Source organism: Hyaena hyaena, unplaced genomic scaffold, assembly GCF_003009895.1.
Source record: "Hyaena hyaena isolate Hyena2069 unplaced genomic scaffold, ASM300989v1 scaffold_363, whole genome shotgun sequence".
NCBI classification, from domain to species: domain Eukaryota; kingdom Metazoa; phylum Chordata; class Mammalia; order Carnivora; family Hyaenidae; genus Hyaena; species Hyaena hyaena.
Window position 1 is genome coordinate 364,343 of NW_024080995.1, and position 72,089 is coordinate 436,431.

General features: G+C 35.6%; 1 long non-coding RNA gene across 3 annotated transcripts; it reads left to right on the forward strand.

The window, feature by feature from the left end:
* Positions 1 to 17,872: 17,872 nt before the first annotated feature.
* On the forward strand, positions 17,873 to 43,117 carry LOC120243910. 3 transcript variants are annotated; one of them, XR_005531432.1, is made up of 7 exons: positions 17,873 to 17,935; positions 21,828 to 21,927; positions 31,622 to 31,705; positions 33,188 to 33,267; positions 38,330 to 38,436; positions 40,689 to 40,722; positions 42,215 to 43,117. It is a non-coding gene; the product is annotated as an uncharacterized LOC120243910 (long non-coding RNA). The 3 variants fall into 3 exon arrangements; XR_005531433.1 differs by lacking the exon at positions 38,330 to 38,436; XR_005531431.1 differs by lacking the exons at positions 38,330 to 38,436; positions 40,689 to 40,722; positions 42,215 to 43,117 and having other exon boundaries at positions 33,188 to 33,502.
* Positions 43,118 to 72,089: the final 28,972 nt, after the last annotated feature.

Consider the following 72,089-nt stretch of genomic DNA (forward strand, 5'->3'; position numbering starts at 1 on the left):
ATTGGGCCAATGTTTTAAAGAAGTTTCTGTTTAACTGATTTATAGGACCTAATAAGACATTTAAGACATGAATTCTCTATCCATCCTGAATATGGGCCCTGAACTCTAATTTTAATTTGCTTACAACATGACACTACCAAGAGCTATGCTCAGTCTTTGAGCTTAGTTATTAGCAAATGCCCCAATGGGCAAAGGGCTCATGTCTCTTTTCTTTTCCCAGGATAACTGGCATCATTGCTACTCTTAATTCTAATTTTCATCCCCCCCAGCCTTATGAAGCTGCTGAAAGCTCTAGGTCACCACAGTTTGCTTGGCTCCTCAACCCATATCACTTAAGGAAAGGCAAATATTTTGACCTGAAAGGCAATAAAAAATTCTAAGTCCTCTTGACTGCATTTCCCTTCTCTGTTTGCTCCCCAATATCACAGAGGGCTTGGTGATTTTTAATTATCATTATTTTGCTATTGTAACTCTTTTTAGAGAGATGGTTCGTTTGATATAAGTTATTCTGGCATGGCTAGGAGCTGACTCTAGATGTGGAATTTATAATCTGGATTTGTTTTTTTTTTTTTAATTTAAGCAGAATTTTCTGACTGTGAAAGTATTTGGCCAAGGGTTGGGGGAGCAGAAAATCCATGATTTTTTATCGGATCCTTAAAAACATATGACATAAAAAGTCTATTACTGCTGTAATTCCTAGGAGCTCACAAGAGGCTAAAAAATGTTGGGGGATTGGCACGAGGTAGGAAAAAATAAGATTTACTGCTGTGGATATTTAAAGTGTCTCATCAAGACCTTACAAACTAAATATATATGATCCATACTGTAGGGGTAGAAAAATTTCCCTTTATTTATTCTAGGTTCTTTGACTGGTCTAATAGTTAAACTGATATAAGACAAGAGAAAAACAAATAGATGTTGTATATATGAGAACCCCATAAAAATATGAGATACAAAAAGTAGCCAGGAGATTGAGGCTTATATAACATCCTGAGCCATGACAGAAAGGGATGGGAGTCTCGCGATCCAAACAGGAGGAAGGCCACTCATGGGAAGGCAGAGGAGAGCTTTGGAAAACAAAGGTGCCCTGTTATTCAGATAAATTTCTTATGTAAAAAAGATATCTCTAGTAATAGCTCTCTTCCCAAGTCAGACCCCTTTTCCAGCTGTGTGAGGGCTGGGGCAGGGGAGTGAGGATGTAGTGTTTTTCCTGAATCTGCTGAGTTTTTATTATATTTAGGTCAAAATAATCTTTATGCCAAAGAGCCATATTTTGGGGAAGCAAAATCTACTCCCTTTCAATACTAAAAGAGTTCAGATTATGCCACCCCAAAATATGCCACTCTGACATAAGGGTTATTTTGAGCTGAATGGAATTGCAAAGAAGCAGACAACATACACAAAGAACTCTCTGACCTCCCTCTCTCTACCAGGAAGAACAGGATGATTCTTAATCACCAGAGACAACCCTAGACTCAGCCTACAGACGGCACCAGAATAATCAACCTAACAAACCTTACTAACTAGCTGTTACCTTCCATTAGCTTCCTCACATATTTACTTAAGAGCCTAAACCCCTTTTTCCTTTGTCTCATCATTTCTCTAAAAAATGTTCAGTTCTTTGTTCCTATATTATACCAGCCCCTCACTGTAATCACCCTTTTGAGATACTCATCATGGAGTTCTCCCACATGCATGTGTGATACTTGTGTCAACAGACTATGTTTGATTTTCTCTTGTTAATCTGTCTTTCATCACTTTATTCTGAAGCCCCAGCCACTGAACCTAAGAGAAGTATAGGAATTGTTTTGCATCCATAAACTGGTGACCCAGATGAGGGGCCTGGAACATTACACTTACCCCAGAGGCTCCAGTAAATCTTAGGACAACTGATCAAAGAAGCAAAGAATTCTTACCAAAATCAGCCTTTCTGATTAATGTCTGTAGGGTCCAGTCAAGAAAGTATGGTAAACATTTCTCTTTTCCAAATTAAGCTTAACAAGAAAAAGAAAAAGAAAAAAAAAAACTATGTGAAATTTGCTATTGTTCCATTTCTCCCTCGGGTAGCTACAATTTCCCTTTGTCTCTGTCTTTTGTGTCGGAGAGAATCTTAGGGTAAAACCCAAACATAAATCCTAAAGCCTGTTGCTTGAGCTGGCCTCGCAGTCCAGTCACTTTACAGTCAGTTCTCACCAGACCAGAGTCTGTTTGGATGACAAACTTTGCTGTGGGCCATCAATTAAGAAAACAAAACAAAACGAGATGGATTCTCCTTCTGACTTGTTTTGTGTCTTGAGAAGTTGGCATGAATCCAGTGGATGTGGACACTCCCTGATGTTTCTGCTTCCTGGGAGATAGAGGTTGTCAGGCCTGCATCTGCAGTTGGCCTTCTATTAAGATGAGAACCAGAGACACATACCTGCTGTCTGTGCCAGCTCTCAGGGGAATTTATTCAAACAAGGGGGTCTCATCCCATAACAGCTTTTATCAACTTTTCCCTTCATTGCTTCATCAGTGCTGGGAAACCTCGTGCCTAAACAGCCTACCAAGTATCATAGATTAATGGCTCTGTGATTAGAGACATCTCATTTTTGTGGGAGACTGAAATTTTCTTACTGTCTGAGATAGTAGAGTCTTTGCTTTATTTTACGATCTTTGGAAGTGATCTTTTTGGATCACTGGGGCTATGTTACCTGCACCCAGTCCAAGAACACCTCTTGCATCCATATAAGCATTTACTCTAAGCCTGGAAAGTTGCCTCTGGGTCTCTCCTTGAAAAGGCTTTCTGGTATGTGCTGCCATTAGAATGGGTATACCTTTGAAGATCCTACCTGTGAAAGGCCTGATGATAGATCTTCAGTTTAGAAAAATACATTTGGAAAATATCTAAGAAGATTTTTAGAGAGCTCTCATCCTAAACAAATGTCTTAATGGTACCTACTGGAAGTTCAGATTGAACATAAAAAAAAAAAATGATACCTATTGGGAAACAGATTGAACAAGAGAATTCATTTCCTTGCCCTTAATAAGATTAGAAAGTGGAATTTAGTTTTGGAACAGAAAATTGAGCATTGCAAAAGGCACTCGGGCAATTGTGAGATAAGTAAATACCGATAGCCAGGAATAACTTTAGCAAAGGTCCTGGGAAGACACAGTAAGCCTGTGTTTACTGTCTCTTACACTATAACTAGACTCTAACATAGAGTCTATTGTCTATAGTCTCTAGTCTATAACTAGACTTCAGGCCTTCTCACACAAAACTCTTGGTAAATATATTTTGGATCTCCCACCAAAAAGAATTCACTGGACTGTCAACACTTAAGAAAAAGAAAAAATTCAATAGCAATTGCCCTATATTTCTGATAATAACCAAATACGTCCCTGAACTCCTTCTTACAACTTTTTGTTTGAAACATTACTAGTTTAATAAGACTCTGTTCTCCTTGTAATAAGACACCATTGAAAACATTGGTTATATTACCAAGGCTTTGATGGGAATTTCAAATTTAAGAATGATATGCATAGAATCAGATACGACCAGAGTTAATAAAGTAAGATTTACTTGCAAAGTCAATGCTTACAAGGTCTCTTGAAAAAAGTGGTGTGATACCTGACTTACAGGGTTTCTGGACTTAAAGGTGAGTTAAGAAAGGTCTGTTCCTAGCAGGCCTAGCAATCTTAAAATATTTTGGGAACCTCAAGAAGAGAGAAATATACTCAATCCATAGGTATTAAATTTTTTTCATGTCACATAATTTATTTCTATAGAATTAAATCAAATCTGTATTTAGTGATAATTTCATAGGTATATCAATAGGCTACTTGGCTTGACCTAGCTTCGAGAGGTCTTTAGAAAACTAGTCTGGGACATTCCTTATTAAAAATTCAAGGAAAGAAAACAATATTGAGGTTCCTCAAAAAATTAAAAAATAGAGTTACTCTATGATCCAGTAATCACTCTACTGGGTATTTATTCAAAGAGTATAAAAACACTAATTCAAAAGGATATATGTACCCTTATGTTTATTGTAGCATTATTTATAAGAACCAAATTATGGAAGGAGCCCAGGTGTCCACTGATGGATATATGGATAAAGAAGATCTCTCTCTCTCTCTCTCCTCTCTCTCTCCATCTATACACACACATACCAACACACACACACACACACACACACACACAGTGGAATAATATTGAACCATAAAAAAGAATAAAATCTTGCCATTTGCAGCAATGTGGATGGAAACTAGAGAGCATAATGTTAAAGGAAATAAGTCAATCAGAGAAAGACAAATATCATATGATTACATTCATGTGGAATTTAAGAAACAAAACAACTGAACAAAGGGGAAAAATGAGACAAACCAAGAAAAACTATAAAGAACAAACATGTCTATCAGAGGGGAGGTGAGAGAGGGGATGGGTGAAATAGGATGGGGATAGGGACTAAAGAGTATACTTGTGATGAGCACTGAGTAATATACAGAATTGCTGAATCACTATGTTGTGCACCTGAAACTAATATAACAGTGTATGTGAACTATGCTGGCATTAAATTAAAAACTTAATTAAAAATATTTATTACAAAAAAGTTCCAGTAAACAAACTTAAAAAAAAAAAAAAAAAAAGAGCCTATATGACCAGTCATTATTCTTGCTGCATTTTTGTAAATAATCAGGCCAAGTTTAACCTGACCAGGCTCATATTGTGAACAAACTAGTCTTACTTTGGTTATCTTTGATAGAAATTGGTGGGGGGAGTGGGGGGTGGGCCACCGGGTGGCTCAGTTGGTTAAGTGTCCAACTTCGGCTCAGGTCATAATCTTGCGGTTCGTAAGTTTGAGCCCCACATCAGGCTCTATGCTGACAGCTCAGAGCCTAAAGCCTGCTTCAGATTCTGTGTCTCCCTCCCTCTGCTCCTGCTCTCTCTCCCTCTTAAAAAGAAATAAACATTACGGGCGCCTGGGTGGCTTAGTCGGTTGAGCGTCCGACTTTCACGTAGGTCATGATCTTGCGGTTCGTGGGTTCGAGCCCTGTGTCGGGCTCTGTGCTGACTGCCAGCTCAGAGCCTGGAGCCTGTTTCAGTCTGTGACTTCCTCTCTCTCTGACCCTCCCCTGCTCACGCTCGCTCTCTCTCTCCTAGAAATAAATAAAAAACATTAAAAAAATTTTTAAAAAAAGAAATAAACATTAAAAAAAAATAGGGGGATCACTGTAGGGAAAAATCCTGTTTCGATGAAAAATTATAACCCACCTTTATGTATGTTCAGTATCTTTGAACTATTTTCATGTCTTTGTAAATTGGATCTTATATCTTTGTGCATTTTGTCAGTAATTAAGGTTTCCAATTTATCTCTCACCCTCTTGGCTTGATGTCACTGAAAACTAAAACCCAACTACCTTGATCCTTATCTAAAAATGCCCTGTGAGCTTACGTTGGATGCTCCCATGCTCCACTCTGAAAAATAACCAGGACTGTTTTACTAATGTGTATGCTGTCAGCAGAGACACTCAAACTGCAGAACAGAGAGTTCATCGGATTACCACTGCTTGTTCTCACTCTATCATCTAAGGATGTTTCAAGCCCAACATCTAGAAATCTTGATTCACTGTCCTCTGGATTTAAAAACTGGGTTTATAGTTTATCCTAACCATTAATCTTTGTTTTCCTTTTGTTTCTACAGAAAGGCCTCTCATTAAATACCTGAATGCCCACACCATATAGAGGCCCCATGAAGGGTTTCCCCTCTTCCCACCTGCACCACTGCTTTCAGAAATGAGACACAACTGTTTATCGGGACTGACCTATTCTCAGGATTGAGACATTGATTCAATAAGATATGGAGTAATGTGCTTAGGTTTGTTCTTTTCTGCTTTTTCTAATCTGTTTTTCTCTTCCTTCACAGATCTCTATTCTCACAACTTCTAACTCAGATCTTCCATCCTAGCTACCAACATGATTTTTAATGTACAAAACTTAAATTTTCCAATGGGGGAGAGGAGAGGCTCAGAGTATGCTACCCCAAAATATGTCACTCTGACAGGAGGATTATTTTCAGCTAAAGGCAATTGAACACAAGAAGCAAACACACACACACACACATGCACGCACACATGCACACACATTCTGTCCTCTGCCTCCCTACCAGAAAGGGAAGGGTGATTCTTAATCAAGAGAGACACTCTAGACTCTTATCAGCCTAGAGGCAGCTCTGAGAGAAATCTCCGTAACAAATCTTACTAAAACAATCCTTATCTTCCATTAGTTTCCCTGTACATTTATCTTCCTACAGTGTGCCACCCCAAAAGCCTAAATCCCGTTTCTTTTGTCTTATCACTTCTCTAAAACTTTATTCTTTGTTAGATGTTATATAAACCCCAAGATCTAACCACCCCGTTGGCTTACTCATCACTTAATTCTTACACGTGTATGCAGCACTCTGCCCATGTTAAGAAGATTCGGTTTTTCTTTTGTTAATCTTGTTTTTATAAGTCTGATCTCCAGAGCTTCAGTTGGAGAACCTCACAGGATAGAGGGGAAAGTTTTTCCTCCCCTGCAAAACCAAACATAATATCTCAAGTATACTGATAACAAGTTTTACAATATTGGGATATTCCAGATAATGTAGACATTATCTGGAAAATGCATAGTAGTTTGAAGTACTGATAATACATTAAGATGGATGCAGAACATAGAGTAAGGTAACAAATACAATATTTGTAAATGTATACCAGTGCAGTGCAATTTACCCTTTAAAAACATTCTTTCATGGGGCAGCTGAGTGGCTCAGTCGGTTGAGGGTCCAACACTTGATCTCAGCTAACATCATGATCTCACTGTTCGTGAGTTCGAGCCTCACATCAAGCTCTGTGTTGACAGCATACAGCCTGCTTGGGAATCTCTCTCTCTCTCTCTCTCTCGCTCACTCTCACTCTCGCTCTTGCTCTATCTACCCCTCCCCTGGTTGTGCTCTCTCTCTCAAATTAAATAAATAAACTTAAACAAAACAAAACAAACAAAAAACCATTTTTCAGCCTTCTGACATCTCAGAGAAGGGATGCTATTTGATGCTTTTAACGAAAATAATGATCTTGACAAGCGAGAGAGAGCAGGGAGAGGCAGGATAAGGAAGATGAACAAAGAGAATAGATTTCTTAAATTCCTTTAACATATGAATAAGGATATCTAATCATGAAAGTGACAGATCATAGAATCTCCCCCTAAATGTAGAGAAGATGCTCCTTTTGGAACTACAAAATGAAGCCTGCAGTCATATAGTCATATAGTAGAGAAAGAAATGGCTTGGAGAAATAAAATAAAAGCCTGCCCCTTGCCATTTAAAGGATAGCAAAAAAAAAAAAAAAAAAAAAAAAAGAGTAATAAACATTGTAGAGTATCAGACTCCTGAGCCCAAATCTTGCTTCTTTAGCTGAAGCTGCAGGTGTGTTACAGATGTTTAAGACAACATTGAGAGCAGGAAATTCTGGTCTGTCTCCCCAGTGGTGCCCTGAGGAAAGAATGTAGTATGGAGTAAACTTTCTAACAGGGAGCTGCCTCAACCAAGTTGCTTGGGTGTCATGGAATGGGAACTTTGGTGAAAGTTCAACATGAATATGAGACAGAACCAGGATCCATGGGCCTTGCTATAGATAAGAGAGGTTAGAGCATGGATGTACCATTATCTGAGTTCTGTAGGAAGTCCCTGTAAAATGTCCAGAGATGGGTTTGCATGGGCCATTTGTTTGTAGCCTCCTTATGCTGGGACAAACTCGAGGATCAGAGGGTGCCTGCAGGACCCCTCGTTGCCCATGTACTAAAGCTCCTAACTCTCTAATAAATAGCCCAAGTACCACCTTAGGAAGGGTCACAATAACAAAGAGAGAAAATGGTGAAAGTGAATAGGTTTTTTAAAGAAGCAGTTACATCAAGAGAAACTAAGTTACTGACTGGGGCTATGTTTGGGCTAACTTTAGTACGTCTCTGCTTTCTACTCCTCAGTGTGTGGAAGGTGGTGAAAGAGATAAGGGCTCTCTTATAGAATAATGGCACTGTATTTCTTAGTACATCTGAATATATGGTGAGTAAATCTTGATGCCACTGCAGCATTAGCTGCAAAACCAGTTGCATAACACTTATTACTACTGCTAACAATAGTGTATCGAGTCTGTAAACATATGGCAACAGCACTGCTTTCAGGATCATTTCCATTTTTTTTTTCTTTTTTTGCTTTGGGGTAAATTTGCAGAGAATGAAATCCCCATGTTGGCTAAACGAAAGGGAATCTAGATGGATTCCAAAATAATTAAACTGATCAACAGGCTCGAGGATATTAACAGCTGCTGTTCTAATCACTAATGAGATAGTCAGTTCCTATAATCTGGGAGATGGACCACAAAACATGGGCTTGGTTTTCTTTTCATTTTCAATCGGTTCACTGGAGAGGAGCTATCCTTCTATCTTAGCACTGTCACTCTGCAGGCTGCTGATAACCTGTGGCAGAGAGGGAGTGCCACTGTATCACCATGACACATATGCACAGAGGAGGAAGCAAGTTGAGTTTGATGGCTATTCACACACACATACTTCAGACCTAAGAAATTATTTCTGGCCACTCCGATTTGCAGGATTCACCTTGACTGCCGACAGGCAAATACATAAAGGAAGACAATTCATATGTAGGAAGCGTAGCTACATTCTGGAAATATTTGGAGTGTGCTCCTCAAACAATTCACAACCCCTTTTATGGCTTTTCAAAAGCCTCTGTGTTCCTGAAATTAATGTTCTGATTCAATGGACGTTACACTGGTGTTGCAATACAGCTCTCTGTCACTACTTTATTATTCATGATTTTCATTTGATGTAATTGCATGACTGGCACAAGGAGGCTTGGCAGGCCTGGAATCACAAAAGGCCTAGTTCATAAGAGCTATGAGGTATGATGATGTCCAAATGGGTCTGCTTTTAAAGCAACAGACAATGCAGCTGAGGTATTTAGTCTGTTTCAGGTGTATTCAAGGCAAGCATATTTTCCAGTGGATTAAAAATCTCAAGGAAGAATAAGGGAATGATTTTAAACTGTTGACTGAATTAATAATATAATAGTCCATTGGAGAAGTATGAGTCTAATGATTACTAGAAATTTATTCTAGCATTTCCAAGGCATAATTTCTTAAACATTTTGTATGTACTTCTATTACAGCATATAATATGTGATACTGAAACTGCTTATTTACAGGGTTGTTTCCATACATAAATGTAGGCATGTTTTGGACTGGGACAGCTTTTAAAGTCTCATTATGATGCTGTCTGGCTTTCAATCAATGCTACTGAAAGATAACATATGACACTTGACTCTATTAGAATGGAAAACATCTAAGATAAATCAAACTGAAATACTGTTGAATAATTTTAAGAATTTATTAGGATAAATAGAATATAGTATTTCTTAGCTTGAGCTTAGAATGGAGTTAATGGAGAAAGATACAGTTATAAAGGGATTTTAGAGGCCATTCTGATCTCCTCCTCATTTTTTAAATCAGATATAAAATAATAGAAACTGTAGTCAACATATTTCAGTGTCTCTACAGATCTTCCTCTATAGTCCCTTGGAGACTCTTCCTTCATTTTGCCCCATCATTACAAAGCTAGAAGTCTCCTAGAAAGAAATAACCCTTATTCTGTTATACCCAGATCGCAGTATCCTCACCGACCAGAGACCACCTGGGAGACCGAGTCACGCATGCAAAGGCAAAGGGCTTTATTACGGGCTTAACCTCGGACTCACAGACTTCACCAGCGTATGGGTCCGTGCTGAGAGCCTCGAACAAGGGCAGAGTAGGGTTTTTATGGGGTTTGAGACGGGGGAGTTACAGAAGTTGTGACATGGGAACAGTGATCCAATCATAATAATTCAACATCATTGACAGCGGGTTTGACCATACACATTGTCTAGAGTATTCGTTACTTTTGGCGGGATCCAATTACAACATTTAGAGTACCTTTAAATTCAACCAATCACAGAGCGAGCCTAGGGTCTTGTTCGGTGACTAACAGGTTAACTTTAACATTAGGTAACAGGGTCCTATCTATAGTTTCTATCTCCAGGCCTCTCCCTTAGTAATGTGGAGGGTGGTCGCTGGACTTTCCTGATTGGGTGTTGCAAGGGTGGTTTCTTCTGCCTTGGGCAATGTGTAACTGCCCGATAGTTTCAGGGAAGCTGAAACTCAGGCCTTCTAGTTCAGAGGGGAAACTTAAAGCCTGTCATGGAGTCAGTTTGGTTTGGACGTTTAGACTTGTGGCCTTAGAATTCTACCTTCATCTGAGACATTATAGTATTCTCCAAGCAATACTACAGAGTTGATGAAAAAAAAACCAACATCTCTCCACCCCCATCCTGAGTGTTAGGAAGTAAACTTGTTATCAATTGAAACGAAACTAACATAATTGAAAAGCAAGGAAATTTGCAAAAACTTACCAGTATGGTGATGTAGAGACAGACTCAACAAAGAGTAGTTTGCATTTCTATAGGAGGGTTGGGTAGGGAAGCTGCAAGGGTTTCTGTCTTCCTGAGAAGTTAGATACAATTTCTCATGGGGCTACTATGACTTTCTCCTCAGGGTCCTGTTCCCTGGGGAACAGGGTAAGGAAAGGGAGGGGTAGGGTCTGGCCTTTGTTCCAATACAGAGAGAGAAGGGAAGAAGGATGGAACAGGTCAAAGCCCAGTTGGATAAGGGAAGTGAGGGAAGGAGACAGTAGATGAATAGGCTACTTTTAACAAGTTTTATTTTAAAGAAGCTAACGCAAAATATGTTCCCAAAAGCATTTTTGTCTCAATTTCATCATCTGAAAAGATGACAGGTTTTAGTGTCATGCTTACTCTAAGTGAAAGCAGAAGACTGTTTTAAAAGTTATCCTTTCAGGAGTCCACCCATGACTCACCATGGGACTTGCCTGACAGAGAGCAGAAATGCACTACAGTACTGACGAACTGTTTATTCAACACTGTGTTTTCCCAAATTGTGAAGATGTAGAAGTGATTGAAATTTATGAAGTACTAGCCTATTCCCCTTGCAACAGCCTAAATTCGGTTAAAAAAACTGAACTTCACTATTTTTCAATCACCTATATAAAGGCTAGGAACTTGAAAGGGAAAAAAAAATACATATTTAAAAAATCCCCTAACCTCTGCCCTTCAGGAGTTGGTTTTCCACAGTGTGTTATGGAAAGGCTAGGGACTTGAAAGACAGAGATATTGCCCTGTATGAGGGGGAGAGAGACAAAGAAAGCAACAATTATGATAAAATAGGATAAGCACTATGATAAAAGAAGCCCAAGGTACTGCAGAATCAGGGAAGAACAGCTTCCAATTCAGCGAAACTCCTTTTTTTCTCAGCAGTGTATCAAAATGCCAGTTTCTACAGCTTGTGTAAAAAGCTTCCTATTTTTGAAGGCTTGAACGCAAAGGTTATCCATGCTTATTGAACGTCAGCATCCCCTGAGGACATTTTGAAAACATACCTATGTCCAGACTGTTCAGGCTAGGCAGAAATCTAGAGATTTCTAGAAATTTAATTGTTTTTGGATGGAGACAGAGCATTAGCATTTAAAGGAGGGGGGAAAATCCCCCTACTGATTCTACTGTGCAGTTAAGGTTCAGAACCAATTCCTTCTCCCTGTTTTTCTAGTTATTATGCCAAATTTTAGAAGAGAATTGTTGAGGGCTAGAGTTGCTTCCTATAAAATTTCATTTTAGGAGAGGAAAGATTGAAGAGAAGGTCCTGAAACCAAAATTGGGGTCATGAGGTTAAACAAATGCAGCATTGGACATGTAACATTAACAGAGAAAGGCAACATCATGATGCAATGAAATTCATTCTCTGAAGACTTATGAGCAGGCAAAGAAAGTCATTGAGCAATGTATAAAATGATTTAAGCCTCACCACTGCCATTCTATCTGGGGGCAAGCTCTGTCAAAGACTATTTAGTGCTTCGCCCTACTGCCACGAACTTATCACCATCTGTTCCTTTTGTATGTTCCTCTCTGCTGAAAGGAAATGATTCCCGCTATATTATTAGGTTTCCTATTATACACATCCCATACTGTGGTTTAAATATCAGAGTTTTGCAACTAACAAGCAACATATTTGCCCTCCAAATGTCGTCACAACTTTCAGTACTTGTTAATTTCCATAGCATCACTGATTTTTAACTTCTGGGATTTCCCTGAAACATGGGGCAATGAGAGAAGAGATTATGGAAAAGCTCATGAGCATACCTTCATTCTGACCCAGGCTATTTTTGTTTATTCACCTCTATCAGGACATCTGTTATGATTTTAAGAGAAAGTTGTGTTTTTCTATGGAGAAAATACATTTATTATAGAAGCTGAATATATCTGTGCTTGATTTAAAAAAAATTTTTTAATGTTTTATTTATTTCTAGGAGAGAGAGAGAGAGACAGTGTGAGCAGGGGAGGGGCAGAAAGAGAGGGAGTCACAGACTGAAACAGGCTCCAGGCTCTGAGCTGGCAGTCAGCACACAGCCCGACGCGGGGCTTGAACCCACGAACCGCGAGATCATGACCTAAGCGAAAGTCGGACGCTTAACCGACTAAGCCACCCAGGCGCCCCTGTGCTTGATTTTTAAAAGTGAGTTTTCTTTCCCACAAAAAAGCTGCCAGGAAAATTTTGTCTGACTATATTGATGCAAGTGGGGAAAATCCCGGCCTAATGCTATTTGGATGTCGTCTGGTAGCACTTTAAAATTCAATTTCTCCTTAGAGAAGTACCACTAACAGACAGAACATAGGTCTGGGGAACCTGTAGTGTAGACATAATCTACAGCCAGAATTGCATTTTGGTTTGTCGTTGGATAGACTTAGAACTTTTCATTAAGCAAGTTTCCACATCTGTAATTGGGAAAATTTTTCCTTTTATTCCACTGAGATGATTTGGGTATGTTCTTCCTGCCATGGAGCTAGGCTAGATAATAGAATGGCCTCTTCCATAACTTGATGATGTGCTTTACAAGCATACAAGGCTGATTGCTCACATGCCAATATAATACGAAGCACTCATAAGCATAAAAAATAAAATGTATTCACTAACATTTCTGTTGTTTAAGATTTATAGTAGATAATAAATCTCTGAATAGAATTATGTGAGATAGAAAAAAAAATGTGACTGCTTCATGTGTGCAAGGTTTTTACATACTCATTTTCAAAGGACAATTTGAAAAGTTAAGCGTCTAATAGGGTTACAGGGGCAGATTTTTTGCTGTTGTTCGCTAGGAAACATCTTGTTTGACTTCTCTTAACATTTTTCGGTAAATTACTATGGGAATTTTAAATTAATTTTACTAATTAAGAATGCTCTTGAATAAAGTAAACTTAGCCTGCTGCTTGCTATTTCTTCCAAAACATTTCAAGACCGGTAGGAAATTCAATCTGTGTAATCCCTGAAGCCATATTTCAGATGAAAAACCATTCCTACATTACATACAAATCAAAAATATTGTTGAACTAAAAGAGGTACAAGTGAGTCAGGAAAAGAAATATGTTCATTATTAGAGGCATCGCAAAGTATATACTATGTGATCAATTAAAAGCAATTAATTAAAAGCAATGTCTTATTGCTCCACCATTCTTAAACTTCAGAACATTATCCCATCACTTTTTACAGATTTTGATGATCAAAATAAAAATAAACGTGTTTATTTTTAATTAATTGATATATCATTATGACTCTAGTCTTGTCTGTCCATTTTATAGATGAATATCCTGAGACACAATGAAGGAACCCCACATGAGTGGGTTAGGGGGAGGGGAGAGAGAGAGAGAGAGAGAGAGATTGAAAATCCCAAGCAGGCTCCAAGCTATCAGCATAGAGCCCAACACAGGGCTCAATCCCACAAATCATGAGATCATGACTTGAGTTGAAATCAAGAGTCTGATGCTCAAACGACTGAGCTACCCAGGGGCACATGTGCCGCAAGAAGCAACTTTTTCAATGTAACTGAGATCCTGTTGTTATCAGTATTAGAAATATAGTCCATTGTTTCAATTGCAGTGTCTTTCCATAATACAGGTCCTTCTAAGTACCAGGCATTTGTTAAATATCTTGGTGGGATAAGTAGGGTGCAGAAGGTGGTGGAAGAATTATCTATCATACAAAGACAGAGGAGGAGATTTCATAATTGCCCTTTGAGGTTATTAACGCTTCATATTCACTGATACCAAAGAGTCATCAGTTTCACAAGCTGTTTATATGACCAAGTGGTTGGCTGTTTAAGATGTTAAGAGGAGCGGAGGGGAAAAGGAGAGAGGAGACATTGACATGGTGAAAGTCCCCACGTACATTAAGCCTGGTACTCCTGAGGACCTGGGATAATGGTAGATGGGAAAATCAGAAGTAAGATGTTTTGGTGTTATTCTCACCAGTAACTGGTCCTTAAAAACTATATGATTTGGAGTTTAAGGATAGATACCATTCATTATACAAGGACAGTAAGGGAATTTTTATTTATGGGGTTTATTAAAAGTCTAGGAATTTAGAGATAATTATATATGGTTGACTGGTTGACAAGGCAACTGAAAAACTAAGAGATATACAGATGTATTCCATACATATCCTAGAAATTAAAAATGTGAACACCTATTTTTAAAACATTTGGGAAGCCATTAAAGCCAAGTTATAATAATGATAATAATAACGAATTATTCCATTGGTTCACTCTCCTTTGTTCTTTGTATGTGGGAGATATATAGATAATCTGCAATAAGTGAGATAATTGAGTAAGCCTACAGATTGCCTATATAAAACTTCAATTAAGATGTGACTTGGAGACAGGCATTGTTAGTTTTATAAAAATGTATTTCGGAAAGGCTTTCCGCAATATCTCTCATGATACTTCATACACAAGATAGGGATGTGTGAGCAGAATGATAATCTGGTTAAGCAGATGCAAAGCTGGTTGAACTACTGTATAAAGAGTGTGAGATTAGTGGATCAGTTTCACCCTGGCAAGGAGACCCCTGTTGGTGTGCCAAAGAGCTCTGTACTCAGCCATGTCTTTCTGAAAATTATTGTGAATGACTTGTATGAAGATATAAAGAAAACCCTGTCATATTTGCAGATCTCACAGAGCTAAAAACTATAAAACAGCATCAGGGTCCTAAAGCAAACTGACAAGCTGGAATGAAGGGCTGAAAATAACAGTTCATCAGTGTTCTGAGAGAGTCCATATCTAGGCTTAAGACAAAACTTTACAGTTAGCATTTGACCATCTAATTCCAATATAAAAAGAATAAAGGCAGTAACAATAGTGACAACTTTTATTTCAGCCTTTACTATGAGCTGGAACTCTTCTATGTGTTTACCTGTACATTTGATCCTTAAAACAAGGCTATGCAATAGTTGTCATTCCCATTGTACAGATGAGGAAACAAAAGCAAAAAAGCAAAGCTACTTTCTGTAAGTCACAGAACTAGTAAGTAGAGAGGAGGTGAGGATGGAGAGCACTGGCCATCTAACTTAAGAAGCACTATGTCATACATTCTGTCCTGAGGTTTCAAAAACCAAACACAGAAGCACAGGTTGCTAGGGCAGAAAGTTGAACAGTCCATAAATGAAAAGATATCTGTGATAGTTCAACATGAGGCATCAGCATTGCCAGAATGGTTAATGACATCTTTAAGCAGCATTTGTGGAGAAATTTATCTAGATCAAGAGAAATAACATTCTAGTTTTTCCATATGGTGTTGTCCCTGCTTCTAATTCATTCATCATCTAATTTTATGCTCTCCACACTTTCTGCATTTATAGTGACACTGATAAAGGTACTTGACTCATTAACAAAGAAACAATAACATAAAACAAAATACAGCACAATTTGAGCTCAATACACAAAATTTTAAGAAATTTTGAGCAATTATTCAGTGAATCAGGTTGATGAATATAGTAATCTAGATAAAAAAGTGAAATTGAAGCCTGTACAATAATCCATTCATTTCTTTTTCAATTATATTAATGTATAAGTACCACATAGTCATTTGGATCAACTGGGTAATTGGGGATGACCATCATGTTTCCCAAGTAACCAGACATTCTCTCTCTTTTTTTTTTTTAATGTTTATTAATTTTATTTTGAGAGGGAGTGAGAACAAGCAGGGGAGGATCAGACAGATGGGGGGCACAGAGGGTCTGAAGCAGGCTCTGCACTGATGGCAGAGAGATAATGTGGAGCTCGATTTCACAAACCGTGAGATCATGACCTGAGCAAAAATTGGACACTCAACCAAGTGAGCCACCCAGGCTCCCCTAACCAGACCTTCTTTTAACATTCACTTCATTTGGTCATATGGTTCCTATTTATTTTTTCTTTTTAGTTGAATGCTACTGGTTCAATTATGCTAAGAAAAAGGGAACTAAACCTACTCTTAGTTGGCTTCAACCTACTCTAATTATTTCAGGTTAACAATTTTATCAGATTTTAGATTTGAATTTTAAATTCATGGGGCACCTGGGTGGCTAAGTCCGTTAAACATCTGACTTTGGCTCAGGTCATGATCTCGCAGTTTGTTGAGTTTGAGCCCCACATCGGGCTCTGTGCTGGCATCTCAGAGCCTGCAGCCTGCTTTGGATTTTGTGTCTCCCTCTCCCTCTTTGCCCTTCCTCTACTTGTGCTCTGTCTCTGTCTTCTCAAAAATAAATAAATGTAAAAAAAAATTAAATTCAGGATTGGATTTCTAAACTGTCTGCAATGTACTTTTTAAAAATATTTTTTAAGTGCTAAAAATGCCCTTGAAGACTCTTTATACAATATCACTAAGTACACAGCTTATATTTTATGGCATCAAATTTGAAATTTGCATGTTTTCTCTAATATCCTGAGGATTGATGAAAACTTGGATTCTATAAACAAAATAATTTTGGAAGCAAATTTAAAAAGGTTCTGGAAACAAAGTTAAATCGAAGTTTCAACCCTTTCAACAACAAAAAAAGTTGTACTATAGTCCATTTTACTACTCTTTTATATATCTTTGCTTTTCAAATGAATGACAAATTATTTACACAGTAGAAAAGGAAAACTCGAACATAGAGTTAGATTACTCACTCAAAGGATGCACAGAAGCTTCCCCTCTTGAATTGTAACTTCAAGTTATTTACCTTTAGTCTTTTTTCCCCTCTGATAAGTCAATAGTCATTTTCAATACACTTCTTGTAGATTTTTGGAACTGGTTATTTTTGAAGCTCAATCATTTATGTAATGAACTTCAAAAACTATACGTTCAGTAAGAAAATTAAGTACAATAGTCTATTTTTAATCATGAAGACAATACTAATTATAATTCTCCAGATAAACATATATAATTATAGTAATTACAATTCAACAATAACTCACTGGTACTTACTATTATAAACTCATAAACTATTATTCAGTACCCTATAAAATTCAAAATCTAATTGAAAGTGCTAGTTTAGCATAATTCCCACAAGCCATCATTCTTTAATATTCTGGAATGAATGAGGTTTTGGTTGAGCTATTAATTGATACTGACAAGCAATAACCACTGGAATGAAACTGCAATTATGAGTGGCAATTAATCACATTTGCTGTCATCTCTGGTGTCAAACAAAATTCAATAATATTCTAAATACTTTTAAAAAGTTTGGACCTTTTATGTTTCAATTCGCTTAATGAAAACCAAAAGTAGTTTCCTGGGATAATCAAATGATACCTAAAGTGTATTTATGTAAAATATGAATATTGTATTTTTTTAGTTTAAAAAGGTTTTGCTTTTCTTCTAAAATTATTTTCATTATAAATCTGTGTTTTTGCCAACCTGCATTATCTCAGCACATCTTTTTGACTCATAGATCACCTTTGGACATGGCAGAAATTGCACATGTAGAGAAACTCTTGGGAGCAGGAACTTTGGTAAGTAAGCGTCATTAGGACTTGAGATAATTTGAGAGGGATCTTCTTTTAGAAGTTTCAATTGATCAATGTCTCTTTGAATGGGGACAAGGAGGCAGCAGGATTTAGTTCCCTTTCCCTCATTATTTCTAATGAACAGGAAAACTAATGATGTTCCTTCCTTCCAATCTAAGGCATCCATATGCTGGCATCACTCACTCCAACTTAGTCTGTTCAAACGTCACTGGAGGGCTCCTTATGGCACCAACACTATGACCTTAGGACTAAAATAGCAATGTATTTGTTGTAAACCAAGCAAGGTCACCTAGTAGATGATCACTTCAAGGGCAGTACTAACAACAAAAGATCCAATCCCAGATAAATAGAGCACTTTGGGCAAAGTGGAGGTTGTGACCTCCATAGGCAGGTATCTGTCTACCAGATTTTCAAGCAGATAACACAGGCTGACTTAAATATTCATGAATCCCAATTTTTGTTTGGTTAGTGAGACATGTCTACAAAGAAAAAGTCTTGTTTCATTTTACATGCTTACAGTTTGTGGCAAGTTTAATGTACTGAGATAGTTAATCCTCAATAAACTAAGAAAAGAAATAAAGCATCTGTTCACTCTAAGCTCCAAATCTGAAGAATGTTTTCTGGAAGGGTCTTCCATAAAGCTGAAAATGCCAGCAACTTAAAAATAAAAAAGGATTTATGTGCTATAATTAAAAACTTGAATAGATGGAGCAAAGTTACTTATTTAGAAATATTTCTAAATGCATAGCATTTATGTATGTTTCAAGGAATGTTGTTAAAATGAAGGGACTTACTAGCAAGGAGACACTTAAAGAAGAACATTATACTAATTGCCTGCACTTATTAATAATGTAAACTTGGGGCACCTGCATGGCTCAGTCGCTTGAACATCCGACTTCGGCTCAGGACATGACCTCACAGTTCATGGGTTTGAGCCTCGCATCAGACTCCGTGTTGACAGCTCAGAGCCTGGAGCCTGTCTTCAGATTCTGTGTCTCACTCTTTCTCTGACCCTCCCCTCCTCATTCTGTCTCTCTGTCTCAAAAAAAAAAAAAAAAAAAAAAAATTTTAATGTAAACAGAATGACCTTCATTTTAATTATTCTGTTTTTTCCCTTTACTTCTGTTTCTACTAATTGCATTTATGGTCATTATTGACTTGCAACAATAGTAAGAGGTAGTGGTCAAGACTTAGAGCCCATGCTGTGTGAGAGCTGTATCGATATAATATGACCTTTTCTTCCTTGTTATTTATGGTTCTGACACAGCTAGGTTATGGCATCTTTCGTTTCTTTCAAGAGTTATTGAAGTTATACTCTGATTTTGTATTCTTCTCTTTCTCTTCATCCATTTCTCCTGTTGTTTTCATAATTATAATTTTATAAAATTTCCAGTGTCTATAAAATTTCAAATTACTCAGTTAACAGGTCAATTATTTCCAGCTGTCTGAAGTTGTATGTTTTGGCTAACTCATGTTGGCAGATATACTACAAAAATAACCTGCTTAAATTCAGAAGTGCAGCAGGAATAGTCCTGAAATTCTTATGGTTGATTAGAATTGCTGTTTGCTCTTGATCCTTGAAAATTTCAGGTTAAAAAATTTTGTTGTATGCAACTTTTGTATCTGAAGTGAACCCTAATCCAAGTACATGTTCAGAGGTCATATGCTTCTGGAAGAAACTTTGCAGGAAATCTCTGTGTGAGGTGCTCTGGGTAAGATCCAAGTGAAATTTCTCTTCTTTCCCAGTTAAGTACCAATCAGGTCTTTGTCTGCCTGTTGCCCTTCAATCAGGAACATTTAGAATAGACTATCCTATTTGCTCTCTCCAGACTTATCAAATGTCTGGATGCCAAAAGTGATATTTAATAAAGAAAGGTAAAGGAAATCCTGTTCCTACATGGCCTGAGCTCCAGTATTGTGTCAAATTACATGACTGGAAAGGTGCAGTGCACATCCGAACAACATGAGATTCTCCCACTGTAGAATCACCAATACAGAATTATATGTTCATGTTAATGCAGAGCAATTACACAGCAGCTACAAGAAATATTATGCAAAGAATTCTTCTGTGTTTTCTGTTGAAGCTCCTATCTGCTGTTATTTAATGCCCCTGCAAAAGTCTCCTTTCCCCACTATGCATTTTTTTTTAAGCAGTGTGATATCTAGGAGAAATGAAGAAATAGAAATCTTCCTTTCACCAGAATGAGAATTATATAACTTAACAGTTTCCAAAGTAGTTTTAAAAGAAAGTATTGTGGAAGATGTTATTATATATGAAAAGTGAAAGTCTACACCTGTGAAAATTAAATTTGTTTAACAATTGAACCAAGATTCAAAATTAAACAGGTTTCTTTTTAACTGCAGGATGTCCTCAAGACTTTGATTTGTTAACGTGTACTGTGAGTACCTTAGAGGGAGATTTAACAGCCACATTTCCCAACTCACTGAAAGATATAACCCTTGTTTTCAAAATGCTATTAAAATCTTTCCACATAGTTAAAGAACTAAAGAAAAATCTAAAGAACATGGTTTTGAATACCAGGATAACATTTTTTGCATTCCTTTGGACTTAACTGCTAAGAAGCACAAAGCTACCACTCAATCAGAGTATCCATAATACCTCATTAGTTAATATAATTCTTCTATCACATTAAAAAGTATAACACTGTTATCATTATCCACTACAAAATCTTGGAAGCAATAAAGTCTAAATGAATGAAACTTTAAAACCACAGTATTATTGAAAACACTGCAAAAAACATGCATAGTGATGGCAGTTTTCAAAAATCAGTTTGCTCATCACTGTCACTATCATTTCACTATATTTACAATACGAAACTTCAAGAATGATCCCTTTATTCAAGTAATACACAGAGTTTAATACACCCTTGAGATAGCCTTGGATTACCAAAACCAAATAAAAATTCCATGCATAATAAAAGACAACTCCTATATTTAAATCAAAGGATTACATTCATTTGAACACTATTTGAAAAATAATCAAGTATTATTATCTACAGTCTTACAGATTAATTCTATTTCTTATTTTTTTAGGTTGTAAAATACAGTTTCCTAATCACCAAAGCCACTGTCTTAATATCAGCCACACTCTTCAGTCTCAAAAAAAAAAAAAAAAAAAAAAAAAATCAGACCTTATTCCGTGGAAGGGAACATCATTCCCTTTTAATTCAGCTTCTTTGCAAGTACTCTTTCAAATTTGTGTCCACATAAATCACCAAAGAGCTTGTTAAAAATGCAGATTCTATGAGTCATTTCCCAGAGATTCTGATCCAGTAAGACGGCATGAGTCCTGGAATCTCCATAGTTAATAAGTATTCAAGTGATTCAGATAGTGGATGCTGGTCCAATATTCAAAAATTGCTTTTGAAGAGCATGTTGCCATGAGAGACCAGTATTAGTTGTACTTAAACTCAATTTCCTTCTAACTCCTAGATGGCATAGCCACTAGCACTACTTGAAAAGAACTTAAAGGTCACTCAGGACTTCAGCAAAGAAATGCCCACCCTTCCCTGCTTCATAAGCCCTTCTAACTCCCATTCCATCCATGCTTAAGCAGCACACTTTGTTCAACCTGGACATGTTGGTTCAAGACTCAGCAATGCTTTTGACTAGTTATAGGGGCCAATTAGCAAACCCCATAACTTTACTAAACCTTATATTATTAAAATTGTAGATTAGATTACATTATTTGGTTTCAAGTTTTGTGAAATCAGGAAACCTTCATTTTTCTTTTTCATTTTCTGTCCATATTATTTTATCTAAGCCATATGTTTTCTAAATGAACTTTAAGGGCTGTTTTTCTAATAAATGAGTTGTCTTTTTCAAAATGCAACACATTGCCTCCATTTTCTTTCAGAGATAAGACATTAAAAAATGTTAAAATTCCAGAGCACTGTGACTTTATCTGGAACTCCATATTACTCCTCTTGACCCCAGCTGGATTCATGAATGACTTGGTAAATCCATTGAGCCAGACAAAAAGGTTTACATTCTTAAACAACAACAACAACAACAACACACCAACAACAAAAGTGATTGAATGCATTGAGAGTCCCCCCACCATACTTTTTATTGAACTGGCAAAATAATTGAATGTACGTGCAACCTCATAGTTCGTAAAAGATGTAGACTGAATATAAAAGTCCCATGAAAGTGACATCAGCAAATAGGTTTGATTTTTCCTTTCTGAGGATAAAATTTGAATACACACTCTTCTTGGTCTCTAGTCAAGCCTGTGATTTCTGTTTATGTGGAACAGAAAAGTACATAATGCTCATTTGTTTTGGGTGAGTTAAAGAAAGCATCACATGCCCTTTGTCTTCTACACCATCTATCAAGGAAAAACAACAAAGATCTGTAGCCCGTGGGATAGAGTGTTGTCCATGATCACCTTGATAATCAGTGCAGGGCTATGGCTACAACATAGGTTTTTCTGCTCCTCTGCTCTCCCCTCTAAACAAAAGAAAACAAAACAACCCAACAAACAAAACAGGGGCTGCCTTGTGTCCTACCGAGTATTGGTTTGTTCTGGATAGCCAAGATATAATGGCTCTCTGTTTTACTGAAACTCTCAAAAGCAAACAATTCAGATATTAAATAATATATAACAAATCTAAAATTTCAGTCAGGTAGAGTAACTTCCATTCTGTAGCCAAGTATGTTATTACTTTGCATTAATGTGATATAGTTTTAGTTGAGAAGGTAAAAATACCCATAACTTTTTATGAAAAAAGGTGAAATTCTTGGCAAGGAAGAATACTTGTCAAAAAATATTCATAATTCATAAGAGTATACAAAATAAGTTGTTTAAAACATTTTTGATCACATAATCCATCTGCAAACTTACTTCACAATTTACTCTGGTATATTACTTTGAATAGAAAAAAAAAAAAGAGGGAAAAATCCCCAGTTGTATGTGTTGTATAGATAGCAAGCTTATACCGCCAGTAATTATGGAAGTAGTATTGGGTATTATTCTGTAACACAGAGTGATCCACATTTTATAGCCAAATGGCTTATTTTAAGGGATGAGCTCTGGAATTACAGACATGCAGAACTGAACACTGGCCTAACCCAAGGGCACATTTCCTCATTTCTCTAAGTGTTTCACCCCCCTAAAGCTTCACCTGTGAAACTAGCACAATATTACCTAGAGGTACCTTGTACACAGTAAGGAGTAAATCAGTTTTTCCACAAGAGAACAATGACTCCTAAGGGGCATCCTGAAGGGAAGCATACTTATCTTACCCACTCCTCGTTGTAACTGCAGAATAGGAAAATGTCTCAACTAGGGGCATCATTCACAAGTGACAATGAGGATGGACAGTCCACTCACTGTTTCTGCAATGCTTTGTTGAATATTCCCTCACTGTCTTCTCTCCAGACTTTAATAAAGCAGTTAGATTCTTGAGTTTAAATATGTTGATCACAATAAAACCACTTTTATTGAAATAAAGAAAAGTTTTAAAGACTGGGATTTATTTTAAAAATTCTAAAAAGACCTCCTTTGGCTATTTTAATCTCCCTGTGGCATCCTCTTATTACATTTCATACTTCCTTTGCAAGCCTGACAATAATTATTTCTGAAAAATTATGCATTCTCAGTATTGTGAACTATAGATAGATAAATTTATAAGTAGAGCTTTTTCACTTTAAAGATTTTTAAGTGCTTTGTTCAGTTCCTATAAGAGTATTTAGCCTCTTCCATTATATTTGTGCTAAATTTTAAGCATCATGATTAAACCAGTATTCTTTTAATCTAACCTGAGTAGGTGAATACTCCATAATTATGATTTAAAATATATTCTAGATAATGTAACTGAATCCTTTCTTATAAACAGATTTTTCTTGTCAATACTTGTCCCTCAGATGACCAATGAGAATGTAAAAGCTTTCTTGTGTTATAATTATAAAAAGGGTGATTTACAAATAATCGGTATTTAGCCTTGATCCCTTCCACACTGTCCCTGAGATCCATGGAATCCAGGAGATTCCATCCTGTTGAAATACTTCGTATTTGACTGATATCAATAGCTGGAGAATGGCTCAAGATGCATTCAAAGAGTCTGATATCTCATTATCGTCATGGAGTCATTGTGCATGGTGGTATAATCAAAATCCATTCAGACTCAGATGATTATTCAATACACTTTCGAAGGATTCCTTTCTCCTTTCATCCTTAGTACATTCTCCAAGGAAATAGGATGTATCAACACACCATATGGAAAGTGGAATCAGTCAGAGCACCAAGTTGTATCTTCTATCCTATGCTATTTCATAATATGACATGTTCAAGTTCTTTTCTGATGAACGCTGTAACTCCTAATATAGATTTGGCAATAGCACTTGCTTCTTCCCCTTTCATAGTCATCCCTGTCATTGCTATTAGCTTATTTTTATGTCTGAATAAAAGCCTGTGTTTCTTCCTGAAATGCAGCTTTTTTATAACAGTGTATAAAAGTAAAATGTAAGCAAAAAGATGAAATAGCTCCAGATGTGGTAATTCAGTGACAAGTAGTTCAGCTATACACGGGTAAGAGAAAAAAGCCCATAAAAGATTGAATTTTTAGTTTATCCTAGAAACATACTATAGTGGAAACAACAGGGACTTTGCAGTTCTTTCTCAGCTTATGACTCATTGTGTGACTTGGGGGTGGGGGAGAGTTAGTTCTGCAATTAGAGAGATAAGAACATTCACTCCATGACACTACAGTAAAATTTATGTGAGATAACGTGTGTAAAAGTCCCAGAGCACAGTGCCAATGCACAAATCTTAAGTGCACTACATTCAGTAGTTGTCTTGTTCTTATGCCTTGTATACCCCCTAATTCTTTCCTGAGATTTCTCAGATAGATTGAATGTAAACTGCAAATTTGAAAACTAAAGCTTTTATGTAGGTCTTTTATGCACTGTCATGGTATAGTTCAGCTAGGTGAAATATGTCTATATACAAATGTGAGTGTGTATATCACACAGCATGTTATTTATTATCATGTCACCTATTTTAAGGTAGAAGACTCAGAAAACAGGCCCCATGCTTCCTACCTTATGTTACCTTGTCCATACGATGTGTGTAACTATTTAATAAAAGTTGTATGATGAGTTGCATGATATTTTCTATGGTGACTAAATGGTGAGACATGTAAAGAAATATCATGAAATAACACAAGGAATTAGCTCAGTTGACTAAAGGTACTAAGTACCTTATAAGTAATTCAAAAGATAATTTCACTAGCAGTATAGCTTTATACTTTGATGAGGAGGAAACAGAGGATAGACTTAAGGTAATGTTTAGGGAAATAAACAAAAAATTCTGTATGAAAGATTTGCTAAAAGCTTTATGGATTAGCAACGAGAATCAAGTGTGAAATCTAAATTTCTAAAGTATATATTCTCACTACATACACTCATTTTCTTCACACCAGCCTTATAATTGAAAGGGAGGGAAAAGAACAAAACTAAGGGTGTGTATATTAAGGAGGCAGACAGTAGGCAGATTATTTCCATATTATTGGTTTCTGAGAGTACTGGCTTGGAAACAATCCTTAGTGTTACCTTGGTCTGTTATTTAGTCTTCTAATTCTTGATTCATCCAGCTACTATTTATTGAGCAATCCTTCAGTGAGTTGGCAGCAGGCCAGGGGCTTCTCTGTGTGAAGATATTGTCTTTCTTCCCAATCACTCCTAGAGACTCATTATGGACAGGGGGCCATGTTCAAATTATTTAACAACTTGTACAATGTGGTAAATAATAACTCAGAAAGGATATTTCTTAAGCATTTACTACATGTTAAGAAAGCTACTAAATCTATCTATCTATCTATCTATATTTCCCTTAACCATCACAATGTAAGTACTACTCTTATTCCCATTTCAAACTGAGATTTAGAAATATCACTTGCTCAAAGTCATATTATTTGCAGGTAGAAGGGCCAGAATTAGAATCTAGGCCAGTGACAATCAGAGGTCATGCTCCTAATAAACAGATCGCATGGAAGAAAATCCGCACTAACGTGAGTCATGGTACAGATTTTGCCTGATGGATACCCTTATTTTTTGACATTTTTCCTGCACAGTTGTTGACTAAATGTACCATATAATTATGCCTCTCATATCTGTCCTTTTACCTTCTTTTCAATCACTAGGAAAAGTGATTGCAAAATTTGTTTTCTGAATTTCAGAACTGCATCAGCTTAAGTGTTCAGAAAAAATGCTTTGATGATTAAGAGCCTCATATCCATAGTTATAGTTCCAAAATTATAAGTTTAAATTGGGCCCAAGAAAAGGATCTGGTTTATATTACTAAGAAAAAATAAGCCATGACAGGGAATTAGAGCAATTTAGGACTAAGAAAGATGTAAGCCTTTGTTGTGTCCAGCCTTATCACTTTACAGATGAGGATGGAAGGCACAAAGCGTCCTTGATTATTTCTACGTCCCACTGTTAGCAGAGCTGGAAGTATAATGTAGACATTAGGATTCTATGTCTTCTCTCAGAGGTACAAAAATAAAAGCAAAAATTGACCAGTACTCAAGGGCTCCCTAAATCTAAAGTCTGCCACTAAATGGCTGTGTTATCTTGGGGTAGTCATTAATGCTTTCTGGGTCTCAAGTTCACTAGTGTGAAAAGAAAGTTTTCTTATTTTTTGTAATTTTTTTTTACTTTGTTTCAAACTCTAACATTATCCTGAGTTTCACTACAGCATGGTCAACTTGGTTATGTCAGACAGATACTGTTATTATCCACTCATGTTTCAGCCTACCGCCATTCTAATTCTGAATGCAAATACTACCTTCATTTGTCCTTTCGATATGGATAGATTTTACGCTAAGATTTACGTTTTGTTTTGGGTTTGGTTATCCTGGAAGCCTTTAAAATATATCTACTGGGGTAGCTTGAAAATTCTTCTCTGTATAGTAATTAAAATTTTAATAATGATCATCAATAAATATTTGATGATATGTTTTGGTCACATTATCAGGGATAAAATAGTACACCCCTGAAGATATTTAACAACACATTCCAGTAAAAAAAAACCTTGACAACGATTGCTTTTAAAGTAGAAGAAATGAAGATAAAGGTGGCCAGTGGGGAAATTCAAGAACTTGATGCACATTTTAAAAACAACAAAATGTGACATACCATATATAAAAACCAAAAGAAATTATCTTGCCTAGATATATAGGCCATTTTAATATACTTTGCCATTTTAACTGGCTTTCCCCTCAAAAAACTTATTTCAGTATTGGTTTATTAGTCTCCTTATAGAAGGCTAAAGCCAATTAGAATAAGTTGACCTAGAAACACATTCCAAACTCCACTAAAACATAACTTTGGTTTTGAAGAATTTTTTTTATCACAGTTGGACTGTTTATAATACTGGTCTCAAGGTGGAAAGAGTGTTAGTAATGATAATAATGAGCAACACACACTTATACTGTGTTTACTATGTGATACTGTTCTAAAATATACATAAACACATTAAATTTCATTTTGTACAATTATTTTACCTGTGTATCTGCTTTATAATAATCTTACAGAGTAGTTTACAAGTTTTAAAAAAGCCATCTTTGTATTCTGAATAAGTGGTTTTGTTTATTTTCATTAAAATTGATTGTAGGTTGTACATTTCTGGGTTTCTTAAATGTTATGAATAGATCTTTGTCTAAACTGTTGTGCTTGCTATGTACCCTAGAATCTATTAATGTAAGTACTATAAAGGGGAAATAGGCAATCATGTATTCAAGGAATCATCAGTATAAACAAAACAAGAACATTCACAATGGAGATTTGAAGATGTGAAAGTCTTTCAAGGTCATCCAGTTAGGGGTAAAGTCAGATACAGTTTTCCTTGCTTCCAGTACTGAGAATTTTCCACTACAAAAAAAACCCATATAGCTACAAACTCCTGCAGCAAATAGCAATAAAGGTAAGTTATAAGAAGAAAAAAGAGCCTCTTATAATAAGTCTTTAAAACCTTAGGACATGACAGAAATGTTCCATAGTCTATCTAAAATACTGGGGAAAAGAGTAATTTCAAATGAAATAGCAAAGTTTTAATATAAGGAGGAAGCTCGGGGACTTAAGAACCCTTCTCCAGTGTCCCTTCTAGTGTGTTCCCAGACCTGCACATGGCACAGGCACAGAACTACTCCTCATATATCTGCTTTAGTCTGGTCTTAGTAGGGCCCCTGTTAGCTCATACGGCGTTTTGAATGACTTTAGGAAAAGAAACCCTCAGGATGGTTGAATTAGAAAAAGACACCTCATCTGGGAGATCTGCACCCCTCAGGAACAAGATGACTTTGTGCCAAGAAAAACGTTCCCTCCTCCAGGAGAATGCAGGTGTCCCCAGAGCATACTGCACAAAGAGCCAGCAAATGGCTCTTCTTCATCTCTTTCTGCTTTTTTCTGGCAGGGCACTTCTGTGCAACACACAAACTATACAACTCTATGCGGTGATCTTGTTTTTGGATCTGCAGTCTCATGAATTCCTCTGGAGATTAGAAGGAAACGTCATGGATATAGAGCCCTCCACCGAGCACCTATTAACACTTAAGTTGCCTTCTCTCTAGTCTGCGAATGTGTTTTTCTACCTCTTGTTCAAAGGCAACATCTCCACCAATGCCTTCTACCTTATCTCCTCCTAACTCAAATAGCATATTTTTGCTTATTTATCTTCACCTTCTTTTGTATGCTGACTCCTTTCCTGTTTGTAATTATTCTAGCTAGCTGATCACCAAAACTCTCCTTTTCCTCCTGGGCACAAACATGGGTCACATTTCCCAGCCTTCCTTAAGGTTAGGGATGCTTTACTACTAAGATCTGGTGAATGAGCAGATGGGTGAAAACAAACAAGCTACATGTGGACACAGCCTACAACACTTCTTGTACGCCCACCATGTTCTCCATCCTTTCTCAAGTAAAGAAGATCAGTAGAGGTCTGTAAGCCTTGGGAGATAGTACAATCATGACATCAAAGAAACCTGGGTCCCTAAATAACTATAGAATGGCCCACTCATGCCAACCTTTACTGGACTATAACGGAAGTGAATATGTTTTTTGGGTTAATTAACTGAAATCCGGCAGGTGTTTTTTACAGTAAAAAACTGTAAGCCCACTACACCACCAAAGCCCACTACAAAATATGCCACTTTCCAACATTTGCCAGACTCTACTGAGGAATGAGACAATCACTAGAGGCAACCATCCTTTATGTGGTATAGGAAATTCAATGACATTCTGCATTTTCACTCTACTCTCAAAGACATCAAGCCTTCAGAATAATGACGAGTAACTCCAGCTTATGCAAACTTGTGAGAATATCATGCAGTTTCTTCCGTTTCATGCTGATATTGTAGAATTGACTCAGCTTTTTGAGTCTGACATACCTTTTCTATGATTGTAAACGGGCACATGGAGTTTGGTTGATCTTAGTCATACCACCACAAGCTAGTCTTGAAAGAAAAGTAAGTTTCCAGAGACTTACTGCATTTTAGATCACAAAATCCAATATGTATGCTTTAAACTCTATGACTTTCCCTCCAAGTACTCAGGCTGTCATTTAAAGGATACGAAACACAGTTAATTTTTTTAAAGATGTATACACCACACAAAATTACCTCATTATCTGAGATTAACTTGCATAGTCCATTATTTTTTCTCCCACTCCCTTAGTAGATAGTAATGCATAGAGATGACAAGGATGTTTACTTCTGAGATTAGAACCACCTGTTATAATTAATTTTGAGTTGGTGGTAAGATAAGTGGATTCAAAACAAAGTTGAAAATGGAAGTAAATGCCACTAATCATCAAAGACCAAAGTAGAAATTGAGACCCAAAGACCAAAAGTCTTAAAAAATATTATGGGTAATATATCAATTTGCAAGATAGGTCTGGCACAGCTGTTCATCAGAGCAAAAATTAAGAGCATAGAGCATTTTTGAAGTCTTTTTTCCTTGTAACAACTTTTGTTTTAGAATAGCCTAATACAAACACTCAAGAGGAAACTGAAATTATGAGATCTTAACAGTAGTAACATTTGAGGCTAAAATTAGGTTAGGAGAAAGGGGCAAGTTTCTGTAAGGTTTTTACATCACACAGATTCATATTCTCTCGCTATATAAAATACTCACTGATTGACACGTAGGTCAACTGTGAGGTCAATAAATCCATTTGGACACCAGACCACCTGATGCTGAGGAAAAGAACCTCAGGGATAAGATGGCATCACGGGCAGGGAGAGAAGCTGGCTTCCACCTTCCAGTGACAACCCCACAGCTAAGTACAGAAGTATGCTTGTTATATATAGTTAAGTCACTTCTGCCATTGTCCCTGGGGATATAGCTAAGAATAGAACATAGCAAGGGAAAGGGGTAATTATTTGCTAATATGAAGGAATTATCTATCAGTGATTTTATGGTTCACTCCTAAATGGCAGGGCAGCATCTTAAATATGCCACACTGAGTGAAAAGCATGGAGTTATTTGTGACTTTAAGACAGCGGGGTGTAGTAGAAAGACTGTGTTCTGAAGGTCAGGGTTGGATTTGGTCTATCTCTCCTAAGATGAGCATTCTCAGAAGGCCATTAAGCAGGTTATGAACTTCTTTGATTCTGTTTCCTTTTATGGAAAATAGGGATTCTAATATCTGCCTCACAACCTTGTGAGATACACACATAAACACAGACACACACGATGCTGGTTTTAACTATTAAAAAAACTACACAGATAACAAACATCAATAATTCATGCAATATAGTCCTCTAAGTATTTACTGAGAGGCTTATGTGATCTCGGTATTAAGTTAGAAACTGTAAGTGATTCTAAGAAGTTGTTGGACCTTGGTCTCAAGGAGATTACAATTATTTGCAGAGTCAAGATATACTCAGGAAGCAATAAATATTAATACAAAATCATACGTTATTAAGAGTGAATGTCAGTTTTAGGTGATGAATAATACAAATGAGAGGTAGGCCTTGAACTGGGGGGAAAATATTCCTGAACAGGAGATACTAAATATTAGTTAAGAAGCAGAAGACAAAAAAGGAGCCCATTCAAGTTAAGGACTTTGAAATTTACTTTAATCCTAGAAATTTAGTTGGATAGGTTTTGCTGCATGTGACAGAAACCCAAAGTAAAAGTAATTTCTTATTTCAGCCAGAAACATACCCCTTTCTCTCTCTCTCCCTTCCTCCTTCCCTCTGTCTCTCTCTCTCTTTCTCTCTGCCCACTACTTCCCTCACCTCTTCCTCAAACATCTGAATAGACAATGTAAGACTGATATGACACCTTCTCAGAGTCAGATTTCAGGTTCTTTCTGTCTTCGTGAGTCTACTCCCATGGCCAAAGCTGCTAGAACTGCCATCATATATCTGCATTATAGGCAGCAGGAAGGAGGGGAGTTGGGAACAGGGCCCACTTTACCTCTTTTAAGAAGACATTCTAGATATGAACTATATTTCTATTCACTTCTCATTTTCAGAACTCAGTCCTGTGGCCATACTGAGACACAGAGCTTCTGGAAACGGGATTCTAAGCATTTATTAGAGAAAAAAGAATGGGCATGGGTGGCAGAGTTGGGGGTTGGGTAGAGAGTAGGGATGGTGAGTCTCTGGTAGGCTTGTTTCTGTTTTCCTTTTCTTTTTCTAGTCATAAAGCTAACACATGCCCCCAGAAGAGAGTGGGCAGAGAAAAGCAGATCTGCACTCCCCTTCTGGTGCTCTCGCTAACAAGGTAAGGTTGGTCATTCTCTCTCCACTTCCTTCATCAGCTATAAAATGAAAGAGAGATCTCTTAACTAATCTGAAACTCTAATTTTGTCATGGGTAAAATCAGACTGACGGAGCTGGACCCAGCGACTTTACAAAATGGGAAATATTTAAGAGTTTAACACTTAAACGATTAGGTTAGGCCACAGAACTAGAAAAAGGTTTATAGTCTCAGAGTCATGAAGGAAGGAGTTTCCTTCTGCAGTGATTTTGGTCCTGGTACACAGAGCCAATGGAAATTCTCATTTAGAGGTTGTTGATTTGATGCTTCATGAGTCTCGGCAAGCACAACATTTCATGCAGCAAAGTCTGTTGGATCCATTTCTTTTTGGCAGGCAGCCTGAGGAGAGCAGGGAAAGAAGTTAGAGAACCTTAACTCCTGTCCTGGGTTGGTCACTCACTCTTCTGGGACTTGCAGCCACTCACTTAACTTCTTTGGATCTCAGTTTCACTAAATGAAAAATTTTTGTAGGTATCCCAATCAAATAATGTAAAGACCCAGAGATCTCTATCCCTCCTATACAGTCATTTGACAAAGATGTTAATGTGCAGATGTACCTGTTAAGTTATCTATGTGGAAAATAAAGTTACCACCAAATAATCAGGTGAAACATGTGGCTGCTTCCCATGTGGAAGGTTCCAGGAATAGTAGCAGCAGCAGCAAAAGCAGCGTGGCATATGGGGCAGAGCAACTCTGTATGGCTTTGGGAAGACCAGGGATGTGCAGCAGTGGTATGATTGAGCCAATATAGCTAAGAGACCCTACACTCTGAGCTAGTGAAGGATCGTTTCCAGTAGCCCATGTGTCCAGTTTACTGAGGCTGAGTAACAGAATCCAGAATGTGATGCTAAATGCTGGGTAGTGGCCAGGGGCCATGGTGGGCATGGGGGAAGGAACATGATGAATGAGTATGTATTTTGACCTTGAAGAGGTTTGGCTCAATGCAGAAATAATGGTGAAATGACATTTGTATTCTGGTGCTAAGAATGCTGCATACTCCTCCAGGTTGGTGTTTTGAGAAGATGCTTAATGGTACCACAGAGGGAAATGTGGGTGGCAGGAAAAGTTTAAGGTCAAAAAAAAAAATTATAGCAGTGATGTGGAAAGAGATGCTCTATATTAAGCAAGAATTTAACATTGTAAATTGGTGGTACATTTGGATGCTAGAATTATATGAGAGCTGAATCAGAACTCCTTCTTCAATCAATTTGTGTAGTGAAAGATTAACTTTAACCCAAAGAGAGGTCTGGCCATTGCTCTTCGCTAGTAGGAGGAGATCTGTGGGCCCTGGGAATATCCTGCCTGATAAGAGTGTCTTTGTTTGCCTGTGGGCTTTGATCACCAGACTGTCTAGCAACAAAAAATGTGATGGGGCTTAGAAACCATCATATCAGTTTTGACCTCTGGAGGAACTAGAAACTGAAAGTTATTATCTCTAATTTCCAGGACGGGTTGAAACTAGAGATCAGCCACGTGGACACTATGTGATTGAGCCCCAATAGAAACTCTGGACACCAAAGGCTACAGTAAGCTTACCTGGTTGACAATACTCTGAGTTATTGAGTCTCAAAGTTGAGTCAACGTTGAGTCAATATTGAATGAGTCTCCCAGCATCACAGCTGGGATAAAGCAATGCCCTCCATTACTACAAAGGAGAAGATGAGAGTGCTTTGACACATCCCTGGCTTTGCTAAGTGTCTCTTCCTTTTGGTGGTTTTAATTTGTATCCTCTTACTATAATAAAACTGTAATTTAACTGCAGCATTTTTTGACTTATAAATCATTCTAGTGAATTGCTGAACTTGGGGTAGTCTGCAGGGAATCCAAATTTGCAGCCAGCTGGTTTGGATAAAGTGAGGATGGTGCTAAAGATTTCTGAATTTGTGGCTGTGTCTGATGTGAGAGCAGTCTTGCGGAGGGCTGTGTGAGGGCTGTGCCCTCAGACTTGCTGTTTGCCAAACTCATTGCAATTGGTGTCAGACGTTTTCTGTCAGTTTGGTAATCTGGGACCTGTACTTTTAACCTTGGTTTGAATAATTCTGGGTACCCCTTCCTCTTTCGGGAAAAGGTAAATCTCCTTCCTCTTTTGGGTTTGCTGGAATCTTCCGATCAACACTGTTAGTTGGCCATTCAAAATCCATTGTCCTTTTCTTGATTTTTTTTCATCTTGTATCTCCTCGGGAAAACATAGCAACACTGAGTAACTACTATATCCTATGGAGAACCTTTTCTTGATATTTTTAAGAGCAGCCAATGTACTTATTGAGGCCAGGTACTGGATTAAAGTTGGTCAAAGTCAATCGTGAAAATTCTGTTTTCTCCTATCCCTTAAATATATGAGTTTCCATGTGACCCAGTTCTGACCACTGAGCCCTAAAAAGATTTCTGCTGGGGCTGCATGTATTCTGGGAAAGTTTCTGCCTTCCTGATAATAGGATGCAATATAGCTTTTCACTTGTTGTTGGTTTGTCTGCCTTGAATGTGATATAATGCCTGGGGGGGGGGTGGACCATAAGTTTATATAAACCTATAAGATTAGGAGAATTGGCTTGAGCCTGGAGCACTAATGATATTTTTGAGCCGCTGCATTACCTTTCAGCTACGTATTTCAGGACTCCTGGCTATATATGAAAAATAAACTTGTATTTGTTTACAGCCTGCATGTATATATCTGCTTCTCTGCTGTTTGTAGCCAAATGCACTTGTAATATATACAAGCTCCCAGAAAAAGAAGAGGTGATGCACCATGTCCAAAGTCATAGATGCACCAAGACTGTGCCCTGTTCTCCTAAATCCCATGCCAACATCTTCCTCAGTACTCCTTTTTTCTCCTGTTTTGTCTCTTATCTTATGAGGGATAATGAGCTTAATATTCTATATACTGCTCTGTATAGTTAATGAAATAACCTTCTAGTTAGAAAAAGTTAAAGTTAGATAAAGCTCAATGTTCCATTACTAGACTCTTAAAACAATAAATTGAATAATCAATTTGCTTTTCTTGTAATTTATATTTTCTTATTTGTGTGTGTGTGTGTGAGAGAGAGAGAGAGAGAGAGACAGAGACAGAGAGAGAGAGAGAGAAGGGGGGAGAGGGCCAGCGAGGGTGGGAGAAAGGGAGAGAGGGAGAAAGGGAGGATGCTAAGCAGGCCCCATGTTCAGAGCAGAGCCCAACATAGGGCTCTATTTCACAACCCTGGGATTGTGACCGCAGCCATGATCAAGGGTTGGATCCTCAACCAAATGAGCCACCCAGGCACTCCTATTTTCTTATCTTTTTAATACATTGTTTTTTCTTGACTTTTACCAATTCCCATCTCATATCCCCAGTGATGTCATATGTGGTGCATAACCATGTCATATCCATCCATATTAAAAGTACTTTATCCCATCCACCAAAGCATTAATATTTTTAAAGAACGTCAAAAAGTTTTTAATCTGATCTTAGCTGACTGAAAGCATCTGTATAGTCCGCATTTCAAAATAAATTTATTTCTTGTTTGGTTTAAAATAAATATTAAATTCATTGCTTTTCTAAGTAATTATTAAGTAGACTTCTTCAAACATGTTTATTTACAAAAACCAGTACCCCCGTCCTAGAGGATAAATTCATAAATAAAAATTTCTCTCTGTTATTGACCCAGCTGAGGGCATAATTAGTATATATTTGCCTTCCAAAATGTCTGAACTAAATAACTAATAAATCAATCACGTCTGAGTCTTTCTAATCTCTTAATATTAATGTTTAATTAGGAAACCTCCTATGAGACTATTTCTAGTGAGAAAATATGTTTTCACAATGAGAACTTTAAGCTCCCTCTTCAAACTGTTCTAGTCTGGAGTATTTTTTTAAATGTAGAGTGTAAAATTAACACAGTATACATGTAAAGAATGTCACTCTCAGTTTTAGAATCAACCTGACTTTCTTTCTTTTAATCTCACAAAACAAAAAGCCTTAATACCAAATCATACACAGATCTCTAGAATACTAGAGTACTGAGAATACTCTGTCTATCCTATATAACCCATGCATTTTAAAAACAAGAGAGAGAAGCAGAATTCCACTTTGCAGAGTTGATTTTCCATCAACATCCTGGTCACATCTCTGAGAATATAGTATGTTTATACAAGTAGACCAGTGATTACTAGAGTCATTTCACATACTATTCTATTCCTTTGTAAAAGCATTCTGCTGAATTTATATCTCATTTTATGGCATAAAAACAAGTAAAGGCTTCTAAGTCACTATATATAGTTTGGTCCATAAGGAAGAAACGGTGCCAGTGCTTTTCCCTTCTTCCAAATATGGAGATTTTCAGGTGGAAAAGATAGACCCTGACTTGGCCACATTTAACAGAACAAGCATACAGCAAAACCACCATCTGGGTTCCCCATCACAGTTCTATGTTTTGTAAGATACCTCACAGCAGAATCACTTCTTATGGCTTATTTTAAATCTTTAAACTTATCTTATAAAAGAAAATTGAATACAACTGAGTTACATTGTTGAAAACACAAAGAGAATACAGATAAATTATGAAAGGGCATAAACTTTCCTCTTTTTATCAGAGCAGGCAGAAAAATTATCTTACATCATTTATACAAGATAACAAATGAAATATATTTGTCTCAAATTTTAAAGGGATATAGAGACAAATGTAAAGATTTCAGTAAAAGCATTACAAGACAGCTAACAGTTTGATTTATTTGAACCTTAGTTCAGAAGAATTTATAAAAAATATTTCATGTGTCTTCAAAATATCCTTCCAAGTTCAGTGTCGGTATTAGTATTGCCATTAAGAAAATGGAGCTCAAGTAGCTTCTTCTGGGACATCAGTCAGCAAACATCAGATTAAAGACCCAAAACCTTGTGTGTGACCTCTAAACCCAATTTCATTTCCACTAGATGATTTGTCTTTCAAGGTAATAGGTCATATTAAAGAGATTGACCACTATGGAAATTCAAAGCATAGGTTAATTAGGAATAGCAAGTTACATGATTATGCCTTATGGAGCTACTACTAGAAGTTTGGTGAGCTGGGAGACATTCATAGACGATGATATAATCATCACATGTGAAAAACTAATAGGCCTTCAATAAATGTGCAGAACTATTGCCAATAGAAAAATCTATGTGTAGGGATAAAAAGGAAGTAGATAACAGAAGTGATTTCTAAATAGTTCAGGCTTTTCCAAACATCAAAACTAAGGTATCCAGATTACTCTAAAAACACCTGAGTTACTTCAAACCATCATCTACTTCACAATAGTTTAAATCCTTAGTGAGGCATTTTCAAATACCTCTAGGAAAGAGGTGGACCAGAAAAAAAAGCCACCCACAATACGTTTGCAACCTCAGGTTACCGAAAAAGAGTTTTTAGTTCTCATCTGATAATTACTTACATATAACTTTGTTGCTATAAAATAAATTAGTATTTAGAGATAAGGAGGAGAATAGAAATACAACATGAGTTGAGCAAGCACTAGCCATCTTAAATCAAAATAACTCAGAAAAGCTAAAGAGTCTATCCTTTTGATCATATAATCAGAGTAAAATCAGAAAAGGGAATACAGTTTTTTTTTTTCTACCTTAAAGAGAGAAATGCAGGGTAAGAATGCAAAATGAACAGCCTATTTGAAAACCAAGGCCTCAGAATTTATTCTTTAGTAAAAAAGCATATGCATGAAGAGTTTATTTTAAAAGTAACAACAAGCCATTAATTAAAAAATGCTACCATTTGGAAAGAACAAATAATTTTCAGAATTTTACTCAAACAAAGCATAACTAATGCTTTTATTTGGGGTTATTTTAATGACTGATTTGCATGTGCCAAGACTGAAAAGTGATCATTTCAATGATTTCATATTAATATCCAAGACCAAGGTTGGTAACCTTGTTTGAATGAAATCACTCCATATTCCCAATATCTCTGCTTTCTCTTCCTCAAGGTTTGAGAGAGAAAATAATTTAATTTTTTTCAGAAATAGATGTAATGAGGAGCAAAATAAAATCTAAAAGTCGATGTAATGGTACTTTAGAAACAATAGACATGTGAGGTAAAACACACCTCTCCACCAAAGACAGCCAAAGGCATAAAGACAATAAAACCACAAAAACTAGACAGGTTAGCTTAACACCAATTGGCATCTCTACAATGTAACAGAAAGTCAGCATCTGATATTTGACATAATTTAGATTAAAAAGGCATGATCCATAGTTTTAATACTCAAAAGGAAACCAATGAGCATTAGCATAATTAACAGAAAGAATGTTCAGGCACCAAGCAAGGAGCCTAGAGCAGCACCTCTAAAACATTAATGGGCATATGAACTATCCAGAGATTTTGTTAAAATATGGATTCTGACTCAATTGGTCTGAGGTGAGGCCTGAAATGTTTGTGCCTCTAACAAGCTTCCAAGAGAGAAAGATGCTGCTGGTTTGGAAACCGTTTTGAGTAGCGAGGCACTAGTACATGGAGTATGAACAAGTGCAGGTGCTTTTTTGGTCCATGAGTTGAATGAGTGAATCCAGGACTGAGGCAATCTGGGAAACTTCCGGCCTTAATAGCTCTCTTACTGTTATCATCCAAGGTTGACTGGACCACCAGTAGATAAGAATAAAGTCAGCAGGATCCTCTTGGAAACAGGAAAGATGACTAGTGTTCTGCCAAACCCAGGACTGGGTAAATGACCCTTCTGTAAGTGCTTTAGACTCCTTTGTTTCAGTGGATTCAACTTGTTCCTAACAAGTAAAATCTGAGTGATAGTCCATATGTCCTTTCTCCTTTAAGGAATAGAGTTGTCTTTTAACAGTTGGAAGAGGGGAAATTCATGATTAATTCAAATATGATCCAAGGTTTGGAAAATAGAAGAATTAGAGGATTTCCAAAAAACTGTTTGAATTGAATTAATTTAAAATTATATCTGATGATTTATTTTTATTAGTATTTTGTGTAAACCTAATTATATTATCTTTGCTTCAGCTTACCTTCTGATCACCTCAAAAATAAAGTTGTAAAAAACAGAAAGAAGGCTGTTTTCGGTTAACTATGAATACAGTTATATGAGAAAAGAATGGATATAGTTCTGCAAGTGATTTCACTACAAGTCAGTTTCTGCATGTTTATATGACCTACAGTTTATGCTATAATGTCAAGGAATAATCAGCACTAAACTCCTGTCTTTTCACAAACTATATCAGTACCATAAACTGTATCAGGTTGAGGCTTAAAATACATCTCTTTGTTTAAAGAGGGCAACCTATATTTGCAAAGTAATGTATTGTTGTGGTTTATTTGAGATTATGAATAATTTTTGTCTAACCTTTGCTTGAAGTGTATACCTGCACTTTTCTGGAAAATTACAAATATTTGCATATTTGGAACTTTTTTTTGTCCTTGGAGGTCTCATTTGTCTGCTTTGCATTACAGTACAAAGATTTTTTTTTCATTGATAAAGCTAACTTTAGTCTAATCTAAATCTTTTTAAATAGAGAAAGGAATGACTATACTCTACTTAAGCTCTTTTCAAAAATTCCAATCATGTTTATACTACTGGGGAAAGAATAGCGGCTGCCATAATTTATGTGAGCTTAAGGAGATTAACCTACTTTTGTTACTCTTATTGGACTGCTTTCATTTGTCATTAATTTTTAGCAGTGTCTTTAACAATTAAACAACAACAACATCCAAACAGCATATTTATCTTTTTACCATTTTTACATTAACAATTATATATATATATACACATATATACACATGCATCTATATATGTATAGATATAATTAATATGTTACTTTTAGAATATTTTAATAATAATAAGGCAATAATTTGGAGTATAAGAAACATTTATCACATAGATTTTAAGGTACAATTAGGCCTGAGGAATAAACTATTTTTTCTTTAGACTAGTATCAGTTGTATTATCTATTGGTGTTCTAGAAGCAGGTATAGATTTTTCATGAAAGTGAAGAAACCTCAGCTAAATGTTTTTAAGAAGTCCCTGCTAAAAATCTCTTTAGTGTCATATTTAGTTCAGCAGTTTCTGTGATTTACATGTTCTAAAATACTATTCGGGTTATACAAGGATGAACTGAATTTATTTTCTTTTTTCATTTTTTCATGTTGGTGAGCATAGCAAACCTAGTTTGGAGAATAATCAAAGCTGCCTTCTGTGAACAGTGTGATAAGATCACTGCTCCACCCAGGGGGACTTAAGGCGAAGGTGTTCGCTAATGTTAGTCTTAGGCAGTCAGCTCTGTTAGAAGCAAAGGACAGACAGCACTTACAAACACCAAAGTGATACCCTTCCTATATTCTCACCAATGCTGCAGGTTTTAGGTTGTCAACCATTCTACTATTTGCAAGACTTTCAAAATACATATGTATGTTTTCACAACAAATATATATTTACACACATATATACACAACACACACATATATCCATACATGTGGATATACACACTTTAAAAACATACACATCTATGTGTGTATATATACTCATGCATACATTTGTGTGTTTACTCAGCTACACCAGGTCTTTTTGTTCACAGTTTTTAAATCTTTTGTTAGTTCTCAAGTATCCAGATATAGTATAAATCTTAGTATATCTGAGTTAATATGACATGGATCAGAGGAAGCATTTGCAATGGCAAGAAACTGGGAGCATAGCTGACTTCAGAACAAGCATCTAGGAATTCAAAGAAAAGGTTTGGAAAGGGATATCAATTGCTAGAGATCATGGATTTTGAGTTACTTTAGACCACCAATAGGAACAGAAGCAGTGAAACAGCTTAGATGGGTGGCACGAAATGGTCAGAAAGGTCTTGAGGTGGAATTGCAATTTGCTGATGCTTGATAATGAAGTGTGGGAGGGGGCCTGGAGAGGGAAGGAAGAAACAGAACTAGTGTTTTGGCTTTAACCACTTGGTGAATCTGTGTTCTATTTACAGAAATAGGGGCAGGGTGATTGAAGGAAGAATATATGTAAGTAACTATCATCTCTTTAGATTTTAAGTCCCTTTTTGATTGTGTCCCTTCCTACTATATCTTTATTCAATTCTCTCAGAGACAGATAGCAAATATAGATATTAAAATTTTTCCCAATCTTCTTGATTATTACATCAACCTTCAGTTATCTGCATCAGGGATCTGGGTCTTTTTTGGGGGCTTAAAAACCTAAGTTTGGCAATAAGGAGGCAGATCAAATTTACCTTCCAATACATGGTGTTGGAGTGTAGAGGTAAAAGGGCAGCAAAAATATTCCTTTTTTTTTTTTCTTTTTTTGTGGCAACTTTACTGTGTCACTTTCTAGTTCCTTAGTTCTTGTGTTAGGGTGGCAGGGAGGAGGGGCCTGGGTGTACTTGGTTCCTAAAGGAACCTTAACTCTCCTGGAGTTCTTCTGGGGACAAATCCTACATAAAAGGGACCAGAGACATTTTGTTTTTCTTGTACATTTTCCTTTCTCTTTTCTCTATTCTTAACACACAAACACATCCTTGTCTCTAAAACAGAATTGCTTTCTTGAAGGCTGAAGGCATGGGGAAGCCGGAAGGGAAGGGTATTCAAATACAATGTGGAAGACTTTATAAAGCAATGATGAATAACATATGTGTGTATGTTTGTGTGTGTGCATGTGTTTCTTTTTGCACACTTATTACTTTAGGACAAAAAAATGTTTTTCAATCTGCTTACAAAAAGAAATGATGTCTTTTTAAAAGACAAATATCTCAGTTGATTTGATGTCATTTAAGAATATTTTGATTATTACTATGTCACTCTTTGCCTCTTATCCCCTTTCTCTCTCTCCTTTCTTCCCTTATTTCTCTCTTTCCTATTATCTTTCTTCCTCCTTTTCTCTTCCCTTCCTCCTCCTTCTTTCCTTCCTTCTTTCCTCCCTCCCTCTCTCCTACCCTTTCTTTCTTTGTTTCTTTGGTTCTTCCTTTCCTTTCTTTCTGACATTTTAGAAACTGTGTATCTGGAAAGAATTGTGATATCTAATTATAATACTGTTATATTGAATGAAGACATTTTTGAAACTAGACTTTTTGAACTTCTGTATTACTTAAATTCAAAATACACTTTGACTTACAATGTCTTTTAATACTGTATTCTATATAAAAATAAAAGTTGTTTAATAGAAGTGACATAAACAGCATATTTTTAATATAGAAGAAAAAGTACCTAACCTAATTTCTGTAAAAATGTAATTTTTGCCAACCATTTATTCCTGAGAAGTAACACAGTATTGGTTAAATTAAGGGATGACAAGGGATGGCTCTCCTACATATCCCTATGTTATTTATACATTTTGTTTTTGCCTTCTTCCCAGACTAAACAAATTCAAAAGATAGAGCCACTTCTTTCTATAACTGAGCCAATAAAACGTTCTAGCACTAAATTAATTCAGTCAACTGACCAAACTCAATTTTCTCTGAAATCTCCCTTCCTCTAATGTTTTCCTGAAATTACACTGCAGGTCGGATGTCACAGCTCTGAAGACCAGACGGCCATGATTTTTCCATAGTGGGCTGCTGCACTAGCTAGGGTATAAACTAGAGAACTCAAGGAAGACCATTTTCATCAAATCCCTAGAGATATACAGAATTCAACTTGTGCAGCTGTGCTCTGTGGCCTTACAAATTCATCCCTACCATAAATGGAACAACAACAAGAAATAACTATAATTCTGATTTCCTGTTCAGACTCTTTCTACCCTCTAGCTACTTATTCTAGGAGAATACGATAATCCCCCCCTTTTTTTTCCTTTGTTTCTTTGATGATGTGGGCAATAGGACCTATGATAAAATAGCACAGTTTTGTGAAAGGTCATGTCCTTGGAGTCAGACTTGGGTTTGAACCTGGCTCTGCCAGTTGCTACCTGTGTAATCACAAGTATCTATGTTCCTCTGAGTTTCTCCTTCTGTAAAATGAGTATAAAAAACCTTCTCATTAGAACCATTGTAGGTGTTAAGTGTATATAATGCCTAACACACAATATCATAAACCCTTAGTAAATACTGATTTCCTCCTCCCACACATTTGCCAGTCTAGATTTGATTACTAAAACTGTAGGAAAATGAAACACTAATAATAGGTCACAAATTACCCCAAGATCACCCAATTTAACTGTAGCTGTGTCCCCAAAATTTAAATATTGACACACACATATATTTTCTCTTTGTGTCTGTGGTCATAGATGACTTCACAGAAATACTAGCGTTCTTAGGGTAATTCATGAGTCAGCTCAGTTACTGTCTTGGGGTCTCTCTTTGAACCATTCCCTGTAAGATTCATTCTACTTATATCTTCTCAATTTAGAGCAAGATGTTTAATTTTACTATAGTTTATAAAGGTTTTTTAAATTAAATGTATAACTATATAAGTATTTCCAAACAATATACTTAATATCTAAAAACAAAAAAAAAATACTGAATAAATGCCTTCCTATTCTCTAATCGTCTAAAATTTCATTATCTTACTCTCTTTCCTCCAAGAACATAATTTCTATTTGAAAAAGAGCCCTAAACATACATATTTTACATGTAAGCATTAACATACACTGAGTATGAGTGTTATTTTTATTTTCCCTTTTTTCTAAAAAGGAAGATAAGTAAATGAATGAGAAATGTATGTGTGTTTGTATGTATAGGTGAGAACACTGTAAATTAAGAAAACATATAAAAGTGTGAACAAAGAACCATGCTTTACTTGATGTGAAATAATACACATAAAAAATTATCCTATAAATTTAAGTAGCTCAGTATTGCCTATAAATAAAATGATTCATGATATTTTATTTAGAACATGTTTGGATGGGGCCTGAACAAAGGCCATTAAGTGGTACATGGCCTTAAATATTTCTTTACCATTCTGCAATGTTAAGTTAAACTGACTAGCAGAAAAATGAAATGGACCATGAACTAGTTAGTCTTGTCCCGACTGCAGAAACTGTTTACCGAAGAATGTAAATAAATACTAGGACCCAAATAGTATATTGACATATTATATGAAAAAAATCCCAAATAAGAAACACAAAATGCTAATATGAGAAAATGTTCATTTTCAGTAGTAAGCAAAACTATACAAATTAAGAAAAAAATGAGATTCAATCAGCAATTTAAAATAAACTTATGCTGGGGGGAGCCCTGGTGACTCAAATGGTTAAATGTCCAATTTCAGCTCAGGTCATGATCTCACCGTTCCTGAGTTCGAGCTCCATAGCAGGCCCTGTCCTGACAGCTCAGAGCCTGGAGCCTTCTTCAGATTCTGTGTCTCCCTCTCTCTCTGCTCCTTTCCTATTCAGGCTCTCTCTCTCTCTCTCTCTCTCTCTCTCTCTCAAAAGTAAATAAAAACATTAAAAAAATTTTAATACAATGAAACATGATAAATGCAAGAGACCAAAACATTCACTTACTGATAGGAAGACAAGTTTTTAGGACATTTGCTCCACAATCTTCTTTATGCAAAAAATTTATCCCAAAAAGGTAATGTAAAAGTTTTGTGCAAGAAAGTCTAACATTGAATGTTAGAAGTAACCAAAATATTCACAATACGTAAGTGGCTAAGTAAATTAACAAGCTTAGTAAATTATAAGATATTATTGTGTGATCATGAAAATTAGTCATTTGTAAGAATAAGTACATATTGTAATATTAATGAAAATTATGATACATAATTATAGAGTGTAGTTAATATTATACTCTTATTAACATATTAAAATATATGTAGGAGAAAGATAGGAAGCACAAAGATATTCATAATGGTCCTATCTAGATGGTAGCATGTTTTGTGAAAAATTTTTTTTCCTTTTTTTTTTTTTTTACAGCGACATATATTATTCTTATTTTAGGGCATTTTTATTTATTGAAAGTAAGCCATGCTTTGTAAGCCATGCTTTCCTTTAGTAAGCTAAAGAAAAAATAATTTCATTAAACTTACCTACCCTGGAAATATGCCTTTGTGACTGGCTTTAAATGCAGTCCCCTAGGGACGCCAGGGTGGCTCAGTCGGTTAAGCATCCAACTTTGGCTCAGGTCATGATCTCACAGTTCGTGGGTTCGAGTTCCACGTTGGGCTCTGTGGTGACAGCTAGCTCAAAGCCTGGAGACTGCTTTAGGTTCTGTGTCCCCTTCCCTCTCTCTGACCCTCCCCTGCTCACGCTGTCTCTCTATCTCTCTCAGAAATAAATAAAACATTAAAAGAAAATAATACAGTCCCCTAAAGAGCAGCCCTATTCTCACTGTTAGCTTAAATCTTCACGTGCGATGTTTGGTCATTTATGTGGTCAGTCTTTTTTTCGTTTTTTTTTTTTTTTAAGTTTTTTTAGTGTTTATTTATTTTTGAGACCGAGACAGACCAAGCAGGAATTGGGAAAGAGCAGAGAAAGAGAGAGGAAGACACAGAATCCGAAGCAGGCTCCAGGCTCTGAGCTGTCAGCACAGAGCCTGATGCGGGGCTTGAACTCATGGACTGTGAGATAATGACCTGAACCAAAGTCAGATACTGAACTGTCTGAGCCACCCAGGTACCCCTATGTGGGTTAGTATTAAACATTGTAGAAAAAGAAAAAAAAAATGACTGAATTATAAAGAGATCCACCCTCCCCTTAATCTTTTTCAAGGTAACAAACATAGAAAGTGACCATCAAGTTCCAGACATGATCTTTCTCTCTTTTTGACCTCCTTCATTTACCCTGCCATCTCCATCTCAGTTCATCCCCAAACATTTATGTTGAGCACCTCCCAAGCCAAATAGAAGAGCTATAATTTAAAACTTTAACACGATATTGAGACTATTATTTTGACATGCAAAACGTTGGGATTTTTATTTTAAAGTTAGTATAGTTCATTTACTATATGAACTTTTGATGTCTATGTTTTTAGTAGGAGAAGGAAACAGTATGTAAGCTGAACAACAAAAATAATTAAATGAATAAAAACAGATGTTATGATAAAAACCCTCAAGGACTTGAAATGGCTAAAAAATTCTTGTTCACATGTGATTACTTCAACAACATTTGAGCATTAGGGTTTCCTACTATGTACACCTATACCGAATACGCAGGCTAATCTGCTTAAGCATTTTGCATGAAGGATTAATTTTCTATTTTCCCACAAGATCTCCCCCAAAAAAAGAGCTTGGACTTTTGTGATCAAATCTGACGTGACTTAAATAATAGATGTTCAATTGAAAGAATAATTAAATATTGGAAAAGGTTTCCTATCAAGATTGTAAAACTCTGAAAGAGTAGTAAAAATAGGAGAAACATTCAATAAAGATGGATGGTTGCCTGAGTGCTATGCAAGCAGGGGGACGGTAGGTGATTCACACGAGCTTTTGGGTTTTCCTCCATCCTTGATTCTCACAATGTTAGTACCTGTTTCATAGTCTTACTTAAAATGAAAAATATCAAAGAAAATGGATCAGTCTACTAAGAAATGAACATTTTATTTAAGGAATTATTGCAGCAGCATGTATATAAACTATTTATATAGAGGTTGGTCGTTCACCCTTTCATTCTTTCCTTCAGAAGATGTTTAGTAGGCACTTTGTGTGCCAAGCACTAATCTAGGAGCTGGGAAATCACAGAAATCCTATGTCCTCAAGAAATGTACATTCTAGCTGAGCAAACAGTCAAAAAGAGATAAGCAAAAATTCATAATACATTAGGTATGAAGTATAATAAAAATAAGCCCTGAGAAGAGACAGAGTGAGACATGAGTACTACTATAGTTAGCACTGGCCGGTGGTGTTAGTACCTATTTGAGAGGGGGATAGTTGAGCAGAGACCTGAATAAAATGTGAGGGAGCAGGCTATTTAAATATCTGAAGAAAGACAGTTCTAAGCAGACAGAGCAGTAAAACCACTGTCACAGAGACTAGATGGGCTTCATGTTGAGGGACAGAATGGGCAGAGAGACTGGTAGCAGAAGTAAGGAGGGGTTAGATCAAATGAAGTATCATGGGGCACAGTAAAGATTTTGTAGATTATTTTGAATAGGATAGGACTCTACTAGAGAGCTGAGAAAAGGAGAGTGACATAATCTGTTTTGTGATGTAAAGGAATTGCTTCTGCCACTATATGAAGCATAGACTTGGGAGTTAAGGTGGACAGAGGGAGACCTTGTAAGAGACTACTGAAATAATCCGGGTAAGAAATAAAATGGTGTGGGGCGCCTGGGTGGCTTAGTCAGTTAAGCGTCCGACTTTCGCTTAGGTCATGATCTTGCGGTTGGTGGGTTCGAACCCCGCGTCAGGCTCTGTGCTGACTGCCAGCTCAGAGCCTGGAGCCTGTTTCAGTCTGTGACTCCCTCTCTCTCTGACCCTCCCCTGCTCACGCTGTCTCTCTCTCTCCTAGAAATAAATAAAACATTTAAAAAAAAAATTAAAAAAAAAAAAAAAAGAATACTTAGTCAAGGACATTTGATGTGTGAAAAAGCTCAGGCATAGAGAGAATAACTGACTTGTCTAATGGCCTACAACTCTAAGCAGTAAAGTAGAATTTCATGTAGGTTGTCTGGCTATAGAGTAGACACTCTTGACATTAATCAATATTGTCTCTGAGGAGTGAACATGGTCCCTCCTGCACTGATCACAGAAAGCGCTGTGAAGAACAAGAGCAGAAGAAGGTGATAGTGAATAAAGGGAGGAGGAGAGACCTCCCTCTGCAGGGTGGCCAGAGACTCCAGAGGCACAAAACAAATCTAAGGATAAAAAGGAGCCAAATAAGCAGTAGCCTGCAGGTAGAGTTCTCCAGACAGAAGAAATGCACATGCAAAGCCCTAACACAGGAAAAAGCTGATGTTTTCTTGGAACAGAGTGAGGCCAACTCAGGGAACGTTGTATAGTGAGAGTGGAAGAATGGGGTTAGCGAGGCAGGCAAGAGTTAGATCATGGCCGGCTCATGGCCCACAGCAAGAAGTGTGGTGCCATTCCAAGCACAGGTGAAGATCATGTTTACTTCTTTGTGCTACCTGCACAAAACAAAATGTGTGGCTCATCTCTCCATGGTACACAGTATTTTACAACACGCATTTTCTTTTTTTATCCTCCTGACTTAATCTCCTTCATACTATCTGATTCTGGCTTTTATTTAAAATAAAAAAAACCCAACAATTTCTTGAATTCCTTTCTTTTTAAAAACAATTCTAGGCATAACTTAACACACACACACACGTCTTTAAAAATATTTTTTTTTCTGGTTAGACTGGGCAGACTTTAGTTTCTAAGTTTGATATTGCTACTATACAGCAGGAAATCCTAAAAGTCACTTGACCTTATAACGCTTCCATTTCTTTAATTATTAGAAATGAAAAGGAAAAAGAAGTTGTAAAGGGATAGGATGGGGCTTTAAATGAAAACAATCTTTTTAATTATATACAAATGATAAGTATTGCAATTATTATTGCTCTATAAAACATCATGTAATATGGCCAAATCAATTTTGTTTGGATGAATACACCTGTAGTTTGGAAATAAAGTTCTATTATTTATGGTTTTGTGAAAAGGAAGTCAATTAGTTTAACAGTCAAATTCATCTGAATAAATGAATATTTTATAACTAAATGACAAAATATGATCTTCAGTTTTACTCTGGAAAAGTGATCATAAATTTATTAGCCTTTTTCTACTCTTATAACGTGAAGGTATAAATCAGAAAGTGGGGAAACTTGTTTATATCAAAGGCAGTGGATGAAGATTTAATATCCTTAATTTGAAGAAAAATGATTAAAATCAACCAAATACTAAAGCACTAGTAGGAGAAAGTGAGAAAATGAGAAAATATATAATAGATTTGTTCAAGATCACAACATTGACAGAGTATAGTGAAATGGGCAACTTTAAAAGCCATTAGTATGGCTGCAAATTGAAATTTTCAGAGAAATAAAATCTTGTAGTCTATATCGAAGGACATAAATATTTCATACAACTGACTATGGCAATTTCATGTTTAGGAATTTCTTAAAAAACAATAGATATAGAAAGGCGGAAAGAATGTAAATATGACATTATAGTAGATGGTTAAATAAATTATGATAAATTCATAAAATGCAATAAAATCCAAATATTAGGGAAATACTATATATTAAATGTGCTCTATTTACCATCAATGAGAAATTTATAATATAATAAATAGCATTCAAATGCATACTCAAAGAAAAATTTTTGGAAAGAACTACAACAAAATGTTAAAATGGCACTCTATAGGTGGTAGTAATATTGGTAACTGGTATTGTATTCTCTTTATTTTATTTTCTGAAATATGAACAAGTACCATAAATTATTTTTATAATGAGTAAGAAAAAAGAGTATACAAAAGAGTATACAAACATGAAATAACACGAAGTGGCCAAAAGAGTTGAAGTTTCAATTCATATGGGATATCTGAATTCCGTCATTGGAGGAGCCCTAAAGATAAAAATGCAAATATCTTCATGTTCACACACATGTGCCTGAATTCTTGGGTACTTTTGCCTATGAGACACAATGCACACACACATGCACACAGACAACGCAATGGCACATAGTGACATAAGACATATTTACAGGTACCTGAAAAAAGCAGGCTTAATTATTTTTCACAAACATGAATATCTAAACTTCTGTTTACTCAGTCTGTCTAATGATCTAATACAGGAGTTGGTAAACTAAAGCCCAGAGGCTAAATCCAGTTCATGTATTGTCTGTGCCTACTTCTGCAATGCAATGAGAGAGTCGATCCATTGTGGCAAAGACTTTGAAGCCTACAAAACTCAAAGTATTTACTATCTGGCCCTTCACAGAAAATGTTTTCTAACTCGTGGATCCATTATATATCCTCTTAAGTAAAAGTTGATATTAAATTAACTAAAAAATATTTTTGAGATGATTTACATTGAATGTCCTTTAGAATAAGGTCCCAAATTGTTATAAGAAAATAATAAATGTTTATATGATAATTTTAACTTTAAAAAACTAATATAAAATTTCGTATATTACAGGATCAAATGATAACAATAACCCTATGAATACAAAGACTAAATAAAATATATCAAAATATTAATAGAGGTGATATTTGAGAGAGAAGAATAGGAGTGATTTCCTTCTCTTTTTTTCTAAGTTTAGGGTATTTTTCTCAAATATGTCACAATGAATGTATTTTGCTTTTATCACGGAGGAAATGTTAATTGAATTCATTATAAAAATAGAATTGGAGACATAAGCATCAAAAACATCAATATTCCACCAAACCCATGAATTTAAAAAGTAAAGCTGTTTGGAAAAAAACAGGCTAAAAAGTGAAATAGCTGAATATTAAATAATTAGTTTGGAGAACTAAATGACTACACGGTAGCTAGTTGGCTTTTTTACCTTTTTGTTTTGTTAGCCAGTTTATTAATAGGGTTTATTCTTGAGGGGAAATAGGAATTTAAATTGTCTAAACTGGAACCATTAAGGACTATGTACTGTGTAAGTTCATGTTTAAAAAAGTCAAGGAGAAGAAAGAGAAGAGGTAACTCATGATCAGCAATTAACCTTCTAATTATTTATCTATGATTCACAGTTCAGTATTTAGGTCTTAAATGGACACCTGATAGAAGCATAGCTTTGTTGCTTAAGGTAAAAAAGTTTATACACTTCATGTAAAAAAAGGAGGGATTTCCTTATTTTGTATAAGCCAACTTTAAAAATCTGTTATAGTAATGAGAATGCTAACCATAGAAGACTTATTAAGATACTTGTCAAACAGGAAGTCTCCCACTGGTTCACCACAGCTCAGTCCTGTTGTAATAAAAATTCAGTGCCATAACAGACATAGGACCTGGGCTATAAAGTATAGTAACTACACTATGTGATTGAGGAGCAACTAATTTGCAGGAGATGCTGTGGTTGGCCCTGAAAATTAAGTAATTACACGTAGAAGGAAATTTTACAAATGAAGACAGTCAGATGTTTTCCCTGTAGAAATGAAACTATCTCATTACATGCTTTGAGTGAGGTTGGTGGAAGGTTTCTTTAAAATAGTTTTGCAGTAACTTATACTCTTACTAGGATATATTTTGCTAGGAACAGAGTCAGTAAAAATCAAAATACAAATCAGGAAAATACCAGTTCTCATGTATGTAAGTGAGATTTTTGGACACTTATATGAAAATACAAGATTTGGGTATATTAAAGAGGTGATAACATCCTTTTATATTATTTGGTTTGAAAAAAATATTATTATATGTTCATCCATTCAGAGGATTATGTATAAATTTATCCTCCAAGTGGAAAAAAAGTCAAGTTAAAAAAACATTTTATCCAAAAGGTATAAAAGATTGATATATTTATCTTCATATAATAAAAGCATTTGCAAGGATTAATACATTATATATACATATGTATATATATAAATACAGTCCAGTGACAAACTGGGAACATATCTGCAACTCACATCATGGATTAAAGGCTAATTTCCTTAGTGTAAAAAGTAATTAGAAATTTATAAATATTAGTAATAACTCAATTTTCAAATGCATAAAGAATGTAACAGGCACTCAAAAGAGAAGCAAAATCAAATGTTTCTTAAATATATGAAAACATATTCAATTTCCTGTAACATTTACAATTTCAATTCAATATAAAAACATTTACATTTACAATTTCAATGTAACTCAGAACTACAAAAAAATTCTACTTGGTAAATTTCTCACATGGATATAGGTTAATAATTCTGAAAATGCTTTATGTATATAGTGGGGTTGAACAAATAAGTAAACAGATGGTGGATAGTGGGAGCTAGAATATTCGTACTGTCAGAGAGGGAAGTTATAGATAAAACAAGAAGACTCGAATGAACTCTTCACTGTCAGATTAGAGTTGGAGACATGAACACAAACTCATGTTTACCTTAATATATTTACAGAGGAATGAATAAGGAAATACATATATGTATATACATATGTATACATTTATACATACGTATACACATACATCCACATGCATACATATATTACCTAATCGGGTCCACCGAGAGGGCCCTGAAGCACTAACACCAGTAGCAACAAACATACTCTGACAAGACCTTCATTTTTAGATAGTACTCTCCACTGAAGAAAATGGAGAAATGATGGTTTAGAGGCCAGGGCAAGGAAAATACACAATGATCCTGGGGCATCTAATATCAGAAAATAAGGAAGTGTTCAACTAACAAAAGGTTGGGGCTATGTCAGATGGACATAGGAGCCAACCTGAAAAAGCTCCCAATGGCTAAATCTGGAAAGTTTTTTAGTAAAAAAAAATAATTTAGTGTTGGATTATATCCTAAGATGTAAAACATACATGAGTCCATACTGATACAAATAAATGACTAAATAAATGAATGAGGGACAAAAGACAAATGTGCTATCTTTGCAATGCTGCTGTAAATTTAAAATTCTTTCAAAATAAGAAGCTTATTTAAAATTTTTATAAATAATATTTAATAAATGGGAAATGTTCTCAATATTTTTCCAAATAAATAAAAAAGGAGAGTGAAAAATTTAGTAATATAATTTGAATACAGAAGGTAAAAAGGAAAATATACTGAAACAAACAAATGATAGCAAAACATGATTTCCTTTCTCTAAGGCTGACAAATGTCAAGGCAATGCCATATAGATATGTAGAGGTGCAAGTACAATTGGCATAAGATGTCACGGTGAACAACTTGGCAATGTTTGCCACTTGAAAATGCACCTACTAATTTACCTAGTAATTCTCCTAATAATTTATCCTTTATATATATTTGTACATATGAGAAATAGCATATGCACAATACACCCAATAGAATGCGACATAGTTATTTAAAAAAATCACTTTATACATAGTGATGTAAAAAGTTCTCCAAAATACATTGTCTAAGGGAACAAATGCAAGGTGCTGGTGGTGTGTCTGTTTGGCTTGATATTGTATACACACACACATTCCTATGAGAAATTGGTGAAAAGTATTTTTCTTCTGGAAGAACTGGCTGATGGGGGATTGAGAAGAATGGGCAAGTTACTTTCTCTGTACACTATTTTGTACTTAACTTTCAGAAACAAATGTGTATGAATTATCTGTTCTAAAAACTGAAAAACTCAACATAATCTCTTCAAAAAATGCAATATTTTTGCCTAGTATCCTGCTAAGAAGTTAAACAATATGGGATGTATTTGGAAGGATACACAAGAAACTTCTAACAGTGGTTGTTCTTGAGTGGAACTGAATGACTAGTGGATAAGAGTGGACCTTTTTATAACTGGTGTAATTTTAAGTACTGATCCAAGATATATCTAACTACAAGACTATAATTCCCAGGGGTGCCTAGGTGGCTCAGTCGGTTAAGCATCCGACTTTGGCTCAGGTCATGATCTTGCGGTTCATGAGTTCGAGTCCCACACTAGACTTTGTGCTGACAGCTCAGGGCGAGCCTGGAGCCTGCTTTGGGTTCTGTATCTCCCTCTCTCTGTTCCTCCCCTGTTTGCACACTGTCTCTCTCTCTCTCTTTCTCTCTCAAAAAAAAAATTTTTTAAAGTTAAAAAAATTCCCATTATAGAAATCAGTCTTTGGACATTAAGATTTTTTTTCTAAAAATCTAAGACAATCTCAGTTTTAATAGCATTGGGACTATGAATGAGATTAAATTGAGATGGGATTCAGCCTGGGGGGAGGAATAGATGAGGTGTGGTGTATGGGTGCTCTCAGGATGGCAGGTGCTTTTGATAGGGAGACAAGAGTATTCAATGGCATCTAAAAGGAGGAAGGGCCAAGGGAAGAATGAACATGAACATTCCAGGTTACATTAAACTCTGGGCTAATTCTATATTGATAATCTCCCTTGAATACTTATGGAGTCCTTCCTACTTGAAAGTACTTTCCTGCTTTATAGGACTTTTACTATACATCCTGTGGCCAATGTAAAGACACACCTAAGGAACTCCAGTGACCCCTATTCTTTAATTTGAAAAACACTGGAAAACATTTAAAATCTCACATTAATAACAATTGATGGAAACATCCCATTTTGAATTCAAAAAGATAAGGTAAGGGGCGCCTGGGTGGCTTAATCGGTTAAGCGTCGGACTTTTGCTTGGGTCATGATCTCGCGGTTCGTGGGTTCGAGCCCCACGTCGGGCTCTGTGCTGACTGCCAGCTCAGAGCCTGGAGCCTGTTTCAGAGTCTGTCACTCCCTCTCTCTCTGACCCTCCCCTGCTCACACTGTCTCTCTCCTAGAAATAAATAAAACATTAAAAAAAACACACACACAAAAAGATAAGGTAAGGCTTAAACTTTTTTGTACTGTTTTTCTACTTCTGATTCTAAAAATATGTTTAGTTCTCATTTGAAAGAAACTAAAAATTTTCTAACTGACAATATATTTTAATTTGTGAATTTAATGCACACGGAACATTGGGGAACTGGGTAATCTTTCTTCCTTGATCAAATGTATCTTTGGATAGTGAAAGATCACCCCAACACTGAAATTTTCATGAACATCTTGGGGTGTGACTATGAAAAATACCAGAGAACTCTGGAAGGTTTGTGGATCTGCTAATTACATATTTTTAATGGAGTATGTTTTTCATTACAAGTAAGCAAAACTGGGAGTAGAAGAGGCAAACCTGAGAAATGTGACTGACTAACTCTGCAAAGAATTTGTACATGTAGTTTTCCCTCTCAAAGACTCTTAATAGATTTTTCAGACCTATCTTCCAAGAGGCTGAGTATTTTCAATGACTCTACTCTTTGGTAAAAATACCAAAAATTTGTCTCATAAAAGTAGGATTGCTGTTTCCTTTGTAGAATTCTTACAACAGAAGTCATGTTACAATCTCTCAATTTTGTGGCAAAATGGCCATGTTAATAATACTTACTATATCTTGGTCAAGATGTAAACAATTTTCTCTTTTAAAATTTTCATACATATGTATTTGTTATCTATATCTATAATTTATCTACACTCATCAATTTACAAAAAACTAACAGTGCTTTGTGGGTAGATCTTTCTAAGTAATACCTCTATGATTTTCGTGCAATGAAATAAACATTAATTATATATCTTTTAAAACATAAATTGGCCAAAAAAAAAGGACATAGAAAGTAGATTCTAGGAATTATACAAAATTGTAGCAATGAATGATTTTAAAATTGTAACAGTAGATGTGGTAAGACTGTGAAGAATTAAGCGCCCTTATATTCTGATGGTGGTAGGATCAGCCAGGTAATTTAGGGAGAAGAGAAGAAACCTGGCAATCTGTGGTAAAAGACTTGAAAATATTCAAACCATTTATCCAACAACCTCAGTCCTAAGACTATCTAAAGAACCAGTGTAGACTATCTACATTGGCCAGATTTGTAAACAAAAATGTTCACTAATACGTTATTTCTAGTAATGAAAAAATATGAACAACCATAAATTCTAAGACTGGGTAATAGTTAAATTATAGCATATAATTTAAGTCCCAAGAGGGATCTTATAGTCATTAAAGTAGTGTTTTTGAAAAATGACTGATAGGAAAGTAGGGGAAAAAAGCAGGCTACAGATTTGCATGTGTATTTCATTCTATTTTTCATATTGATACTTTTTTGCATAAAAGGAAAAGAAACGTAAAAGGAAATAATTGTGTTTACTGGCTGGGATTATGAATACATCATATATCCATTTTATTTGAAATTTTATATATTTCCAAATTCCCTATGGTGACCACATATTTCTGTTAAAATAAAGCTATTCTGTTTTAACTTAAAAATCAAATTATTGAAAGCTAATTTAATATATTCATAACAAGCCTAAAATGAGGTTACGTTTTTCAATTTTACTGTTAATATCCCAACAGCTGGCTAATATGCAGAAAACATATGGCACATATAAAATGTACTCACAATATCCATGTTGATTAGTTAAGATTTGCCATATCAGAAACAAACAAGGTAAAATAACATTTAATATTAGTGCTCATCTTAGTATATGTATCAAATAAAAATATAAATATTTTCCAAGTTTGTACTACCCAGTTTGAGAGAACATATACAGCAATTAAAGATTAAGTCTTAATAATTGCTCTAGCAGGGGGCCATTTCTCAATTATTCCTTGCATTCTGCAGTTCTAATCTGCGCTCAGTATCCCCACTGATGCTAAGTGATTTCCAATGGTGTGGAGCTAAAGGAGAAATCATCTGAATACATACTTCATTGAAGTGTCCATTTAAATAATGATATGAAGCTTTATATAAAATGATGATGCTACTGTCCACTTGATAAACTACATGCTCTAATCATTTTAACTTTTTCTATGTTATTATTTTTTTTAACCCAAGGAGGAAAACTTGCTTTACCATGAGCCTTTTACAACTCATATCCTGGATCTTGTTTCATAAGAATTCCACTAGGGATCAAAATTATGGCCTTTGAATAGCTTTCTCCCGTATAAGACTAATTTCTCTATATGGGAATCAAACCTGCAATTTTAATCTCATTAGCACCATATTCTAACCAATTTAGCGGACTCCTATTTACTTATTCAAAAACCAGCAAATGGAAAATTATTTTCCTAAGCTTAATGTAAATTCACACAACTCATTTTATTCTTTCCAGCAAAAAGCTTATAATAATGAAAGATATTGAATTTACTAGACCTTTTCACATGCAGTTTGGAGTCTTATGAGGAAATAAAGGTACAAACTGATTTAAAGAATAACTGAATGAGCCAAGAAAAATCTTTGGTAAATTAGGGTAAAATGTGACAGAGATGAAGTGAGTAACTACTGAATATTGAATATTTGCTCTATCTAGGTAATGGAAAGCAAATGATTGGTAAGATTTCAGCAGTCAGTGACTGATACCAACAGCAATTTGCAAACTGTTTTCACAGTGTTTTAACCGTGTTTGAAAGCTGGGTGTCCGTTATATTCAAATGAAAATCCAGAACAAAATCTCATGACTTACATCCAATCAATCAATTTCTTACTTTCCTTTTGTTAGGATTTCCCAGTGTTTCATGGTAGGATGCACTTGAAGGAAAATAGTTAATGCCTGAGTTTTCTCTTCTTACAGACATAAACTTTCTCCCTGCTCCAAGAAGTTTTCTTTTCCGGAAAAGTCACTTAGGATCAAAGTTCTATTGATGGAAGCACATTGCAACCTCTGACCAGTAAACCCCATGGCAAGAAGAGTTCACAGATTCTTGCATCAAATGAGATTATATTGTTATAATAAAATAGTTGCTATAGACTTGAGTGCCACACAATCAGAGGTATGCTTCATAAAATTAAAGATAACAATTTTCTTCTAAGACTGTTTGGGACTAAGGAATAGACTAACATTTTGAAATGCCTGCTTTGCTTACGTAAATTCAGCATTGAGGAGCCTATAGAATTATTCATAAATTCCTGTCAAGAAATGGAAAAGTGGATAATGATGGTAAATGGCAGAAGCTTAGGTCCACTACAGGGCTAAAGTTTCATTTTTAGTTGCCTGGTGACTGTTAAATCTTTAGAGAAATTTCCAGTTCACCTTAATTAAATTAGATAATGTAATTCATGGGTTGTTTCTGGACCACTGCTCTTCTCACTATAATGGAAATCAATGAAAAAGTAAGAGGCTTACTTATAAAACAGAAAATAAAAAGTGCATATAAAACTTCAGAAAAGCAGTTCTTGATTATATGGGCAGTACACAAACTGGCTAGAATTGGTTAACAGTAGAATCACTTTAGTATAAAATTCAAGTATTTTTAACTCTTTCCAAACTGAACATGATTTTCCTTTGAAAAGATTTTCTTGTAATTCCTATGAACAAAAAGTATTTCCTTTAGAAAATACAAAAGTTTGCTCAGTAGGTGACCTGTTGCTGCTACTAATCTGTTATTTCTGAAGGGAAAGGTAGCTTCTGCATCCTTTGTAATTTGATTTCTCTTTAAATGTTCAGTAAAAACATCGATAATAACATCTCAGTGTAGGAAGTGATGGATTCATGTTTAAGCAAAGGAAGAAAATTTATTTGAGGATAACTTTCTACTTTGTTTCCGTTTTGTCTGCAAACATACCACCCTTCACACACCTGATCTCATCTTTGTTTCACAAAAAAAAATGTTCAATTATTTATCAAGCACTTAATATATATTGGCCTCTGTCCTGTTCGTGGTATGTAGATTTTTAAAAATCTAAAACAACCAGTTTCTGTCTTCAAAGTATTTATAATCTTGTAGCATAGTCAAGAAGGTTAAATTTTATATGTTTAAATAAATATGGGGGCACATGCCTGACTCAGTCAGTAAAGCATGTAACTTTTGATCTCAGGGCCATGTGTTTGAGCCCCATATTGGATGTAGAGATTAATAAAAATTAAATAGATTTTAATAAGTAGATGGCATCTATGACAAACAGGTAACCCATGTGAGGAATGGTCACAGGATTGAAAAGTGAAATAAATCTTGAAGAGTAAAAGAAAGTTACAGAGATAGAGAAAGGAGTGGTCAATGAGTATGATCAAATCATTGCGGCTGCAGTATAACGTATTTATACATGGGCTTGATAAGGCTGATATAGGGAAAATGTTTTAATTTTTTTTTTAACCTTATTTATTTCTAGTAAAGAGAGAGAGAGAGACAGCGTGAGCAGGGGAGGGTCAGAGAGAGAGGGAGTCACAAACTCCAGAAACAGGCTCCAGGCTCTGAGCTGGCAGTCAGCACAGAGCCCGACGAGGGGCTCAAACCCACGAACCACGAGATCATGACCTAAGCGAAAGTCGGATGCTTAACCGACTAAGCCACCCAGGCGCCCCTGATATAGGGAAAATGTTTTAAAAAGTAACAGCAAGGTGCCTGAATGGGTCATTTGGTTGAGTATCCAACTTCGGCTCAGGTCATGATCTCACAGTTCATGGGTTTGAATCCCACTTGGGGATCCACACTGTTAGTGAGGAGCCTGCTTGGGAGTCTCACTCTCTCCTCTCTCTGACCCTCCCCCACTCACACTTTCTCTCTCTTTCTCAAAATAAATAAATACACTTAAAGAAGAGCAGCAACAAAATAATAATAGCTGAAGTTATATAGTTTCTACTTCATGTCAGTCACTGTTCTAAGCATTTTACATATGTTAACTCACTTCAATCTCTTCAACAATAATACCTTCTTCATTAACAGTACTATTATTTTCCAACCTTTCACAAATGAGAAAACAGAGGCCCATAGATTAAATGACTTGCCAAATGCGACCCAGCTACCTAATTATGATTTGGAATTGAAGCTGACTCTGACACTTTGGTCAGAATTTAAGATTAGAATAACCAACGTGGCCTCGTATGTCACAGAAAAGTTTAAAATTAATTTTGAAAGTACTATGGAATCACTGAAAAATTATAAGCAAAAAAAATTTTTAAGTCAGATTTATGTTTTAGAAAACTTTCTTAGGCAGAAGTATTGTGGCTGGTATAGAAAGTAGCAGGACAGCATGAGGGCAATCCTTAAAGAAGTTCTTGCATCAGTCCAAACAAGAAATAAGGGCCTGCCAGAAGAAGGAAGGCTGACAGCAATACCCCTTGGAGGTAGAAAAAATTACATTGGATTTTTCAACATAATTAAACAGAATCTTCTAGCTCTGTATGGTATCACAGGCAATTAAATAGAGTGGTCATAATAGGGTGAGAGGGAAAAAAACATAAATGGGCAAATAGGATTAAAATTAATGGTAAACAGAAGATAAAATCCACTCTGCCTAATCTTTGTTTCAGAACAGGAATTATCAGAATATGTTAAACACATACATAAGTAGGCCTCGGGAATTTACATAGTTTGTCTTGTGACCTAATAAAGAGGGTTTTTAAAAGTCACTTGTTGACTAGCATACTCTTTTTTTTTATGTTTGTTAATTTATTTTTGAGAGAGAGAGAGAGAAATCAGCAAGGAGGCTCTTCATTATTAGCATGGAGCTTGACGCCAGGCTCAATCTCCTGTACCGTGATATTGTGACCTGAGCCAATATCAAGAGTCAGATCCTTAACTGACTGAGCCACTCAGGTGCCCCATGACTAGAATATTCTTTAACCATATGGGATAAAGTTATTTTATAATAAAAAAATATCTTGATTCCCCAGAAAGGTTGAGAAGATTCATGAGATAAATATGTCCTAAAAATCATCTGAAATCTAAAGCAAATACACCATGCATTTTAGAAGAAAATTTTGAGGTAATCTTGCTTTATGAGAATTTAATTTCCCTAGAAAAATAAAGTAATTGAAGGTAGTAAGATCAAAAACAAAGCTAATGAACATCCTAATGAACAAGAATGGAGGTGGCTTTGTATCGTGCAAAGACAAGACAATGAAAAGGTGCACACCATCCTTGAGCCATTAGCATTTTGATTTATGCTTTACTGTAATCTGATGAGTGCTTAGCTAATGCTTCATCAGTAGGACTGTTTTAACTAACACTATTCAGTGGCACATGGCTAAGGATTCCTTTGTAAACTCCAACATAAATACCAAGACAATTTGAAGTGACCACCTTCTCCAACTCAACTGTGTTTCTTTTAAGAAGCTTTATTGGCCTTCAACATACTAATGGAAATAATAATATTTGAAGTAGATATGCACATCAAATCTATAGGTATCTCCATAGGAAAATCTCTTTTGTATCTCTGGATTTGCCCAGCTATATTCGGTTAGCTCAAGCGGAAGCCATTAATTATTTTTCTCCTCAATATTATTTTGATTATTAAATGCAATATCACTAAAAGTGATAATTTATAATATGACTGTGTAAATGATAATATTAAAAATAGTAAATCTGTTATGAAATTATCAAAATATTCATACTTTTAAAAATAAACTTTTGGTGTATTTTAAGAATCACCATGATGATAATGAGAGCAAGATGATGATTATGAAAAAAATTATAGCAGTTTGCATCATTTACACTTCATCTTTTCTTCACAAGGATAAAGAAAATACCTTATGAAGTAGATATGATTATTATTCCAATGTTATGGATGAAAAGATAGTGGCTTGGAGAGTTTCAGTAATTAACCCACATTTGTACAAGTAAGAGAGAAGACTTAGCTGCTTTTGAAAAGCTTACCTTCAGGGTGGCTGGGTGGCTCAGTCGGTTAAGAATCTGACTCTTGATTTCAGCTCAGGTCATGATCCCAGGGCTTGGGATCCAGCACTATGTGGGACTCTATGTGGGGCATGGAACCTGCTTAGTATTCTCTCTCTCTCTCTCTCTCTCTCTCTCTCTCTCTCTGCCCCTCATCCCTCTTCTATGCTTGCATGCATGTGCGTGCTCTCTCTCTCTCAAAACAAAAAAAAAAAAAATAAATAAAGAATAAAATAAAATTAAAACTCTACATTATTAGTCACTATTCTAATACAGTTTACATAATTTGACCACAAGTAACAAAAAAGAATACTAGATCAAACTTTACCACATAAAATAACAGACACTCTGATTGCCAGTTATTCTTATTATAACTCAGCCTCAAATTTACTCATTTATACTCGGCTCTGTAAAGCTGGTGCTGGGACTCTGAGCTTTATTTCTCCTTTGCCCCATGGCTTCCAATTAGATTCTTTCAATAGGACACATTAAAGAGAGATTGGAAGGCAGAAAGAAAATAGAAAAAAAACAGTCCTTGTTCCTGTTTCCTACAGGGAACTGTTACTGTTCGACAATCCTCTAATGTTCAAAAATAAATGTATTTTAAAACTGTCATGAGTTTGCTCACTTAGTTCCAAGTATTTATTTTTTCTTTTGCCATATCATATAATTGGTATTCTTTTTAAAATGTAGTCAAATCTCTTTAAAAAGTAGATAGTAAAATACATATCAACTTTGAAATTTTTCTCAAAGATTAAAATAAACCATGTATAGTAAGGAAATACAGGTATATTATTTTATAGCAGCAGTAGAAATAAGAGTGAAGCAAAAGCTACACATTTGTAAGCTAACAGTACCTTTTTATTCTTTTTTTTTTTTATAAAACACTAAACTCTATTAAAGACATTTCCAATACACACAAGGGTAAAAAGAATGTTACAATTAGCCTATCCACTACATACAATCTAGTTTTAACAAGTTTTCTTTGGTTCATCTATCCCCCTTCTACTTTTTATTTTACTTTATTTATTTTATCCTGAGGCCTTTTTTTAAATCTCAGAAATCATATAATTTCACTTGAAATCTTTCAATACGTATCTCTAAAACACAAGAATTTTTTAAAACGATAGTAGCTTTAGTATATCTAATAAAATTAGTCAGTATTTCTTAAAGTCTTTTAATAGCTATTGATGTTCAGGTTTCCACAATGTCTCAAAATGTCTCCTGCTGTTGATTTGTTCAAATTAAAACTTAACGGTGGAGGGTGGTGGGGATAGACTACATGGGTGATGGGCATTAAGGAGGGCACTTGTTGCGATGAGCACTGGGTGTTATATGTAAATGATTAATCACTGGGTTCTATGACTGAAGTCAATAATACATAGTATGTTAACTAATCTGAATTTAAATAAATAGATTTTTTAAATTAAAAACTAAAAAAATTAAAACTCAAATATGGCTTTTACCCTTGCATTTGTAACTAACTACCCCACCTTTCATTTCTTCCTTTTTGTATCAGGCAATGGAAAGTACAATTTGAAATAGAAATTGTGATAGGAAGATTTCAATTTTCGCCTTTAAATATAATGAAAAAAACAGATATTTATCCTTTAAATTTTCTTCTACTTTATATGTAGCTGATTACTTCTTCAGGTGTCATTTAGCATGTTCCTGAACTCCCCAAATTTTCTGTGAATTGGTAGTTAGTTCTGAAGATTTGAAAATATACCACATGATTTATTTACTGATTTTTTAGCAAGAATATGCCATAAATAGTCTGTGAACTCTTTCAAACATTTAAAGAAATGATAGGAATTGTACTCAGTTTTTCCCACTGAATATAAATATACTTAAAAATTAACTGCAAGTATATATATTTATATAAATAACATACACAGGTTTCTATGAATATAAAATTAAACTTCGTGGGATGCCTGGGTGGCTCAGTTGCTTAAACATCTGACTAACCGATAAAAAAAAATTCTAGAGAAGTATCTGTAGCCAAATCATATTTAATAGTTGAAATATTAAAATATTTTCACCTAATATTGGGAATGAGAAAAGGATTCTTGCTTTCTTAGTATCTATTTCCAACTGCACTTTTAATTTAAAGTATGTCATGGATTTTACAACTTCCCCTCTATCCTGCTTCATCTGTCTACATGGTACCTATCATTTCCTAACATAGCTTATGTTTATTTTTATATCTCTATATTGTCAAAATGTGAGCTCAACCATGGAGGGGAATTTGTCCTTTGTGTTTAGCACTGTATCTTTTTTCTGTACAATGATGGGTTCTCAATAAGAAATGCATTTTGCATGACTACAGGTAATTAGTTAAAAAATGTTCATTTTGGGGGTGCCTGGGTGTCTCGGTTAGGCATCTGACTCTTGATTTCTGCTCAGGTCATGATCTAATGGTTCAGATCGAGCCCCACACTGGGCTCCGTGTTGACTACCAGAACCAGCTTGGGATTCTCTTTCTCCCTCTCTCTCTGCAACTCCCCTGCCTGTGCTCTCTTTCTCTCTCTCAAAGTAAATACACTTTTAAAAAATGTTCATTTTATTAATATTCAAGTCCATCTTATTAGTTGTCTCTATGTTTTCATGTAATTCATTGCTCTCTTCTTTTCAGATAACTTTTTTCCTCAATATATAGTTTATGTAGAAAATTTAGAAAGTACAGAGAGTTGAAAAAGGAAAACCTACCATTCAGCAATAATTATTTGCTAACATTTGAACAGCTCTCCAAACTGAAAACCAAATATGGGGCACCTAGGTGGTTCAGTTGATTAAGCATCCAACTTCGGCTCAGGTCATGATCTCATGGTTCGTGGGTTCGAGCCCCACATTGGGCTCTGTGCTGACAGCTCAGAGCCTGGAGCCTGTCTTTGGATTCTGTGTCTCCCTCTTTCTCTGCCTCTCCCCTGCTCATGCTGCCTTTCTGTCTCTCTGTCTCTCTCTCTCAGAAATAAATAAAACATTAAAAAATAATAATAAATAAAAAACAAATATGCAAAAACATTTTTGGCCTATTTAAAATCATGTAGATCCTTAATCTATTGTACTTATTTTTATTTTCCATTATTTGCTCACTATTTTTAATAAATGAATGACCATAAAATAATTACCTACTTTCTATCATTTGTTTTTAATGTATTCTTATTAAAATAACACTATAATAAATATTCTGCATTTCCATGATTATAACAAACACTAAGTTACTTAATCTAAATTTCTGAATATTATTTATTTTTTAGTAGTTAAGACAGTCACATGGTTCAACATTTAAAATTTTTTTAATGTTTTTATTTATTTCTGAGAGAGAGAGAGAGAGAGATACAGCATGAGCAGGGGAGGGTCAGAGAGAGAGGGAGATACAGAATCTGAAACAGGTTCCAGCTCTGAGCTAGCTGTTGGCACAGAGCCCGATGTGGGGCTCGAACCCACAAACCGTGGGATCATGACCTGAGCCAAAGTTGGATGCTTAACCAACTGAGCCACCCAGGCGCCCCGGTTCAACACTTAGAAAATACAAAATGTATTCATCAAAAAGGTTCTCTTTCTTCATTTTAAACTCTCCTCTCTCCTCCAAAGTCATCAGCATGATCAGCCTACTGTATGCTCCTCCTGATATATCTTTTTCATATACATGTAGATTTACCCATATTCCTTTTAATTATATCAATACACATGGTAGCATATCCTGCACACATATCTGTCTCTTGTTTGTTCCCTTTTGATATTTGGAGATCTCTTTATATCAGTATATAGAGAACTATATACTCCTTTTTATGCCTATATAATGTTGCATAGTAACATTTAATAAATGCATAGTTAGCAAATTAATATTTACAGGTAACAATTTTATATTTAGTAAATGTACCTTAATTTAACTAACTATCCAGCTATCAATGGAAAGTGAAGTAACTTATCCCTTTTTGATAACCTATTTTCTTTCTTTTTTAAAAAATTTTTAACATTTATTTGTTTTTTGAGAGACAGAGACAGAGCGTGAGAAGGGGAGGAGCAGAGAGAGAGGGAGTCACAGAATACAAAGCAGGTTACAGGCTTTGAACTGTCAGCAGAGAGCCTGATGTGGAGCTTGAGTTCATCAACTGTGAGATCATGACCTGAGCTGAAGTTGGACGCTTAACCAACTGGGCCATGCAGGCACCCCTCTATATTTTTCTTTATCAACAGTTTAAAAGAAAAGAGATATCTGTATAGTTCTAAAACAATCCTATAATTGGCATTTGCATGAAAAGCAATCATAGTGAAAACAGAAAAAGACCTTTAAATGTGAGATGATTTGAGATCCTGAAAACTAGCTAGTGTTTATCTTCACGGTTGACATATAGTCACAAACAATATCTAATACTAAGCTCCTTATAACGAATACTAGGATATGGATTCTAGGCTAGACTTCTATCCATTTCAGTTCAATGTTCTGTACCATCTCAGGAAATGATTACCGTGAAATAAATAAGGCCAGATAAACAATAGCAGAGACTGAATCTATGGGCTTGGCACAAAACTAAGAAACTTCATTATGATTCAAATATAGCTTCTAAATTCTGAGAATATTTTAACTTCTTCATGATTGCTAGCAATTAATCTGTTATGGAATTGTACCCACTGCATATTAATCCAGAGAGCTAGAAAGTTCCTGATGATGATGATTCAGTAGTTCTTTTGCTTGGTGTTTATTGATCACTCTCTGCTCTTTTTCATCAACCCAGCAGCATGCATTTATTGAACACTGAATATGGGAAAAGCACCCTGACCTCAAGGATTTAAAGAAAAACTATCCTAGAATATGGGACAGTTATGGAAATAGAATCTATTTACAAAATAATGAAAACAAAATGCACTTGAAATTTTAACACAAAGAAGCCAATCCAGTTTTGGGTTACCAACCAGAAGAGCATCCAGGAATATAAAAGGTTATTAGACAGTTTATATGATTTCAAAAATTGGAATTCAGATTTTTTAAAAAAAGTACTCTGGAGTGAAGTGGCCAGTGATGATATTGAGGATTGAGTAGGCTTTTGAAGAAGAGAAATTGGGAGGCGTCACTTTAGATGGGAGTGGGGGGCATTTCTTGGAAGTGAGATAAATTAGGGTACCATTAGGGGAAAAGTAAATGAACTACTTTGGCTAAAGCATAGAATTCGTGTCGGGAAGTACTGGGTGAAATGCTGGAAATGTAGGTTGGAGATCACATTTACTATAAAGAGTTTTTAAAGCCAAGCTACTATATTTTGACATTATCACATAAAATATATCAGCTACTGGAAGCTTTAAAGAATCAAACATATTAAAAACTTAGCAGTAAGCTTTCTGACTTTTTGCGTATTCAGGAACCAGGAGTAGCCTGGGTGAAGAGAAACTTCACGACACATAGATACTCTGCCGATCTTGATCTGAAGTATACAGACCCATGCATTTTTCACAAATAATCACTCATGAACAATCATCAAATCTATCCACTCCTTATAAATACTTTTATAAAGATTCAGTTAATTGATGAGGTTGGGGAGGAAGAAGGATTGTGAAGAAAAATTTAAGAAGTTTTCGTGGACAGTTATGTCAAAAATCTTAACGTTAAAAATACTTGAAAATATATGTTATAAAGCAGTAATTAAAATCTTATTCAATTACATTTATGGTCCTATAGTTATGTCCATTTTTGTTCAGGAAATATCTTAATAAATATTTAAATTTATTTTATTTAATTTATAAAAACCTCAAATGTTAAGTTGCTTTTCTTGGGATGTTCTCCTTCCTTTTAACTAACTTTCTCCTGCAGATTCATGACCCCTTTATGCTAAGACATTCTCTTATATGCTCTCACTTCATGTTCTTTCCTTTGCAGTATTTCTCATAATTGTATCTGTGGATAGATAGGTGGAATGTGTTGTTCATTGTGTATCTCTACTACTAAATTGGAAGCTTTTGCCAGCTTGTTCACTGCCTAACATAAAAGAGACTTTTTAGTAAGTGTTCCTTGAATGAATGAATAAAGCATCTAGAGTCTACTGTCTTTTGCATCTATTATAAGAAAAATGGGATGTACAAGTGATATAGGACAAGTTTATTTTACTAGGACTCTTAAACTTCAAAGGATTTAATACTTTAAGAGTTTAGAGAGAAAATGAGACTCAGAACCTTGCCATAAATGTCAATGTAATTCATTTATGTACTTATCTCAAACTCAACACTACTTTGAAGGCTAAATTTAAAAAAATAAGCAAGTACTTCAAGGTATAGTCCAAGGTATGTAATTATTGCGAGAGTAGCACACTAGTGGCTCAACCCTACTGACATTCTTTTGCTGCTGTAGATGAGTGATTTAATATTTTGGAGACTTGTCTTTAGGAGCGAAATTTTCCAAATTTGGAAAAGATCTAATCAATCTTATAATTACATTACAAATAAGAGGCAACTATAAACTATTTCATAAAACTATTCCATTGATTTTGTTTTATAAATAGAAGGCATTGGTGTTTTTTAATTTATTGCTTAAAAGTTTGAACATCAAGACAAAATCAAGAAATTATTTTTTGTATATTTAAAAGCTTATGTGGAAAAACAAAACTTGAGATCTGAAAACTAGAAACAGTTATTGGTTGCCTTATATATTAATTTTACTAAAGTATAAAAGAAATTACAACTTAAAGTAAAATTAATGTAAATCAGTTGGAATTTTGAGTTAATAAATATTGTATTTGCTTTCATTTATATATAATATATTATCAGAAAAAAATTACTCAAAATATCCAGTTTAAGATGCTTTCTACTACTGTGAATTCAAAGCCCATTTCATTTACTTCCAGGATATAATATCTTATAAAGTTATTTAAAGGGACAATAATTTTATAATCACTGCATTTTAATGTATTAAAACATATTATAAAGTTGTTTACCTCAATGGCTCCTTAAATATCATTTTTTAAAATACATTTTTAAAGTTCATATATTTATTATTGAGAGAGAGAGCACAAGCTGGGAAGAGGCAGAGAAAGGGTGAGACAGAATCCAAAGCAGGCTGCAGTCTCCGAGCTTTCAGCACAGAGCCCGATGTGGGGCTCAAACCCACAGACCGTGAGATCATGACCCGAGCTGAAGTCAGATACCCAACTGACTGAGCCACCCAGGAGCCCCATTATATGTCATTAAAAAAAAAAAATTATGGGGCGCCTGGGTGGCTTAGTCGGTTAAGCGTCCGACTTTCGCTTAGGTCATGATCTCGCGGTTCGTGGGTTCGGGCCCCGCGTCGGGCTCTGTGCTGACTGCCAGCTCAGAGCCTGNCCCCGCGTCGGGCTCTGTGCTGACTGCCAGCTCAGAGCCTGGAGCCTGTTTCAGTCTGTGACTCCCTCTCTCTCTGACCCTCCCCTGCTCACACTGTCTCTCTCTCTCTCTCTCCTAGAAATAAATAAAAACATTAAAAAAAATTATGTCTTTATCTTATTCTGAGAGACAGAGACACAAAGTGAGTGGGGGAGGGACAGAGAGAAGGAGACACAGAATACAAAGCAGGCCCCAGGCTCTGAGCTGCCAGCACAGAGCCTGATCTGGGGCTCAAACCCACGAACCGTGAGATCATGACCTGAGCTGAAGTCAGACACTCAACCGACTGAGTAACCCAGGCGCCCCTATATGTCATTTTTAAAAAAAATTTTTTTTAATATTTTTTATTTATTTCTAGGAGAGAGAGAGACAGCGTGAGCAGGGGAGGGTCAGAGAGAGAGGGAGACACAAACTCCAGAAACAGGCTCCAGGCTCTGAGCTGGCAGTCAGCACAGAGCCCAATGCGGGGCTCGAACCCACGAACCGCGAGATCATGACCTAAGCGAAAGTCGGACGCTTAACCGACTAAGCCACCCAGGCGCCCCACCTATATGTCATTTTTAAAGGGTGTCCTATTATTCTCTTTAGGAATTTATAGTTTCACTATTCCAGATAGTATGATAGATCTACCATCAGTAAAGAATTGTGGTTCAATCAATTATTACTAAAGAGCCTATAATTACCTCATTTGGATCAATCTTCCTATGAGTCATTCGTTGCAAGATTTTTCTACTCTTACCCCAGGAATAAGTTGGGATCAGCAAGTGAATTAAAAAGTCCAATAACATTAGTTAAAGGATTGTCAGTCATATTCATTTTAAGATCCATGTACTAGCAATGAATTAAAGAATTACTGATGCTCCCAAAAATAAAGCTGTGGACAAACACTCTTGCTTTTATAATAAGCACAAAATGGGCATATTTGCCCCCCCCCCAGTCAAGTTCTGTCTGGGGTGCTAGTGTGGAACAGAATTCAAATGCTTACAGTAACTCTCATGATGAATGTAGTCAGATCCTCCAGATATGGTCAAATCAAGAGAAGAAGCCACAACTCACAAAACAAATAAAGAGGAAGGGAATTTTCTCCAAAGATCCCATCAATGACACAACATGGAAATTTTTTCTGATTAGCTATCATTTAAAGTAAGGAAATAAAACTGGACATATTAAAGCCATATTTTAAAAATGGCAAAGAAAAAGGTCAACTTGCAATTTTCTGGTCATTATTTAACTAGCATTTTAACAATTTCTAAGGAATTGTTCTTGCCTTCTATTCTGTACAACTGATGGTTTGGTAATGAAACAATCAAGTTCTCAATCTGTTAAATTAAGATTGACAGAGGCTGCAAATGCCTTTGCAAAATTGCATCTTCAGTCCTCAGAATTCTTACAGGCTTTTAACAGGAACTATTAAATTGTTCCTGTGAGGCTATTGTGACATTAAGTGGATGTTTTTCCCAGAAAAATTCAGACGCAAGAAGGTGAAATGATGTTTCCAAAGCAACAAAAGCCATTGGTAGTGTCAAACCATAAACTTGAAAGATTATCAAATACCTTCCTCTGCTTAGAACTCAAATTCTTCCTTCTGAGCTTGTTTCTGCACCTGTGTTTTACACACACACACACACACACACACACACACACACACACACACACACACATTCTCCTTCTGTCTTTCTCTCTCTCCTTCTCTCTCCCTCCCTCCCTCTCTTTCTACCTCTCTCTCTTTCTCCCTCCCTTTCCCTTCCCTCCACCTTACTCCTTTTGCACCATCCCCAAGATTTTACTTAAACTACTCTAGTAGTAAGACTGATGAGTGAATTTAACTAAGGTATCTCCAGTTTCAAGCCAGTCATGCATTCTCACTTGGTTCACCTATTTTTCCACCCAAATTGTTCTTTTGCTGCTCTTTGCTGGGGGAAGGGAAAACATAATTTCTTCCATCTTTTAATGCAGTTTTGAGATGATCTGATAAAACATTCTTTTCTCTCTTACTCCTGTTAAAATTAAAAACAGATGGAGATCAACCTGGACAATCCCTTGGTCAGACAAAACCAGTTAGTCATATAAGCAAAGCTTAATTTAGCTTAACAAGACCAGCTTGACCTGGGTCATTTCTTGCTTATACCTCTGGAAATCATAAGCAAAATTTAAACTGTTTCTCAAGGTTGAGATGCAGTAATTACTGACCAATTTCCTACCATTTAAAAAATTATAAAATTTAACCAATCAATGTGAAGAATAAGCAGTTGCTGCTTTCTCACTATATAAATTGTTTTATAGCAATATTCCCCTGAGCCTCGTTCTACACTTTGGTTTGTGGGGCTGCCAGGTTGCAAACTATCTTTTTGGTGTGTGCACAGTAAACTTGTACTAATTACTACTTTGGTGGTTCACTGGTTTTACTTCTATTATTTCTAAACTTTTGACATGTCATGGCATCAGAAGTAGGACCTAAAGAAGATGCCCAATTACTCCAAGGCCTGTGAGCAAACAGGTGCTGGTACCTACAGAGCTTGTTGATCTCACTGCTTTCTCACCAACCAATTTTGAGAATAAGTCTCTCTTGGATCCAAGTACTGCTCTCTTTGCATTTTGAGCTCTCTGACTTTATTGTGCATATCCATACTTTGTTTAATGAAGCTTCTTTGTCCTCTTCTTTTCAAAAGGAGGAAAAATACATGATTCCCTGTGTTTTGGAACAATTGTTAGAAAATAAGGCCCCTCATGGTTAAGATGCCTTACAGAATCTGAAGGCAAAGATGGGTTCACCTGGTCTACGGTCCAGGATCTTGTGTGTTTTTGGAAAATATATGAGCTTTTGGAACTGTAGTGGCCATGTTGGGGAACTTTTAACCCTGAGAAGTGCACCTTAAGTAGTATCCTCAAGAGAGAGGATTCCAAACTTCTTAGAGACAATGGAGTGCATTCTTTGATTGGTATTTAAAAGCTTCTAATAGGCAAAATTACTCTGAAAATAGCTCTAAAAGGATCCTTGCAGTGTGCAAATAAAAAATCTTTAGTAAAATCTCTTGGCCATCTGAGCGGGCAACTGTAACCTAATCCACCTGATGTATGTTGTACATATGTGATATTTTTCTACCTCTGTATAATATTGCCAAAATTAATTTGTAAGGAGATCGAATTAATTGGCTTAAAGAAAAATAAGCACTTATATAAATTAAGTACTCCTAAAACTCCCAGAAATATAGAAACTAACCCAAACATTTTTCCAGTTTAAATGATCTGAAATAAACTCTGATTAAAAAAAACTAGTTTAAGTTTGTGGTTTAATAAAAACAGGAATGTCTTGAGAGCTGTAAATATTAAATGTAAGGCAAACATACAACTTTTTCTACCTAGCTTTACTAATCAAATAAGCTCAGGCTATCTCTAGGTCTTCAAAATTGGTCAATAAAAAAAAAATTACTCAATATAACAATTAGCTGCTCAATGTCTACCTCAAGCATAACTGTTAAAACCAAATGCAAATAAAATAAGAGTTTATACTAAGTTCAACTAAACAGTGAATATTCATTGAATATGTAAATAACTTCCAAGTAAGAAAAACATTAAATAATAAACATAAGTTTATCTTTTGGCTTTTTAACTTTTAGAGAGACAACAGATATTTGGGTGTATCAATAAACATGTTTTGTGCCACACTGAAAAATCTACTATGAGGAAGAATATAGTTTTAGAAATTATGAAATGTAATTATAAGTTTTCCAGTCCACAATTGCTTACCTCTTAGTTTTCACTAGGCATTAAGGATCCTTAGAGTTAAGAATTTTAATTAATATATGTAATTAAAACTACTAGAAATATAATAAGGATGAAAGAAAATGAGTGTATATGAAAAGTGGGTAAGGAAAATAGAATTTGTTGGGGGAGGGGGAAGGAAAGATACAGAGGACATGG